The sequence below is a fragment of the Quercus robur genome, chromosome 11, assembly GCF_932294415.1.
Source record: "Quercus robur chromosome 11, dhQueRobu3.1, whole genome shotgun sequence".
NCBI lineage: Eukaryota > Viridiplantae > Streptophyta > Magnoliopsida > Fagales > Fagaceae > Quercus > Quercus robur.
The window spans coordinates 42,112,590-42,170,834 of record NC_065544.1 but is presented as its reverse complement, the minus strand read 5'-3'; the positions used below and the strand labels follow the sequence as shown (position 1 = coordinate 42,170,834).

Here is a 58,245-nt window from a genome sequence, read left to right as displayed (position 1 = left end):
TTCCAAACAAATTTCTTGGCATCAACATCTCTAATGTTTGCCAGCGGCTCAGTTTCGACCCATTTTGTGAAATAATCCATGCCGACAAGAAGAAACCTTTTGTTCCTCGTTGCTTTAGGAAATGGTCCTAGGATATCTAGGCCCCACTGTGCGAATGGCCAAGGGTTGGACAGCGGATTAAGGATTCCGCCTGGCTGATGTATATTCGGGGTGAACCTTTGGCACCGATCGCACTTCTTTACATATTCTTGCGCCTCTTTCTACATGCTTGGCCACCAATAACCTTGCGTTATGGTCCTATGGGACAGGGACCTACCCCCCATATGACTTCCGCAAATCCCTTCGTGTAATTCCTCCAGGATAAGTTCAGTGGCATCTGGGTGCACGCATAGCAAGTACGGTCCTGAGAATGAGCGCTTATACAGTTTGGAGTCCTCGGACAGCCAGAATCGATAAGCCTTTCTTCTAATCTTGTCGGCCTCGTTCTTATCTTCTGGTAAGGTGTCGTGCTTTAAGAATAGTACTAGAGGATCCATCCAGCTAGGCCCTGCCCTGATGCTGTGAACCCATACTAAGTTGGTTCTCGCCATCATTGGGCTGTAGAGATCTTCTACGAGAATAACCTGAGGAAGTGGCTAAGCCGAGGAGGTGGCGAGCATTGCAAGAGAGTCAGCATGGGTGTTACCGCTCCTGGACACGTGCACTAGATTGAAGTGATCGAAATGTACCCGCAAGCGCTTGACTTAGACTAGGTACTCTTGCATTCTTTCATCCCTCGCCTCCAATTCCCCGTTTACTTGTCCCACAACAAGTCTTGAGTCTGAGAACATGTTCAAGGATTTTCCACCCAAATTTCTGGATCATTGACATTCCTTCCAGTAATGCCTTATACTCTGCTTCGTTATTCGTGGTGGAGAAGCCTAGCCTCAATGATTTTTCGATGGTAATCCCCTCGGGGGAAATTAGGACGAGCCCCACCCTTGAGCCCCTTTGGTTGGCCGTGCCGTCAACGTGTGCTTTCCAACAAGTGGGCTCTTGTTGGGAGACCGTGCCGATCAGTTTCCCGTCTGGGTTTAGTGGCCCTCCTCCTCCTTTTGGTGTGGGTTCTGCAAACTCAACTACTAGATCCGCGAGAACCTGACCCTTCACAGCCGTACGAGGTATGTACCTAATGTCGAAAGTGCCCAGAATCGTCCCCCACTTCACTATTCTGCCTGTGTAGTCGGCACTCTGGAGTATTGATCTGAGTGGAAGTTAGGTCAGTACAACAACAGTATGCTCTTGGAAATAGTGGGGGAGCTTTCGCGTGGCTTGCACGAATGCCAGGACGGCCTTTTCAAGGGGGAGGTAGCGGATCTCTGCCTCGTGCAACAATTTACTTACGTAGTAGACGGGTCGTTGTGTGCCATTGTCTTCCCGAATCAGCACCAAACTTACTGCGTGAGGGGCTACCGCAATATAGGCAAATAGTACCACGTCGGCTTCTGGACTGGACATGATTGGTGGCCGAGCTAGGTATTCCTTAAGTTGTTGGAAGGCTAAGGCGCACTATTCCGTCCATTCGAAGCCTTTCCACTTGTTTAATAAGAGGAAGAAAGGCCTGCACCTGTCCGCCGAGCGGGAGATGAAACGGTTTAAGGCGGCAATCATGCCAATGAGTTTTTGGACTTCTTTGGGGTTCCGAAGAGGTTGTAGGCTATGGATAGCTCTAATTTGGTCGAGGCTGACTTCAATGCCTCTATGGGTCACCATGTAACCTAAGAATTTCCTTGACCCCACTCCGAATGAACACTTGGACGTGTTCAGGCGCAGCCTGTACTTTTTCAGGATTCCAAAGACATCGCCGAGGTCTCTGACATGGTTGGGTACTAACTTGCTCTTCACCACCATGTCGTCTATGTAGACTTCGATGCTCTTACCCATCTGTAGTTCAAACATCCTGGTCATCATCCTCTGGTAGGTCAACCCGGCATTCTTCAAGCCAAAGGGCATTACCTTGTAATGGTAGTTTCCAACAGGGGTGACAAAAACCGTTTATTCTTGGTCCTCGGCAGCCAGGGGTATCTGATGGTAGCCTTGGAAGGCGTCCAAAAAACTCATTCGAGGGTGTCCCACGGTCGAATCCACCAATCGGTCTATTCATGGCATAGGGAAAGGATCCTTCGGGCAAGCCTTATTCAGGTCTGTGAAGTCCACGCAAACCCGCCATTTCCCACTCTTCTTCTTCACCATGACTGTGTTGGCCAGCCATTCGAGGTAGAATACCTCCTTGATAGCCCCTGCTTTCTTCAATTTTATAACTCTCTCACCACATCTGCATGCTCTTTCGATGGTCGCTGAGGAGGTTGCTTCTTGGGTGTTACGGTCGGGCTAACATTAAGGTGGTGGCAAATGAAATCTGGATCGATCCCCGGAGCCTTATAGGTGTCCCATGCAAACACGTCTACATTCTGTCTGAGAAAGTCAATTAGTGTTTCCTTCTCTTGGGGTGGTAGTTCTGAGCCGACCTGAAAAAATCTTTGATTTTCGGGTCGGAGCCCACAAGAACTTTCTCCAGGTCCTCACAACTTGCTTTCTCGGTAGGTCCCTCATTACCCGAGGCCAAGGCCGGGGTCGTTAATTGCAATAAGCCGTTCTCGACTGAGGTCAATGGCACAGTATTCGGTCGTCGCGATATGGCTGACACCATGCATTGCCGAGCCATTGCTTGGTTCCCTATTACTTCTTTTACTCGACCTTCGGATGGGTATTTCACCTTTTGGTGTAAGATTGATGACACAGCCCCTAGGGCGTGAAGCCACGGTCTGGCTACGATGGCGATGTAGGGGGAGTATGCGTCTACTACTATGAAGTCCACTTCCACCACGTCCGAGTCTATTTGTATAGGTAGCCTAATCATGCCTTTCGGAGTGACAGTTTTTCCCTCGAAACTCACTAAAGGGGAGTCCTATGCTGTCAAGTCCTATGCTGTCAAGTCCTTTGGTTTCAACTTCAACCCCTTGTATAAGTCAGGATACATTACTTCCACGGTACTGCCCTTATCGACCAGCACCCTCTTCACGTCATACCCCCCAATCCTGAACGTGACGACTAGGGCATCGTCGTGGGGTTGGAGGGTTCCCAGTTTGTCCTCATCCGAGAATCCGATTAGGGGCGTGGCTATCCCTCTAGCCCTCTTGGACTCCCGGTCGTCCGCTTCAGCGCACCGACATTACTCTGAAAGGATAGGAGCCAGTCCTTCCTGGCGCGGCGAGAATGACATTTATCGTGCCAATGGGTGGTCTTAATGTGCTTTGCCTTGTTTCGATGTTCGACTGCTCTTGCCATCCGATAGGGTGATGCAGCAAATGTCGCAACTTCCCTTCTCGGACCAGCCAGTCCAAGTGGTTTTTCAGATTTCTGCAATCATCGATGGCGTGGCCCGTCTCTTGGTGATACGCGTAATACAAATTCTGGTTACGTTTCGCGGGGTCGCCTGCCATCCTACTTGGCCATTGAAAGAATGGTTCGTTCCTCACTTTCTCTAGGATCTTATGTAGTGGTTCTCTAAACACAGCATGGACTGCCTGTGCCCCTGTGGATCCAGACTGCTCCGAGTAATCCCTTCTCGACTAATTACTATTGTTAAACCGGTCCAACCTAAAGTCCCTCCTCTCCTAAAGGACAACCTTCGCTTTGCCCTTCCCCGTCTATTGGTCTTCTTCGATTCTCTTGTACTTGTCAATTCTGTCCATGAGTTGGCGCACGCTAGTGACCGGTTTCCCAGTCAAGGACTTTCTCAAACCATGCTCTATCGGCAGGCGCCTCTTAAATGTGCTAATGGCGACGTCATCGTAATTTCCCTCTATCTCATTATACATTTCCCAATATCTGTCTGAGTAGGCCTTCAGGGTCTTTCCTTCTCGCATGGATAAGGATAGAAGGGAATCTAAGGGCCGAGGGACTCTGCTGCTAGTTATGAAGCAAGAACCGAAAGCCTGTGTCAGTTGCTTAAAAGAGTTTATAGAGTTTGGCTTAAGGCCATCAAACCATCTCATCGTCATGGGTCCCAAGCTGGACGGAAACACTTTGTACATCAATGCCTCGTCCCTGGAATGGAAAGCCATCCTCTGTTTGAACTAGCTTACATGCTCTACTGGGTTCGTCCGACCATTATATATAGCAAAAGTGGGTTGGTGGAATCGCCAAGGAAACTCAGCCCCCTCGATCCTACGCGTGAAGGGCGACTAGGAGATGCGGTCTAGGGCCTTGCTCATGGCATCGTTTGCTAGGCCCTGGTAAGATGGGCTTTTGTGGCCGCGTTTATGAGGTTGCTCTTCCTCGTAGGAAAAGGTTTCACTTGGAGGGGTTCTCGATCTCCGCCTGTACTCATTTTCCTCCTCTTCGCTAGTGTCCGAGTCGAGGGAAGGACATTTTCGCTGCGCTCGGCGTAACTTCTTCTTCAAGTCATCGATTTCTTGTTGTAGAGCCCTATGATCATTTCGCTTATGGGATGCGAGACCTTTCCCTCTTGAGCGACTTCTGCTCGTGTGGGAGGTGTTTACACTACCCTCTCGTTGCTTATCTTGGTCTCTCTCCCGTTCGAGGTTCAAGAAGTTGTCTTGCCGTTGAGAGTCTACGTGTCCCGTTTGACGCGGACCTGATCCTTCCATTTCTAACAGTTTCACTTGTTGAGGCACAAGTTCTCCTCACAAACGGCGTCAATTGTAGGGTCTCAATTCGGGGTCCATGCCCAACAATTATGTGGTTCCGGCCCAAGGAGTCCTAGACAATGAATTTGTAGAGGGTGGATTACAGAACTGGGCCCTAACGAAGTGCGCACTAATTAACTTTGGGCCATACAACAATGCGGCCAGAAAAGTAGCTGCCATGCATTTAATGTGGCAGCTGTGGTCTCTCACTTGACATCCTATACTCTCTTCCCTCTCACAGGTTTGTGGGACTCATCCCTGCTACTAATACTCGTTGGAGTGATTCTTTATTGCTGGTAGGGTGCATGTTTGAGCCATACTTGGTACGTCCGAGGAGACATTTCTCCTCAGACTACCTTTTAAACAAGTTTGGGTCTATAAGAATCGGGCCGGGACCCCTTTTGGCACCCACACCTTCTCCTCGGACGTGGTCAAATTTTATATGGGGCCCAAGGCCCATTGTTTGATCTGGGGACTTTACCCCTACAAAACCTTATAATTTTAAAAGTAACAAATTAAAAGCCTTCATATTTCAAAAATTAACATTTTTTTTTTTTGAATAATTCGATAGTTACAATGGAAGAAGGGGAATTTGAAAACATATCTTTGTCGAAAATATTCATGGTTTTAAAAATTGGAATCAAAGGATTGGAAAAGGAATTGGTTCTTGATTTTTTGTCGATTTTTCCTATTTTTACCTGTTCGATTCTTGGTTCATTTGATTGAACTGGCCAATTCGATCTAATTTTTAAAACAGTGGAAATACTAGTAAGTGTCAATTGAACTATGAGGCTTTTGGAACCTCCACCCAAACGAAATTTACTTAAATGACTTGAGATTGAATTTGATACTTTTACTATAGGGTTTAATTTTTTATGTTTAAAACTTCAAGGTTTAACCATTTGTTTGGGTAGATTTTAGGGGAGAATGGAAAAAGAAAAAAAAAAAAAGTGAAAATGGTTTTTTAAGTATTTGATTGGAAAGTAGAGAAAATGGAAAATTTGGTGGGGTCCAGGTTTTTTATCCCGAACCCACCAAAATATTTTTTCCCCAAATAGAAGAGAAAACTAGAGAGAAAAAGAAGGGCTTTGTTTTGGACACAATTGCACCTCCACATTACTTTTTCTTTGCTCTTTTTTTTGGTTTGTTTGTTGATCCATTCTTCCTTTTTTTTTTTTTTTTTAAAAATTTAATTTGCCTTTTATTTTGCGTTGGTCATTTCTTTGTTTTCGGGTTTTTTTTTCCTTTTTTTAATTGGGTATTTTTGTTGTTGTTGTTGTTGTTGTTTTTTTTTTTTTTTTTTTTTTTTTTTTTTTTTTTTTTTTACTTTTTTATGTTGTACTGGGCATGATTTTTCTTTTTTGGGTTGGTTGTTTGCCGTATTTTATTTTATTTTTAATTGGACATCATTTTTTAATATAGGCATATGAGTAAATTTATATAAACTCTATTTTCTATCCTCACATTTTTCTTCTTAACCAAACAAAACAATTTTCCACCCCTCCAACTAAACACAAATAAAGAAAATTAAAATCTCTTTTATTCTCTCACTTTTCCACTCCCTCTCCATTTTTTATCTTCCCACTTTTCTACCCCCTCTCCATTTTCTATCCTCTCATTCAAACGGACCCTAAGGTTTAATTTACTTTCATCAAGAATATGAGATTTCAATGAAAACCTAAAATATTAGATACGGTTGTGGCTTTTAGGTGAGAAAATTATTAAATGTGGGTTTCGTATTTAGAATCAAACAAAAGGCACCAATTAAAACTAGACATGTGTAATAAAAATATATTATTAAAAATATATAATTATTGCATAAAATCAACTCGATCCAATCAACCAACTCTAGAAAAACCAATCCTTGGCCGTTGGATTGGATTGGGTTGGTCAAGTAAATCAAGTTCCATGCAAAGTTATGTTACAAAGCAACATCGTCATTATCTCAACTTTCGCATGCATAAGAGCATTAGTATTGGTGGTGCTAAAAAGTTAAAGTGCTATTTTTAGCATTAGTATTGATTGTTTATTCTTTTCTCTCTCTTCTCTCATTAAAAAAATGTTCTCTCTCTCTCTCTCTCTCGTCTTTTTTTTTCTCTCTCTATCTCTAGCGCCTCCCTCATCTCCCTCTCGTGAGTGGGTTTGTGGTGGTGAGTAGATTGGGCTTGAAGGTGGGTGGTTGGGTTCATCGCTGTTGGTGGGTAGCTGGAAAACTTATTGTTATTTAACTTAATTTACAAAGATTTTTTGTAAAAATTATTGTTATATAGAAGCTTGTTGTAAAACCTATTGTTAGAATAACTAATAGAACCTAAACCATGTTAATCCTATTTGAAATTATTTCAAGTGAACATAGGCCTCTATTTATACCCATAGAGTTATATTTAAGCAAAAGGCACATATAGAGAGTTAAAATGTTTCATAAAATCATTCATAAGGCTTGAAACCTTTTCAAATATTCAGAACAATTACTAGAAAATTATGCAGAAAACTTAGTTTTATTTCGATTGGTCGAGAGTTCCTTTTAGGGCTGTAAACTAGCCAGCTTTATCGAGTAGTGCATGTTCAATCTTGGCTCATTAGGAAAAATAAAAAACTTGAGCTTGGCTTGAGCTTTTGACAAGCCTAAAAATAGTATTTGAGTTTGAGCTTGTAGGAAAGCCAAAAAACTTGAGCTCGGCTTCGGTTGGCTTGATTAATTAGTCAAGCCAAATTCAAGCTTAATATCAAGTTCAAACTCAAAATCAGGTCAAGTTTTTGAACTTAAGATCTAAAGAATTACATTATTAATTACTTAAATCTCTAAAATTAAGAAAAAAGAAAAAGAAAATAGTATACTCATTTTATCATGCATCTAGTCTTACTTATGATTAGCCATTATTCAAATTAATAGTTTACATAATTATTCATTCATTCATCATTCCTTGTCTATAGTTTCAACAATTGTTCAAAATACAATTTTTACATTCACAGTAGATGGTAAAGGACTAGAAAATACCTATTTGTAACTATTATGAATGAGAAAATACTAATATGTTTCATAATTTTACTTTAGATGATTGATAGGGAAGGAACATATGTGGCCTACTTAATTATTTATTTATTTTTAAATGTAACTATAGTCTAAAGTGGTTCTTGATTAGTTTAAAGGGAAGGAAAAGATTAAGGTAATATAGGTAGTGGTCTCATGTTGGCCATGTCATTATTAAGATATGTGTAATGAGTATATTTAGCTAACACATATAAACTTATAAATGAATCTATACTTGAATTGTTGTGTATCAAGCCTAATAGTTCACGAGCTTATTCGTGAACAAATATTTTTGCTTGGGCTCGGCTTGTTTATTAAACGATCCTAAAACTAAGACTCAAGCTTAGCTTGTTTATAAACAAACAAATATGAACAAGCTTTTTATCCAGCCGAGTTTGAATTGTTCATTATCACCCTTGTTCATTTACAACCCTAGTACTACTTCCTTTTGATTGATCGAGAGTTCCTTTCAATCGATTGAATGCACTTTTTGATCGATCATTTGATCAATCAAATAGGAATCGAATAGCAATCGAATCATCCAGTAACTCCAGGATTATTTTCTTCATCATTTTGATTGATCGAGCGAAAGCTTTGACTAATCGAAAATCCTTTAGTTCGAATTTCACTTAGAAAATTTAGAACTTAAATTTTCACTTTATGAAACAATACTCTCCAAACTCAAACACCATTATTACAACATATCCATTTATATACCTATATATACAACAATTTTTGTTAAACATTTTTATTAGGATGTTCACAATAAATTAATTTAGTACACCTGTATATATAAATTGTTTTGCAGGACCACCCTACCTTAAACATGGAGCCGCCACTGCTATAAAGTAGAGCTCAATCGCAAAAGAAATGAAAAGGCCAGATACGTGATCCTTGTCCTTCTAAATAGACTTTTAACATAAAACAAAATTTGTACTTTTTTTTTTTATGTATTTTACGTCGTTAAAATCTTTAAGTAATTAAATGTTATGATCCAAATGTAATGTTCCACATGGATTAAGTGTAAAATTTAAACATGTGTTTATAAGTTCTTGGATACCCTCCTCTTGCAAGCCGGTTTTCAAAGGTGAATTCTTCTCATGAGTTCTTAACATTAAACAAAAATCATTTCTTAATAAATCAGCTTAAAATTAAGCGCAAAGCAAGAAATAAGAGTCCAAGGGCGTTTGGGCAAGGTTACTGTTTTATTTGTATTATAAGTTTATTCCCTACATATTTTTTTTTATCAAAAAACAAAAAGATATGCATGTGTGTTTCTTCTTCTCATTGTAGTAGCTCAAAAGAACATATATTTTGTATTTATCATTTTTATGCTTATGCTAATGGTTGGTAAGAATTAAAAGATTAACAGCATACTAATTTAACAGTTACACTTGTGTTTATTCTTTCAACTTTTACCGTAACTACGGAAAGAACGTTTTCTACTTGAATATTATCAAAATTTGTTGTGCAATATAAATAAAGATGATATTCAACATTAATATTTGATTTTATATATTAAAAAGGAAATTTTTATTTATAATTTAGTACTTAATCAATCGTTAATGAATTTTTTTTTTTTTAAAGATCATCAAGTTCTATTTTGATAGATAATTGATTTGAAATATATATATTGAGAAACAATTATTTTTTTTATATTTTGCTAACTTTGACCTGATACTTGTTTTACTTTCTATATATCTATTAATTTAAATAAATATTGATACATTGATCTCTAGAGATAAAATTCTGAGTAAAATAATTAAAATAGGAAAGATGAAACGTTTTCCTTGTGCTGGTTGCAAGTGGCAAATTGGAGACTTGGATTCACGTTGGTAGAAAATGCAAGCTATAATAAGTGACTAAATTCTCACTATCAGCAAAATAACCTACTCCTTCTCAACAAAAAAACAAAATAAAAAAAATAACCTACTCCAAACTTAAAGAAAAACCTTAAAAAAGAAAAGGAAAAACCTTAAATTCTCTCTCTCTCTCTCTCTCTCTATATATATATATATATGTATACACACACATGCTACTTCAAGAACAAGTACTGATGTCTAGTCTATAGAGACCTAATAAGCATATTAGTCAACAATTATCTTATTTACCTTTTCTCTTTACTAAGTGGGAATTCCACATTAAAAGACACGCTCATAGAAAGAAAAAAGTATGCATATATATAGCATCTCAGGATCAAACACACACATAAACGGGAGAGATGATAAAATCATAAAATAATATATATGGTGATTACAATAGTAACACCAAGACTTCAAAAAAAAAAAAACCAAATCTCAAATACACCCAAAATTTTTTTCTCATAATTAACATTAGCACACGATGAAATAAGAATTTTGTTTTTATACCTAATTCTCTGGTCATGACATACAAAGTATACAAAGAGTATATATGTCAAATAAATTAGCTGCAACATTTTTTTGTTTGTTTTAATAAGCATGAAGTTCCTAAAGTCATCCTGAACGCTTGTAAGGATGATTGCATCATTGTATGCGCCTCTGTTTGATTTAACGAAGTTTTCAGGTAAAAAAAAAGCATAGAAATCTCCTATGTCCGTGTAGGAGGTGACAAGCCGAAGATAAATTTTTACTATAGCTGACTTTTCATGCCAACAGGCCCAACACTATTTAGGCTTTAGCATAACAAACTTTGGATTAGGCTTTATTAAAAGAGGGGTGGCACTCAAAGCTCATCAATTTAAGATGTGAAAAAAAAAAAAAAAAAAAAAAAAAAAAAAAAAAAGCATCTCTATGGTCGGTGATTATATTTTCTCTTTCTTAGAGGGTTTGAAACCAAGTAGAATTACAGTGTTTAGTGTCAATAAGTAAATCTTCGCCAATGATTAAATCTTGAAAGAAAGATTGGCAAGAAATAATTTTCAGCATCATGATTTTGCAGCAAAACCCTTGACTTCAGACCTCATAAGGTTGACAAATAAAAGAGAAATGGTCTGTTATTGAATAATTTCTTGTGAATCACCTTGTTAAATATTTTAATAGGTAAGCGCTCCCACGTGAATGTTTAATTGCTTTAAAAAGCAAACGACCTAAAGAAATGGTAGGTGTTATATATGCTGCTTTTTAACAAAATCCAAACACATGCATAACTATATCAAACTTATTGTTCTTAAAAATAAATAAATAAACAAACAAACGGACAAAAAAGTTTTTTCGTCTTTTATTGACTAATGTGTTTAATTGGAAACCTAAGTTTTACCCTTTTTTTTAATTATTTGTTTTGTAATAAAATAAACAAACTAAAACCAACTGATCATCTCAAAATCTAAGTAATTTAATAATAAAAAATAAAAATAAAATAACATCCTTGATTAGTCTTTAGGTAATCCCTAGGTCTAGTTCTGTTTTGGTTCAGTTAGTTTTTATTATTTTTTTATAATAAAAAAATTGTCTCTAACCAAATAAGAAGTTAAATTGCTTCACATAAACTAGCATTAATTAACCTCAGGGTATAAATTACATATAGTTTCTTAAGTGTTATATGTTAATTCCCTCAATTGAATTGAAGCATATGGCTGTATTGAATTCAATTTCCTTGAAAAAGATAATATTGTTTGTGTTTAATTAATTAAACCATGCCTTTGAGTTCCCTCTTGTAAGGACGAAAAACAAACATGCATTTGGACTGTGTCCCGTGGGGCTAAGAAAGAGACTGAAAAAGAGAGAACAGAATAGCAGACACTTCCTTTCAAGTCATGAAAAACTCATGGAAAGTGTGCTCGTGGGTTATGTCAGCATTTAGTATATGTTGCTCGTGGGTTATGTTGACAAGTCGCGCATCAACTTATAAACAACCATGGTATAGAGCTTAAGAATCTACTACACCTTTGCAGGGGCGGCTCCATACATAACATGGTTAGGGTGTTCATTTTGACTTCCTGACTTTTAAAAAAAAATTTATATATAATATTTTTGGATTTTTTTTTTGTCTGCCATAAATAAAAAATGAACACCCTAAAATATAGTTACAAAAACTAATAATTCTAAACACAATTACAAAAATCAATAGGTTGAGTAACAACAAAATTAATGTTTTGAACAAAAAAAATACAACAACTAAAAATTTGGGTTGAGTTAAATTGTTAATAAAGTATTACTATAGACACGATAAATAATTAAACTATTAAGAAAAATTCTTTTTAATAGAGTAATGTTATGTACACAACAAATTTTTGTTAAGTTGAAATATTACAACAACAAAAATTAGAGTTGAGTTGAATTTTAATTTTAATAGAAGAAAATAGTAAATCTTTATGTATTTGTGTGTGTGTGTTTTGTGTGATGTTAATATATTTAAGCTCTTGTTTATTATATTTTGTATAATTTAAGTCTCTGAAAACATCTGCATCAGCTAGTGCAAAAGGGTCTATCTAATTTAGCATAAAAACTTAATTTTTGTAGGTGATGTGGGTGATTTTTGTGGTTGGTTGTGCAAAATTTGGCCCTTATGCCATTTTATACGGACTAATATGAATGTTCTTGATGACCATCTTAGAAAAAAAATTTAGAACCACTACTGCACCTTTGAGATGGAAACTGTTCTAATTTGTTTATATATATATATATATATATATATAAAAGTTGCCTTCGTAGTTAATCATACTTCTTCAACAAGTACCAAGTACCAATCAACATGTGTTCCTTTTCTTTTCTTCTTCTTTTTTTGAAAAAAGGTAGCAAGTTAACGACCTTCCAATGGATCTGTTGTAACTTGTAAAGTCACATAAAAATATCATTCTTATATAGCTATACTCATAAGTAAATTCTCAAACTTGAGATAATTAAGATCATACTATTTTGTAAAACACAAACTATAATTTGTTCAAATGGTGCACAACTATTTTAAATTTCCACTTTTTAAAAAAAAATTAAAGTCCCACACTTATGTCCCTCAAACAATTACCAATTGTATATATAACAAATGGTACAAGACCTAATGCTCTTTTTAAACCTCACTTTCTTCTTATGTACAGTTTTTATTTTAACACTACTTTTTTTTTTTCTCATTTTCAATAAATAAAGTAAATAAGCAAACAAAAAAAAAAATCCAAAGATACAATGGAAGAATTTATAATTGAAGAAAATCAAATGCTTGATGCTTTGAGAAATGAAGTGAATTGGCTGAAGCAACAATATTCCCAACTCGATGTTTAAGATTCAAACCTTATCTCTCTCCTCCCACGATTTACCTAAAAACAATTTATCACAACTAAGAATGACCAATTTTATATATGATAGTACGATAGTACTCAATTATTTTTTTAAACAACTTTTTTTTCTCAATTATAAGTACACAGGACTTTCATCCAATTTCAACAAATAAAAAAAAATGAACTAATACAAACACGAGTAATGAATGAAAGGATCCATAGTTGACCAAGATCAAATACTCGTAGCCTTAGTCAACGAAGTGAATGTGGCTGATGATCCCAATGGCAGTGTTCCAGCGTCGATCGTAAATGTATCATAACGGAGGAAAAGCTCCACCAACATTACCCTAGACAACAACACCACCAAATCTTTTCCTGGACACTGCTTATTCTCCACCGTAGGATCATCAATCTCCCTCCCATTTGACCAATAAACATACTTCAAAAGCTTCTCTCCTTCCCCCACAAACCTATGGCCCACAAACTCCTCAGGATTCTCAAAAACCTTTGGATCTTTAGTAGCAAATGGTTGATATCCAAAGATCATCTCCCCTTTCTTGATCTCAAAAGCAGCATCATGGCTATTAACTACCAAATTTTCCTTTGCCTTACCGTATTGGAATGGAACTGGAGGCTCAATCCTTAGTGCTTCATAAACCACTGACTTAGTCAGCGTCATCTTATCCAACGCTGATAAAGTAACCCCACCTTCAGCTCTAACAATGGTCCTAATCTCATCACACAATTGACGGTGTAACTTTTCTCCTGCTAAGCCAACCCACTTGATCAAAGCAGGAAACAAAGTTTTCATTCCACCATAAGCATTGAAACCAGCCATAAATACTAAATTATGACAAGCTTCATTTCTTTTAATCCCACGTTGCTGAGCTTCGTCAAAGATGGAAGACGACATAGACTCATAAAATGCATTATAAAGCTTCTTATAGCTAGATTTAACGAGAAAAGGTGGTAATGGGATTGAATGGAGTAGTAAATCTTCAAGAAAGTTAAACAACTTTGGTAACCCCAGTGTCATCAATGGTGCAAGTTGAAAAAACATCCATATATCAAAGAGTATCGGACCCTTTGATCCGATACTTGTATCTAAAGGGTTTTGATCACAAAAGAGCCTAAACACAAAGTCAAAAGACATGCTATCACTAAGGGTGTTGAAGTATGATTTGCCTTTGTCAGATACTTGGTCTTCAATGTTGATGAAAAGCTCAGACAAGCAGCTTCTGAAAAGTGGGATGAATTTATCATGACGAGAAGCAAGAATAGAGAAAAACAAGCCCTTAAGACGGGCATGTTTGGGTTCAGACGGGTCAAGAAAAGCACAAACACGATAACCACCAAAGTAAGCTGTGGAGGGCATGTAAGTACCATCTAAAACGTTTAGTTTTTGGACTTTGGAAGTATCAAAGAGGATGGGAAAGCTGATAGCATCAAGGAGAGCAATGACATTAGAGTTGGAGGATATGAATGGTCCTGGAGGCATGTTGGTTCGGAAGACAGTGGATTGGTGTTCTTGAATTCGGGTTTGGAAGAAGGTATCTTTTCCTTGGCGGTAAAAGTAGTCCAGGCGATCTTTGATGGGACCAAAAAAGGGTAGGCCATAGTTGCCTGGGATGGGCTTTAAAGGGAGGTCTGTTGAAGGAGAGCCATTACTGGAAGAGGATTGGAGCTTGGAAGGAGATGAGGAAGAGTTTGAAGACATGGTTGGGCGATCTGGGATTGACCAGGTATTGGGGATTTGGAAATGTATAATTGTTGTTTCGGGTAAGAGAGTAACTGGGTTATATATAGAATTTTCGGGTCATCAATCAAAAATAAATTATTTTTGTCAATTAACCCCACTTATTTTTATTATTATTTACGGGTTTACGGTACTTTTTAATACTATTCATTTTAATTAATATTTTTACTTTTATTTACAGTATTTTTAATAAAAAAATTTCAATTTCAACAAAATAAACAAATTCCAAACAAAACCATAAAATATTAGATTATGTTTATATTGGGCAGAATTTTTTTTATTTATTTTATTATTTATAGACTTTTTATACTTTATGATACTATTTATAGTTCTCACTATCATAAATAGTACCAAAAACCTTTAATTTTGACAGTTTTTTAAACTCTAAAAAAACCGTTCTATGTAAAAAAATCAATGAACCGTGATTGAACTATCCAGATTTGTAAACCGTGGATAGTTCTTGCAGTTTAGGATAGAGTTGAAAATAAATTTTTTTAAGAAAAAAGGGAAAGAAAAAGGTATTTACGGTACCCACCTCATAACCTCCAAGAAAAATAAATCAATACAAAAAAAAAAAAAAAATAGTAGTATAAGAGCATTTCCAACAGATTAGGCAAATTTTTGTACTGTTTGGAGAATGAACAATGACTTTTACCTTTTAGTTACCAACTTTTTCAAATACATTTTCTATCTCATCCTCTATCTCATTTAAATATTATTTCTTCATTCATTATTTCTTCTTTTTTTAACAACTACACATCTTCCAACATTTTTTATTCAATACCTAATTATTAATAGAAAAAAAAATATTTGAAGAATGAATAGTAGCCCATCAAACTTGATGAGCTACTATTCATGAGCCAAAAAAAATTCCAAATATAAAAAGTTCATTAGAGACTTATTTTATAGATTTATTCTCTATAATAAAAAAAAAAAATTATGTTTAACTCTCCAGTTGAAAATACTATAACATCTAACTAAATCTATGATAATTTGCCTCCACAAGTCGCCTGATGCGAGGGGTTCTGAAACTTTCACTGTTTTATTATCTTCTTCTTCTTTTTTGGATAAGACCTCTTTGTTTTGTCTGATAAAACAGTGCGTAGTACATAGCCTGGTAAAAAACGCCGACTGTCAGATCATATAACTATTGATATTCTATATATTCAGAATTACAGTACCAGACCAGTGTCCCATAATAGCACTACTACCACGGTACCTTAAGCTTCATCCATGTTGACATGTTCTTGATTTTTTTAATTTCATTGACAACCAAACATATTATTTGAGGAAGAACATGAACATATTCTTCATGATGACTAGAAAGAGTATAATATAAAGATTTTTTTTTTAATTTAATTAATTTAATTTCTTTTTAAAACAATTTGTTTTTAATTTTTGTATTTAGTTAAAATTAATAAATAAATTTTTTTAATTTATAAGCTAACGTGGAATTTTTAATATTATTTTATTAGTCACGTCAGTACTTAATGTGTCAACAGTAGACTCCATTTGTCACATCAGCAATTTCTGTTAAATAAGTAACGGTAATGACCAAAATAGAACGCGTTAATTGATTTAGGAACTAAAAGTAGTGAAATGAAAATGTAAGGACCAAAATGGAAAATATGAAAAATGTAAGGAGTAAAAGTGCATTTACAACTTTTAATAATACATTAGCAAAATCCTTTAATAATATTTTATACCAAATTTAAAACTGACAACAATGATTTATACTATTTGGTTTGGTTAGTGATTTAAGTAAATCAAGTACATTTTTTAATAATCAGTAAATCAACTTTGACATTGTTATGCATTTAATTATATATCTGTTTATTTATTAATTTTGCTTTGAATTTAATTTTTTTTATTTATCATATGAAAGTTGTGATATAAAAAATACATTTGAAATATAGATTTTTATATTTCTTTAGGGATTATTTTAGTCAAATTTTGTATTTATACTAATTTAATATATTTAAATAGTTATTAAATTAATTATGACATCATCACGGTTCGACCTTAGTTTGATTTTGGACCTCTCTTTTACGGTTCATTAAACAATTCGAGTCTGAAAATCATTTTTCACAGTACTATTTCAGCTGACTTTTAGTTTTATCTACAATACTTTTAACAAAAAGTTTACAATTTCAGATAAATAAACTATTTCCAAACAGACCTTTAATATATAGATGCATGTGGGCTAAGCAATGCCTTGAATATTGGTGTGAATGATTACGAATTTAACTTCAAAATATAGCTCAAATTAAACCCTTTTTTTTTGGATTAATAATAATACCTTACACTTATATTAGTTTAGATTTAATTTGTTATTTTTTAAAATTAGTTTAACAATATTCTCCCTCTGTCCCAAATTATTGCCTTATTAGTCCTGTATTTCATTTTGGAATTTCTCAAAATTTTGTTATGTTTTTAAAATTAAAAACTATTAATTTACTGAATTTCCTATTATGTCCTTACCAAGCACAAACGCTTTAAACGATAATTTTCTATTTTGGAAATACGTGTGGGTGAAAAAGTGTATGAAAATACGTATAATGTTGTTTAAATACCTATAACAAACAGGCTCTAAACTTCTGACGTCTATTTTTTATGATAACTTTTTATCATTAGATTAAGATACCAATTGATTTTTGGTGTAGAAAGAATATTAAACTCCAAATTTCTTATTCAATCATTAAAAACTTTACCAATTAAGCTAAATACATGTAATTTTGTTTTCAAATGTGGACTACGAGCAAAGTGAAGACTGAGTATACAGTAAAAAAAACAACAAGTGACGCTCTTTGTTAAATGTTTACCACGTGGCTTACCTCACTCACTCTCTCTTATAAATCACATTCATTTCACAAACGCGAAATTAGGTCACAAACTCAACTGTGTCAATGTGTGTCAAATAAATTTATTGAATAGGTCGAAAAATACTAAAATACTAAAAAAAAACACAGAGAGAAAAAACATTTCGATTCCATCGAATAAAGAAAGAGAAAGAGAAAGAAAACGCACCCATCCATTTTTTTTGTTGGTTTTTCCAATTCGTCTATATTTTTATCCCTCGCTTCATGTCGCTTTTTGGCGGTTTTAAGGCTTTTCGGTTTCGAACATTCTATATGTTGATGAATATTATTTATATCTATCCATTAATTATAATCTTCCTTCTCAAAATAAAAAAATTAAAAAAAAAAAAAGTAATCTAATCCAATTATTACAAAGCCCTAATTTATGATCTTGAATTGTGTTTAGGCTAGAATTTTAGAAGTCTCACCTGACCTTCAACAAAGGTGGCTGGAGAATGAGAAAATGCTATGACCTACGCTTCTACTTTCGTCCTTATACAGTACAATGATGGTGGGAAATCAAAATTTGTACTATTCAAACAAGCATTAAAAAAGTTACCTGCTAAATTTGCTACTGTCTTATAATAAATGAGCTTTAAAGTTTAAACCCATGTGAAACATATTCTTTATAATCTTTTTAGTTTTTACAAGTCAATATTATAATTGAAGTCTTAGAAAGGTATGCAATTAGCAAAGTGTTTGAGATAGGACACGTGTATGAAGTCTTGCATAGTGCAACCGAGCATTTCTTCCCCAGTTCGGATACAATCAACTTCACAACTGTGTAGTGAAAACAATGTCACTGGTGATACCTTACGAAAGTGATGTTACAAATCATAATTTGTCACGGTTCCCCTTTCAAATGTGTCTTTAGAAATATTATCGGAGCATTGTTATCATGCGATTAATTATAAAAATGAAGATGAATAAAAGTATAAATCTCTCCCTGAATAATGTATGTGGGTACCTGCCCTCCATTAATCAGTGTTTGTCCACTTTGGGGAGCCAGTCCCTCACGGTTTTGTCACGAAGGGATGAGAGCTAAGGATTTTTGCCATGTCACCCGAGTCCCACATCGCCTAAGTAAACCTCCCACTCATGGTTTATAAGCTTCTGGAGCGACCATGAGTGTACCACTACTAAGCACAAAATCCTTAGCTCCCACCCCTTCGTGACAAAACCATGAGGGACTGGCTCCCCAAAGCGAACAAACACCGATTAATGGGGGACAGGTACCCACAATGTACGTTAAGTAGACTAAGTACATTGCATTTGATAAGACCTCGTCGTTTGACGATGTTAGCGCCTATGGAAACTAGACATCCAGAGTTTTTCAAAGACACCAAATCTGAGCTCCTGAAGACTTCCAAACAGCAACCCAAAAAACTAGTGGTGGAGCCACTTGATGACCAAGGGGGGCCTGGGCCCCCCCAAAATTTTTGAAAAAATTAATTAATTTTTTTGAAAATATCTTAAATAATTTGATAATTTTCAAATAACTTTATTATTTTGACCCCCCATACCTAATAATATACATACATATTTAAGAAAGTCTAAAAGTAAATATAATTTTTATTTAAATAAAATACAATCTATAAATACATGTATAAACAAATTACAATAATTAAACATTCATTATCTTTAAAATGAACATATAGGTATTTTAACAATTATCTCAACAAATAAAAGGGAAAAAATTGAGTTATGAAGTATTGTATATTACTATTTTACATTTCATACACAAAAAAAAAAAAAAAAAAAAAAAAAAAAAAAAAATTATATATGGCCCTTCCAAAGATAAATTCCTAACTCCGCCACTGCAAAAAACATCACTAGGCATTCTAAGAACCAAATGTAATTTTTGGCTCATTTGTCTTTGGTCAGAGAAAGTATTTAGATACAAAAATTTTCATACTTGATTTGTGATGCTCCAATTTGATTGATTGTGTGATGTGTGATGAGTTCCACATCAGGTATTTACTAGGTTGAACTGGACTTTATTAACAATTATAAGAAGCCTCAATTGCGACTAGTCCTTTTGAGGTATAGCGCAGATGTGGCTAGCGCTTTTCCTTGAGTCGTTATATATGGTATCAAAGTCGACCCGGTAACCCCATGTAGGCTCAGAGACACTACCCCACAAAATGAGTTCTAATGAGGACGTTAGGGATTTAAGTGGGAGAGATTGTGATGCCCCAATTTGATTGATTGTATGATGTGTGTGGGTGTGTGATGAGTACCACATCAGGTATTTACTGGGTTGAACTGGGCTTTATTAACAACTATAAGGAGTTTCAATTGCGACTAGTCCTTTTGAGGTATAACGCAGATGTGGCTAGCGCTCAACTACAAGGAGTCTCAATTGCGATAAGTCCTTTTGAGATATAACGCAAATGTGACTAGCGTTTTTCCTTGAGTCGTTATACGATTGATGTGGTAAATTTTTAGTAGTAGATAAAAAATGATGTTAATGATGGGTCTAGATAAAAACTAATATAAACTTGTGATCAACTTAACTATTGTAGAAAAATATTGTGAAATTTTTTGTATTTATAGCCTTTCTCCATTGGTTATCATGAATCTATGGCACTTCGTGCTTAATTGTCAACCAAAGAGTAGTCGCCAAAAGTTACTTTGGATAACCTTGTAAAACTATTTAAAAGAGGCGCGTTTGAGTTACGTAATACAATTTTTTACGTAATACAATTTTTTATTGAATTCATTATTCAAACATTGACATTAGCGATCAATAAAACATTTTTCTTCATTTTTTGTTGAGACGTTAACACTAGTGATTAATCTAATACTACAAATTGTTCTGCACTTAGTCTCAGCCCAAAAAAAAAAAAAAAAAAAAAAATGTTATTAGTATATTTTTAGTACTGGTCAAAAAGATTCTTTTTTTTTTTTAAATGATTAGTCGAATAATCACGTGTACATCTTAGTTTAAATATTGGGTCCGTTTGGATTAAGCTTATTTTTGCTGAAAATGAAAACTGAAACTAAAAACACTGTAGCAAAATAATTTTTAAATGTGTGAATAGTGCTGTGGGACCCATTTTTAATGAAAAAGTTGTTGAAAAGTGGAATTTGTGGGTCCGTGAACAGTGCATGAATGCACTGTTCACTGTGCAAAAGTCAACAAATGCGGGCTGAACCAAAAAAAAAAAAAAGAGAAAACCGCAGAACAAAAACGCAGACGCCAGGAAACTTTGAATCCAAACGGGCACATTGATACAACCAGTAATAAAATATGCATAGCCACCACCTACTAATTAGGATTTCTATGCATATAGGAGATGCTCCAGACATCCTTGCTTCTACGTAGGTTGACATTGACAAATTCGTCTAATTGAACACACTTAAAAGGAGGACCGCAAGCCATGGCTTGATGGAAATCATCAAACAGAAAGTATCAGCATCAAGAAATTTCTTGGAGTTTGTAGTGAAAAAAATAGTCCAACGTTCGTTTCTTCATTCATATATATAATATAGTTGGGTTTAAGTTACATTTGGTATAACTTTAAACAATATTACACCATACAATATTTTTTAATTTGATGTAAATTTTGAAAAATCTACTGTTAGATTATATTATCTTCATATATTCTCCATATTTGCAAAATTTCAAGGTAATCAAAGATTATAACCATGTCATCAATCAATTTTTTAAATTCAAGTTTGTAGTTTAAAATAATGCATAAAATATGAGTTTATGGATCAAATGGTAAATAATATCCAATTAACATGAAAATTGACATGATTGTTAAGAACATATAATTCAACAGTGAGATTTTTAAATTATGAATTCTATAACAAGTTATTGGGTGGTGTAACATTACTTAGAGTTACACTAGAAGTAACTTGAACCAAACTCATATATATATATGAGTGTTATGCTTTGCCCTTGGATCAGTGTTCTAAGTTCTAACTTCTAATTATCAAACAATAAACGTGCTTCTAAGAAAATGAACATTAAGGCACCATTTCGGTAAATCAAAAGTGAAAAAAAATAAAATAAAATAAAAATTCATGTGCCATGACCACGTGACAGCTCCGAGTCCACAGACGACTTCTTTTGTGAATTCTCAACTAGTACAAGCACTCCCTCTTGTTTATCTTTAAGCTCTTGAAACAGCAACTGAATTGATCACCAAGCTCTCGACATCAATCTTGAGATTGGAAACCCTAATGTATGTGAAGGCAAACACCTCTAGATCTCATAAAAAATTCACACACATAGCATGAAGAGCAACACTAAAACGTGGCTAGGGTTTTCCCTTTTATACTTAAGACAAAACATAAGACCCTACACGTCAAACGGGCTTAGTAATTCTGCAGAAAAAACATTCTGCATGACTTTCAATCAATCGAGTTTAATTCTCGATCGATCGAGCCAGGCAGATTTACATAGTAAATCCTACAATAACTCGATTCTAACTTTACATAAAAGCACATACTTTGAGCAAGTCTAAACAAGTTTAATCAAGACTAAAACGTTTTGATCATGGTTTGCTAACATTACAAAATGAAGTTCTAATATATTAGTTCCTAATTCCTTAGAACCTAACAAACTCCCCCTTTGGCAATCCATGACAAAATACAAACTAAACACAGTGCCCAAAGTTACATAAAAAAGCTCATTACAAAAATATTACCCAAGACAACAAATTCAACCTGACTACCATCTATCAGTTGCAAGTTTAGACAGTAGCATGACTAAATCAACCTGTATATTCCTGTAACACTTAACAAACACATAAACGCATGTGTGGAAAATACAAGTAAAATAAAGTAACTTCTTGATTTCACATAACATAACAAATAAAGACATATATCATGAATAACCTCATAAATATAAATCAATAAACAATGTGAAACAAGAAACATATATCATCAATGTATCTCCCCCTATCATGGACAACCCAATCAAAAACAAAGAATACATCATGAGCCAAAAATGTAAATATAGAATGAAACACCTAGATACAATCTAAAAGCTCCATAGCTCCAAAACATCAAAAATCTCCCCCTAACTACAAAAACTCATCTACATATGTACTCCCCCTTTTTTCTAATTAATTGCCAAAGGGCAATCACTCATCATCAAAAAGAGGTGGTGGAGGCGACCATCTCAAATGCTCCAAATCTGCTCGCAAGGCACGAAACTCATCAAGCATGTCCACCAAAAGCTGACCATGAGCCACTTGAACGGTCATGATAGTCTACAACATACGTCGAATGTCTGAATCATTCAAGGTAGAAGGTGGAGGAACAGTAACAGCAGCAAGATCAACAGACTACTCAGCCGTAGTATCACCTGTAAAAGAGGGAGGAGGAGGTGTGATACCAGAAGACTCAACCCTAGGGCATTTAGAGCTTGCTCTCATCTAAGCAACCCTCTACCTAAAAAAGGTGGCATCGATAGGGGCAATGATATGAACAAGCTCAGACGCAGGAAACTCATCTAATCCTAGATGCAAAAGAATCCAATGAATAAAAATGAGAAAGAAAAGAGCATGAGCAGTAGAACTACTCCTATGAACTTCAATCAAAGAATGAATAAAAAGATGAGAAAAGCTTATAGGAGCATCAGAAATAAAGGCATACAAAAACGCACATCTCTCCAAAGGAATGGTGTGCAGATGAGAGATAGGCTAGATGGAATGGCAAGAAATCTGAAAGAAAAGATAATGAATCTTAGCTAGCTCGTGAGAGGTGATCCGAGGATCGAAACCCTACTAGATAGTAGTACCAGTAATAAATGACATAATGTCATCAAGGGGCGGAAACTCATCGTAAGGATAAACAAGATGCTGGACCAATGGCACCCCAAGAGCAGCAGCCACTACTGAAGGAGTAATAGTGTACTCATCACCCCGTATCCAACTTCTCACAAGAGTGTTGGAATCATAGGAGTGGACAGAGAGGTTCGAATAGAACTCTCTGATCAAGGTAGCCAGAAGAGGATGATCAACATCCAACAAGGGTAACTAGTCCCGACGATCAAAGTTTCTCCTAATCTCACCATCTAGTTCATCTAACAGAACCTTTCTCTCAGCCCAAATGTTCCTACGAAGGTTCAGCTTCTCATAAGCTTCCTAGTTTTTCTCACTCAAAACCTCTCACTATCAAAGGTGGAGGAAGAAGTAGAGGTGGATTTCCTATTAGCTCTAGTCTTCCTAGACATGATGCTAAAGAGCAGAAGAACAAACACAGAAGAGAAGGAAAAAAAGCAAAAAAACCAAGGGCAGACTGCAAGTTAGCATAGAACAATATAGAAAAAACAATCCTATATGATGCATGAATAATATCAACATATGATGCATGCTCTAATGCAGTGAGAATAAGTTCAACTTTACTCCAAAATCACAAAATTGGCTTGAGCATAGAGTTTATATCAAAAACCTCAAAATTTGAAAAACCCATTTTCACAAAACCCAACAAATTGATCAGTTGACCATTACACAAGAGAGATAACACATTATAATGATCATAGGAATCAATCTAACAAGCCAATTTCATCAAATTAAGCACAATTGAACAAAATCCCCAATTTGGGTAGTTTCAAGCCTTAGAATTTCCAATTTTTCACAAAACACCAAATTGATCAAATTTGAACACAAAGATCACTTTTATAGTGTCCCACAACGAAAACCCATTGATCAATTTCCAAAGAAGAGGCTTAGAGCATCTCCAACAACTAATGTAAAGCCAAATTTGGACCACCAAACAGCACTGTTCATGCTCCAGCCGATTCTCCAAACATCCAAATTCTCCAAATTTATTTTTGAAGTTGCTACAGTAATTCTCTTAATTTAGAGAACACTGTAGCAACTCCAAACCTATTTTTCTGCTTAAAATATTATCTCAATTACTATTATATCAATTCTTTCTCTCTCCTCCGGATTTTTTTTTTCTCTCATTCTCTCCGTTTCTCACAGAATCCAAATACAAAACACAAAACAAAATCCAATTCTTAAAATAAAATTGAATCAGAACAAGCAAATATGGAAAAAAAAAATTCATAACAATTCTTCCTCTCAAACATCACTAAAAACTCAAGCATAATCAAAATACAACTCAAAAATATAATCTTAAAATTAATCAAACCATAACAATAAAAGCTAAAAAAAAAAAAAAAGAAAAAAAAAAGACACAAGCTATCTACCATCTGGGCTGTGTTGGGAGGAAGACGAGCGGCAGCGGCAGAGGACGACGAGCGGCGGCGGCAGAGCGGAGCCATCTAACCCATCTGTTCTTTCTCTCTTTACCTATTTCTCTGATTCTTATTACAATGAAAAAAAAAAGTTGAGAAAGAGAACCGGAGAAAGAAGATGAAAAAAAAAAGTTGAGAAAGAGAACTAGAGAAAGAAAGAAAGCCAGAGGGAGGTTCTGGAAAGTGGAAAGTAGAGAAAACAAAAAGGGAGGGGATGGGATATATGGGTATACATGTGTGGTGGAGAAAAATCAAGAGAAAAAAAAAAAAAAAAAAAAAAGAGAGAAACGTATGGATGATAGAATAGAAAGAAAGAAATGAAAAATAATATAAAAAAAAGAAATGATAATTTAGAAATTCTACCATAATATTTTCACAATAAATTTTAAATAATATATTGTTATTAGCTAATATTGGTAAGTAAAAATATAATTTCAACAGTGGGTTTAAATTAGAGCTAGTAACAATTTTTCACATAAGATTTTGATGTGATTCTTATGAAAGTATTGTGAAAAATGTTGTGAATATAACACTTTCCATTGAAAAATATAATTGTTGGGAATGAATATAGAAAGAATAAATGATGATAAAAAAAATAAAGAAATAATGAAGAAATAATATTTAAATGAAATAGAGAATGGAATAGAGAATCTGTTGGAAAGTGTATTTGAAAAAGAGGGTAGGTAAAAGTTAAACGTCACTGTTCATTCTCCAAACAGTACAAAAATTTGGAGAAGCTGCTGAAGATGCTCTTAAATTATCAGAAATCCCAAATTTGCATAGGTTCGAAAATTACCCAACAATGCATGAATTAATGCATGAAAACTAAAAATAAATGAAAAAGGAAGGGCAATAAGGTCTTACCGGCCTTGGAAGAGAAAAACCTTGCAAAAATTTCGAAGGAAAGCGACACAAAATTGCTTTGACTCCTTGATCGATCAAAGAGAGAGAGAAAAGCTTTTGAAACTTCTTAAATAGTGAATGAACATGTGAGAAACAAAAGTTTTAAAAAAACTCTTTATTCAATTTTCGATTAATCGAAAATTAGGTTTGATCGATCGAAAATTCCTTCGATTATTCCAGAACCAATCAAGCAGCGATTGAAATGGTCAGGTTCAAACCAAAATTTTAATCGCATTTTCGATCGGTCGAAAAATAGGTTCAATCAATCGAAATCTAGAAAACACAATTTTTTGAAAAACAAAGCAATTTTCTGCAAAAACTCATCAAAGCATTGAATTTTATGAATAAAATGCATGAATATGAGATGAAATGATCTTAAAAAATAACTTGTATTGAACCTAGATTTCCCAAAAATAAGGTTTTCAATCAATTATCCTTAAATTCTCAGACAGCAAACATGTTTTGCATAAAACTCAAGGAATTTTCAAGCTTGGTTGGCCAAACCAAAATTACATACAATAACATGTATAAAGTTTAGCAAAGAGTAACTTGTGTAGTGTGTGCAACTAGCAAAAACTTGAGATACATGTGAAGTGATATGTAAATAGAAATTAATCGCAATTTCTACAAAATTTATCACATAAATTTGAGAGAGACTATCACCTAGAGAGTTACATCATATAACTCTCACATCTCCTAAAATAAAAACTTGCAATTATGTAAGTTTCTTGATTTTGCCTCATAATATACACACCAATTTTATTTGACTAGAAACTTATTAAAATAGCTAGGATAATGTACACATCAATTTTATTAGATTGTGAAGTTATTAAAGCCCAATAATGTACACACCAATTTTAGCATTTAAAGTGAGGCTACACCTTATGTTCTTTTTGTGCATATGCTACACTTTCTCAAGCACAAAATCTTACGATATGCATTAAGGTGTTCATGATTGGCTAGTAAACAGTGGTGAGATGGTTATTTATGCCTTTCTCAATAAGTTCAAGTCCGACAATCAAAGATATGTGACTTCAAAATCAAGATCATGTGATCAAAAACTATAAACATCTTTCCCACACAATATGCACTACAAAGTTTCAACTAGTAAAGTGCAGTAAATAAGCTCATCCAAGATAAACAAAGTACAGAAACATGTTATGTAAAAATAAATTGGTCAACCTTGATTTCAAATTCAAGAAAATAATGCAAAACACATTTTGCTTCCTTTTTCCCCTTTTTTGTATTTTTTTATTTTTTATTTTTGAAAAGAAATAACAAAAACAACCTAGAATGAGATGCATGAATGTTATGGAATGCAAATCTTAGAAAAGCAAAGAAAACAAAAGCAACAAAGAAGAATGGTCACAAAGAGTAGAGTGAGGAAGTACAAGAACCATGTCAGAAAAACTCACTTAGATTGAGCCTTTTGCATCCAAAACTTTTTAAATGCACCTCGAGCATTAGAGTTCTTATTCACACTAGAATGATTACCAATTCCAGAATTGGAATAAAGGTTTAGAGCCTTTACCAATTCACCAATAAGTACCATAGGATCTTGTGCTTCAGGCACAAGCACTTTTGGCTTATTTGCTCGCTTAGCAATTTGTAACTTGAAACAGTTTGGATGAATGTGCCTAGACTTTCCACAAAAATAACAAACCCATATAGGTCTATCATGCAACTTGCCTTTAGGAGGATTAGGAGTCTTAGGTTTAAATTCTTGAAGATCAACCCTAATTTTCCTAAGAGGTGTAATTTCTACGGGTTTGACAACCTTACTAATAGGGGGTTTAGAAGAAAGAACAAAGTTTGTGGAATGTGGTTCAAGCACTGAGATGCTTTCTACAAAACCTAGACCAGTTTTGTCTATGGGAGACTTTTGAACACTTAGCATGTGATCAAGTTTGGAGCTTGCAAACCTATTAGTTTGCTCTCTAGCAACAGAGAATTCAAGTTCCAAATTCTTAACTTTATCAAGTAAAAGCATGTTCTCAGTTTTCACATTATTCAACAATTCATTAGCATCAAACAGTTTCACAGGCAAATTTTTCTTATCAAGTTCAAAAGATGCAATTTTCTTTAAGCCTAACTCAACACTCATAGCATCCTTTGCAGCAACTTTGCAAAATTTATTATAGGCTTCTTGTAAATCTGCATCCTCAGAGAGTTCCCCATCAGAAGGGTTCTCTTCAACATAAACATTTTCATCAACTACAGCAATAGCTATGAAAGTAATGAAGTTTCCATCCTCATCACTACCAGATTCATTGTCAGAAACTTCATCATCACTAAGGGTTACAGTTATAGCCTTACCCTTAGACTTTAAGAATGTTGGACGTTCTGATTTCATATGACCATACTCTTAACACCCAAAACATTGTTGACTCATAGAATTATTAGAAGGTTGACCTATTTTCTCTTTAGGTTTTTCAGTGTTCACCTTAGTGGGATCATTCCTCCTAAAATTTCTAGGTTCAACATTGTTTTTACCTCTTGCCCTTCTGTTATTGTTCCTAAGAAAGTTTCTAAAGTTCTTGGCAAGATAGGCAATCTCTGTAGCAGAGAGCTCATCATCAAATCCATTCACATCAACATTATCAACAGACTTAAGAGCCATTGATTTGGATTTGCTTGTCTTAGGTAGGTCCAACTCATAGAATTGAAGAGATTTTACAAGTTCATCAACAGGGATGGAGTCCACATCCTTGCTTTCAGTGATGGCAGTCACTTTGGGTCTAAAATCCTCAATCAAAGATTTAAGAATTTTCCTAACAATTTTAGGTTGACATAGATTTCACTCAAATTATATGCAGAATTAACAATATCATTAAGTTTAGCATAGAATTCATCAAAACTTTCATCATCAAACATCTTAATGCTTTCAAATTTAGTTGTTAACTGCTGCAACTTATTGATTTTAACTATCTTTGTGCCTTCATGCACAGTTTGGAGGACATTCCAAGCAGTATGAGCAATCTCAACATTAGAGGTTCTCTTAAATTCCTTCATAGAAACAGCATTAAAAATAGCATTCATACTTTTGCTATTAAAAGCAGCTACTTCTTTCTGAGAAGTTAGCCACTCACTCATAGGAGTAGTGGGCTTCTCCCATCCATACTCAACGGAGTTCCAGACTCTCTCATCAATGGATTTCAGGAATGCTTTCATCCTTACTTTCCTATAAGCATAATTATTCTCATCAAAGTGAGGTGGAATAATAAGAGAGTGTCTGTGTTCCATGACAACAGGGGTCAAGGATCAGCTCCTAAATCAAAAGATCTACAACAAGAGAGCAACCTGCTCTGATACCACTTGTTTATTTTTAGACCCCTTAAACACAACTAGATTAACCTAGTTATTTAGCCAAGTGATTAACTTAGGTAAATTATGCAGATCTAGGTTAACACATATAAGTCATATCATTGACAAGCATGGAAAATAAAGAACATAACGATATGATAACCTAGAAAAACCAAACTGGTAAAAAACCTGGGGATGATTTAACCTAACTATCTTCAAGTTAAAACGAATCCACTATGAAAGAATTGAAATTTACACAATAGCGACTTAGACCACTAACATCCTATTGCTACCTCAAATAGGAAACTTACTACCCCAACCACGTGATAGCTTTGAGTCCACGGACTACTTCTTTCTTGGATTCCCAGCTAGTACAACCCGCTTGTGTATCTTTAAGCTCTTAAAACAGCAATTGAATTGATCACCAAGCTCTCGACATCAATCTTGAGATTGGAAACCCTAAGTATATGTGAAGGCAAACACCTCTAGACTTCACAAAAGATTCACACACACAGCATAAAGAGCAACACTAAAACGTAGCTAGGGTTTTCCCTTTTATACTTAAGGCAAAACATAAAACCCTACACATCAAACGGGCTTGGGTTGAGTTATAAATTCTGCAAAAAAAACATTCTACATGACTTTCGATCAATCTAGTCTAATTCTCAATTGATCGAGCCAGGCAGATTTACACATTAAATCCTTCAGTAACTCGATTCCAACTTTACATAAAAGCAGATACTTTGAGCAAGTCTAAACAAGTCCAATCAAGACTAAAACGTTTTGATCATGGTTTGCCAACATTACAAAATGAAGTTCTAATACATTAGCTCCTAATTCCTTAGAACCTAACAGCATCAACTAAGCGGCAACAAAAGATCAAAAGCACCCAATAATGCTTTTTATGCAAGGGATTTACCGTATAATTTTCCTCCCAATTTCCACTTTTGTAGTCCATTTAAAGAATTGAACTTTTATACCTAGCTTGTTACTTCTGCTCAAATTAATGGGAATGTGCATATGTTAGTTTAGATTGGTTTTGAAGGATTTTTCAAAACAAACCGACTACCAACCCAAGCCAATCTATAGATGCTAAAAGGATCAATCCAAACCAACCTAATTCAAGCCAAAGGTTGCAGTTTTTAGGATTGCAATGAATTGATTTGTTTATGAAAAATTTAGGTTCAACTTGGGAAAAAAATTGTTTTAATTATTTAATAAACAAGTCAAATTCAAGCATAAGTTTAAGTTCAACTGTATGAGCCAAGTTCAAACAATATAATGTGTTTATGAATAATCTCATGAGCATTATGGTCAATTTAGGTATATATAATATTATACACACACATAAATATAATTTACATAGATGGAATATTATATTGTATAAAATTTGTAAATAAGTTCATAATATATCAAATTATTAATTGTAATTTATTGAAAATATAAATTTTGTATTTCATAGTAAAAATTATATAAACTTTTAACAACATAAGGTTAGTAAATCAAATTGATATTTATTTTTAAATGAAAATCATTTTATGTAATTAATTAAACAATGTTAGGTTCTAAAGATTTATGTTTAAATGTTTAGAATCATGTTTTTAGTGTGTTGGCAAACTGAGAACAAACATATCTAGTCTAGATCTTTAGGCAGTGCTTAAAAGTGGCCGTTTCAAGGTTCAAGTCCTGCTGATTACTGAAAAAGGAAGTGTGGTTCTACCTTGCTCGACCACTCAAGAATTAGGCTCTACCGATCGAAAATCGTAGGTCCAATTTTTCTACAAAATTTTTAAACAGGCCCAAGCCCGCAAAAACATTTAGGGTTTCATCTAAACTTCTCCACATATAAAAGGGAAACCCTAGCTATTTTTTTCAAACTTTTGGAAGACTTGTGTATTACTCTTTGTGAGATTTGAGAGGTTTTGTACCTTCTAATTACACAAAAATCTACCGAAGCAAAATCTACAATCAAGCATAGGTAGAACATAGTTACTGCATCAAGATCATTACTGATGGTGATCTGAAACCTTTGAGTGGGATCTCAAAGTCACAAGTAAGGCAGCTTGTGTTGGTGTAAATCCAAGAATAAAAGAAGTCCGTGGATTCGGATCTTGTACGTGGTCGTGTCAATAAGTTACTACTAGAAGTAGCAATAGATTTAGGGTTAAATCTGATTGTAAAAATTTTAATTCTCTTATAATGGATTTGTTTTACCTTGAGAATAGTTAAATCAAATCCTCTCCAAATTTTTACCTTGAAACGGTTCGTTTTATCGGTTTTCCTGGCTCATCATATCGTGGTATTATTTACTTTTCCACTATTTTGCATGATATGATTTATTTATGTTTAACCTAGATCTGAATAATTAATCTAAGTAATCACTTGGTTATTATAATAGGTTAAACAATCTAGTTTAAGGGATCTAAACGAACAAACAAACGATATAATTTCAATTATAATTTAGTTATTAATTTTTAGTATAAATTTGTAAAGGACTAAAAGATCTTAATCATAATGTTTATTAAATAGGGAAAAAATAATTAAGTAGCTTGCAAACAAGTTCAAGTTTGTTCAACAAGAATATGAATAAACTTGTGCATTTAATCCAATTTGGTGATGAGCTTAAGCTTGATTTGTGTTTGAAATAAAATTATGTGAACATTAAAAGGGATGGTTAGTCCAAGATGCGGAACAATAAAATTCCATAATTATAGGATGATTATATAATAATAAAAAATCTTAAACTCTCTAATACTTAGCTTGACTTGACTTATTTATAACCCTAGCTGGTAGCATTGATTGATTTGAAATTTTTTTGTCAAGCTCATTAAGTTATTTATCTCTACCTTCTCAAAAAAAAAAAAAAAAAAAAAAAAAAAGAGTTATTTATCTCTAATTACATTTATGCTCAAATATCCAACGAAGAAACTTAATATTACATATTTTTTAATACTCAACTTAACTTGAGTCACTTGACTCATTTCTAACTCTACTTGTTTTGGATAAGTTGATTTGAACCATTTTTGTCAAGCTCATTAAGTTATTTATTTCCAATAATATTTACATACTTTTAGCATTTCCATTCAATAACACAACTTAATATTACATATTTTTACATCCAAACGCCTACACTTATATTTCAATCATTTTTAGGAACACATTATATTAAGCCTTATAGTTCATGGGGTGTAACAAATTCAACCCTATAATGTAATAAAGTTATAAAAATTAACAAATTAAACCTTATAATTTTAAAAGTAACAAATTAAAAGCCTTCATATTTCAAAAAGTAAATTTTTTTTTTTTTGAATAATTTGATAGTTACAATGGGAGAAAGAGAATTTGAATCCTTAACATCTTTGTCGAAATATTCATGGTTTTAAAAATCAGAATTAAAGAACTGTAAAAGGAATTGGTTCTTGATTTTTTGCTGATTTTTCCTATTTTTACTTGTCCGAATCTTGGTTCATCCAATTGAACTAGCCAATTCAATCTAGTTTTTAAAACAGTGGAAATACTAGTAGATGCCAATTGAACTATAAGACTTTTCGAACTTATACCCAAACACAATCTACTTAAATGACTTGAGATTGAATTTGATACTTTTACTATAGGGTTTAATTTGTTATGTTTAAAACTTCAAGGTTTAATTTGTTTTTAAAAAAACTATAAGGGTCCATTTGTTTGAGTAGATTTTAGGGAGGATGAAAAAAAAAAGGTGAAGAGAAAATGGTTTTTATGAGTATTTGATTGGAGAGTAGAGAGAATGGAAAATTTGGTGAGGTCTAAATTTTTTATCTCTGGGCCCACTAAAGTATTTTTTTACCCCCCCCCCCCCCCCCAAAAAAAAAAAAAAGGCTTTGTTTTGGATACCATTGTGCCTCCACGTTACTTTTTTGAATTTTTTTTTTTTTTTTTTTTAATTCTCTTCTTATCAATTTGCCTTTTATTTTGTGTTGATCATTTTTTTTTTTTTTTTTTACTGGGCGTGATACATGCTTCCCTTTCTTTTCTTTTTCTTTTTTTTCTTTTTTTTTGTTTGGTTGGGTGTTTTTCCCTTCATCATTTTTTCCCCTTTCTTTTCTTGTTTAACTGGGTTTTGTTTTTGTTGTTGTTTATTTTGTACTGGGTATGATTTTTTTTTTTTTTGGTTGATTGTTTGCCATATTTTATTTTATTTTTAATTGGACATCATTTTTTAATATGGACATATGAGTAAATTTATATAAACTGTATTTTTTATTCTTACATTTTTCTTCTCAACCAAATAAAAAAGTTTTTCACCCCTCCAACCAAATACAAAGAATGAAAATTAAAATTCTTTCTATTCCATTTTCTATCCTCTCATTTTTCTACCCCTTCTCCATTTTCTATCCTCTCATTCAAACAGATTCTAAGGGTGTGTTTGTTTAGAGGTAAAACAGGGTAGATGAAAAATTTTGGAGAGAAAACAGGAAGGAAAACTTTTTTGAAGTGTGTTTGGTTGGGTATGAAGGAAGGAAAATAAATGGTGAGACCCAAACAATTTCTCTCCGGACCCACCAAAATGTTCTCTCTCTCAAATGGAGAGAAAACCAAGTAAAGATGGATTTTTTATTGATTAACAAAAATGCCCATGTAAACATGAGTTTTTTCAAGTTGCCTTTATTTTTTATTTTTTCTCTCTCCTGGGCATTAACGTTGCTTTCTTTTTTTTCTTTTGATTTTTTAGGCCTAGGCGTGCTTCTTTCTTCTTATGGGCAGTAACGTTGCCTCTAGTTGTGCTTTTTTTTTCTTTTTTTTTTTAACTAGACGTGATTTTTTTTTTTGAGACACGATTTTAATTTTTTTAATAAATTTGGGTAATTGCTCTCTTTTGTGGTTATTTGTCATTTTTTTTAATTGGGCATCATTCTTTAACAAGAGAATATGAGTAAATTTATTCAAACTTATTTTTTCACTCCCTCCGCTTTTTCATTTTCAACCAAACAAAAATGAGAGAAAATAAAATTTTTTCTATTCTCCCACTTTTTCATCACTCCACCATTTTCTATAATCCTACTTTTTCACCTCTCTAATCAAACCAACCCTAAAATTTAATTTACTTTCATTGAGAATGTGAGATTTCAATGAAAACCTAAAATATTAGATATGGTTGTGGCTTTTAGGTGAGAAAATTACTGAATGTTAGGTGAGAAAATGATTGAATGTGGGTTTCGTTACTTTCGTATATATAAATATTTTACTGAATGTGAGTATAACCATATGCATTCAATCATATATAAATATGCATTCAATCATGATTGAATGTTAGGTGAGAAAATGATTGAATGTTACTGAATGCATATATAAAACTAGACATATGTAATAAAAATATATCATGGAAAATATATAATCATTACGTAAAATCATAATGCAATGTCGTGTCGTCATTGTCTTCACTTTATAAAGCATAATGCATTAGTTTTCCTACTTTGTTGGTTAAAGAAACTCAACTTTCACACGCATGTTTGGAAAAAAAGGAAGACACACAGTAAAAGGAAAAGAAGTAATGCACCAGCATATGGAAAACGATATTCAAATCATTGATTCTATATTGACTAATCCATTGCTAAAAAATGGAACCTAACGTTTACATATGCAAGATACAATGGATGCACTGTTTGATTTTCGCACCCTTTGATGAAACAACAATGAGAATTCAAGGAGTACTCTTGTTCTTGCAGATCCAATCTCAGGTCAATACAGCCTAGAAGATAGACATATCTGGAGGTGGTCCATACACACTCTTCCACGAATATGGAATGAGCCATCCATTACCCTCATTGCCTAAACAAAGCCAATAGCACAAAGAGCACAAATTAGTATGATTGCTTGACTACCAAAGTCCATTTTCATATAATCTGGAAAAGTTTGTAATAACCACCCCCAGAAAAGGGTTTTTCTAAATAATCAAACTATCAAATAATTAATCTGGCACAAGATTACAAAATTCCCAATGATGAATGTCAAATTACATAGAAAATATCCATATGCCTGATTATTTAAGGCTCATCATCTAATTCAAACTTTTGGTCATAAAGTTACTGAGATAATAAAATTCAATATGGACTTACATAATCTAGGCATAAATTAATATCCATGAAAAATAAAAGAGTCAAATATAAGGAAATCATTTCTGGAGAACATTTGGTAAAACAATATAAAGGTAATATGTCAGAAACAACTTTGAGTATAATGCTGTTATAAATATTTCAAGATTGTCCATTTTGGGAATAGTGTAGTTGCCATTAGATTATTTGCATAGTGTTTATCAAAAGATATAATCATTAGTAACTTTTATGCTAAATGTGTAACAAAAAACTAAAAGCTAGCATATTTAGAAAAAAGGTTGAAATTTAGTTGTTGTTGTTGTTTTCCTTTTTTTCCAAAAAACAAGAATTCACCAGAAAAAAACTTGTACAAAATTTGGCTCCAAACATGTTTGAAACTATCTTTTTCAACCCCTTATGTGGCTAATTACAAGAGTATCCACGCGTATAATTTAAAGAGCACGACTCATTAATAAAGTCATGTAACTAAAATTACACAACACACATGGATGGGGTCTTCAATTGTCAGTGGGTTGAAAAAAGATTGTTCAAAACATGTTTGGAGCCAATTCTTTTTCAAAAAAAAATTGTATTCATACGAAACAAAAGCCTCAAAAAAGGAGTGAAAAACATAATAGGAATCATGCTCCAGCTTACAGATAAAATTTTGATGTGGAAAAGAATCTATGGTATATATTTGGGGAAAGAAGATTGTGTGCTAATCTTAAACTTCCATAAAACATGAAATTTGAATTGTCAGGCTATGCTATGCAAAAGTTTTCCTACCAAGTAACTGATTTAGGGGAAAAAACAAACTAAGAAAAAAAAAGGTTGGAAATATCAATGGTATTAATGGAGGTGGCAGATTAATTGCTCCTAATGGATAACAGCCCCAAGCTTCAAGTTGCTTTAGAGCAGGTGCTGGTTCTAACATCCCTAAGATACGGCCTACATTCTTACAACTGACAGTTACATAGAGAGCATCACAAAGACAAGTGACAACAAAGAAAGCTTAAAATGGGATTTCAAAAGTTTGACAATGGCCATAAGGCATATGAGGAAATTATTAGATTTTTAACTTTGATCAGACTGTCAATCACAGGTGGAGGAAACATACCGTGGAAATTACTGGGACTAAGACCCAGAAGTTTGCATGCTGCCTCAGCCAAATGGAAAGCATCCTGTATGTTGTCCCCTTCTGAGCAGTAGCATAATAAGCAGGTGACTTTTAAACCTTTGGCCTGATCAATAAACCAAAACCTTTGTATATCAAAATCACATTGGTCGGCAAAACCCATTGTAGTCAAAGGCAAGTGAGGCAAGGCGCCACTAAGGCGCCTTAAAGGCTCTAAGGCAAGGCACCTTTAGAGCCTAGGTGAGTAAGACAACTGCCTTAAGCCATGAAAAAGCTGCTAAGGCGAGAGCCTTAGGATTTTTTTTTTAATTAAATTTTTTTTTTTATAAAAATTTGTTGTGAAACCTACTATTAGATTATTAATTTAAAAAGGCATGTTAGGCTAGACTGGGTTGCAGTGTTAGGCTGTCATTCTTTCTCTTCTTTTCATGATTTATTTTCAGTTCATGGGTTTATTGACTTTTGTATTTTACGCTCTTGATTTGTTTCTTTTTCCCTGATGTATACTCCCTGTATACTCAGGTGACTCAATTCTTCTTTTTATAATATAATTTTTATTACTTATTAAAAATTTAACCATGTTATAAAACCTGTTGTTATTTAACTTAATTTACAAAGATTTGTTGTAAAACTTATTGTTATATAGAAGCTTGTTGTAAAACCTATTGTTAGAGTAACTAATAGAGCCTAAACGATGTTAATCCTATTTGAAATTATTTGATAGACCTAATTTCTTCATGCAATAGATTGAAAAACACTTCACTATAATATTTTAATATACTAGGTACGTATGATTTAAGTTCTATATGTATAATAAATATTTTAAGAATTTGGCACCTTGCTTTACTCGGGCTAGCGTCTTTTTGTCTCCTAACGCCTTGGGTAATACAAGGCCCTAGCACCTTAAGGTCGCCTTCACCTTTGAAAAAACCAGACAGCTGCTATACAGATTAACAATGTTTAATTTCTATTTTCTTTCATATGTATTTTCAGGAGAGGGAGAGGATGAAAGTGAATACGCTGCAATTTATGGACTATATCTTGCTGTATTAAGCATTTATATGTGTGTGTGAATAGGCTGCAATTTATGGACTATATTTTGCTGTATGACACATTTACATGTGAGTGTGTACAGAAGCTGTACAGATTAACAATATTTAGTTTTTATTTCTCATATCTACTGTGCAGGAGGCTGCCCCCCCGGGGGGAGAGAACTTATAGAGAGAGAGAGAGAGAGAGAGAGTGAATAGGCTGCAATTTAAGGACTATATCTGGCTGTATTACGCATCTGTGCATGTGTGTGCGCTTGGATGCCAGATGACAGCTTACAATGTAGAGAAGGTTTTTTTTCTTGCATTCTACAGGTTATATAATTAATATAATTAAGCATGAAATAAATTGGAATAAAAACTGGTGGTTGAAAAAGGTCTTGTTTCAGGTATAATATTCATACACACACACAGATGTAACCCAGATATCATGCCAGTCATAACCTATCCCCAGAAATATCATACAAGGAGTGTCCTTATAGAATATATGGTATGGTGAAGTAACTCCACATAAGAAGCTCAAAACTTGGAAACCAACAAAATAAAGCAAAAAAAAAACTAATAAAGTGATAAATAATTTGAAAGGGTCAATTATTAAAATAAGCCATAAAGTATCTAGCAGTTAAAAAATGTTTGGTGTCAATAAATGACCATAAAGCATAACATGCAAATCTCCTTCCCCCCACTCCCTATTTTTTCATTTTTACACGAAAAATATAATTTGAAAATTATGTTTAATTGTCATAATCATACTTGAACAAAAAATACCTTAAAACAAGAAAAAAGTGCAGCAAAGGGCAAGCTTGGGTAGTAATCTTCTTCTTCTAATTCATCTTCAAAAGGGTTGTCATCCTGCAAGGCATTTCCTTCAGCTAAAGTGCTGAGATATTTCCAACATCTCTGAGTAGGGTTGTATTCCTGCAGTCTTTTCCACCCAAGTTGCTCGCAGTAATCATCTGTTCCATCAGAATTGGTGCTAGACAAGTAGTATGTCTGCAAACCACTGATGTGATAAAGGATAAATCAAAATTGAAAAAATGGCATAGGCAACTGCAAACAGTGGGTCCAGATGGTTGCTTACGCAATTACCAAGACAACTGAGTTCAAACGTAAGTCAATCTTCTTGAAAGAATTGCTCATAATGTTTATTGAAGAGAAGAAAATTTCTTTTATGTGGGTTGTACTCATGTTTCAATGTCATGCTTCTTGATCAATTCTTAAATTATGAGAAACTATTTATTCAACATTCTCTCTCTTGCATGAACCGGTTTTTTTACTGGACAAGGTGATTTACAAAATCTTATGTACGAAAGTCAACTTTTAAAGGCCTTAATTAAATCAGAGACTTGCAGCAAAGCAGAAAGCCTGGAGTTCTGCTAAAATAAAGTGGCCCCACAATGAAAGAAAAGTGGTAGCTGCAAACACTTTTCAGGAAGAAGGTAAGGACTATAAGATGGTTGAGAGAGAGAGATAAAGTAAGAGGTGCTCATATTTTGTATGAACTGAACATTTTGCATATATTAACGGTTCAAGAGATAATGACTTCAGATCAACAGTCTTGCTAGTGTTTTTTTTTTAATAATAAGTTTTCTCCAAGGGGATGAGGAGGCCACTAGTATAGTTAGTTGAAATATGAGCCTGTTAAACTGGTTCTATGTGCCTATGTCAAAGCTAAAAATCCCATCCCTAGTACTTGCAACTTCAAAGAGTTAAAGGTTAGTTTCCTTGGCACATGGATGACCAAATCACAATTTTTCATCCAGTAGAGAAACCCATAGCTTACAAATATTACCATGAACTTAATAATATCATGATTATTAATTTCATACTGGTTTTACTTTTAAAAAAAAAAAAAAATTAGCATGATTATTGATTTGTACCTTGACATATCAATATTTCGACACCTCCCAAAATCTAAGCTAGAGAGCACAATGGCATGTTTCTTTCCAGTAGCAGCAGCAAAATCAGCCAAGTTTTTAGCAAATTCAACCATCTTCCCCTGTTTGAATGGATATTTAGTGCTTCAGAATTGAGAATTAGTAGTATCATAAAGGACATAGAAGCACCAAGAGCACATTCAAGTAAAAGCAACAAGGAAGAAGATAAAATTGTTTTCCACACAGAGTATACACATAAAAAGCAATCAAGATGACATTGTACAGGTAAAGCTAATATCAAGAGGCATTAGGTGGCCCCTAGATGCAAGAATTACTAATGAAGAAGTCTAACATAGTAGTCATAGCATCATCAACCCAACCACCAATAACCTTCCCACAGTTCTTGGTAGCTAACATTATGTAGGCAAAAGTTATCCTACAATTTGTAAACATCCAAGTAACAAAGCATTAATTGCTCATTAACTATTTTTAAAAGGCAAGCACTATGCCTAAAGAATTCAAATTGTTTAGTGTTGCCCAAAAAAAATTCCCTGAAATTTCTTGACCACCCAAAACTTTCACCATGTAGATTCCTAAGTAGGATAACCAACTCCTTTATATATATATATATATATATATATATATATCTATATACATTTTAACTAGGAAATGCCATTTAACCTAGAGGTCATTGGTCACCAACACCTGAATCTGAAACATGTCTTTTCCGCAGTCATCTTGTTCAAGAAACAATATTACACAAGGGTCTTTATGTAGAGTTTTAAAAAATTTGACAGCAGACCCAAACAATGAACACGACAATATATCAAAATGACATTGACTCACTAGCATGTAACAAGACTGTTTTACTCTTAGCAATAGGTATCAACATCAGCAAGAGGTCACTTTCTATTTTCTTTTTCTTTTTTATACATTTTAAGTGGGAGAGGGGGGATTCAAACCCTAAATGTCGTTAAAAACACCAGAAAATGCCATTTGATCTAAAGGTCATTGGCCAGTGACAGGAAAATTTCTCAAAGCAAAGAAACAAATTTGAAAACAAGAAACCTCAGTAGTATTAGTAATTACTAATTAGTATATTGGTGTTGGCTTACTAAAGTTGGGATCCCATTCTTATCACAATCTCATACAATCAATTATTGTCATTGTCACAACCATGCAACATTTCTCACAGCCATCATATCTAAAACATCCAATAAAAAACTTGTAACATCATCATAAACCTCAACATTTAAAGCATCAAAACATTTCAAAAAAGAAGCAAGAGTGACAACCTTAACAACCGGAGACCTTTGTTGGACGAGTGTCAGTGCATTAGAGGGGGAATCATAAGCTGAAACAAAACCCCAAAAAAAAAAAAAAAAACAATGTTACATAACAAGCAAGTAATAGGAACTTACTGGGTACTGAAAATTATATATATTTTTTAGTTTTAAAAAGCTGACCTTCAAGAGGAAGAGCTAGTTGGCCTTGAGGTTGAGGACCATAGGCATCGTTTCCTACACAAGGAAGAAGAAAAGGGTCATCGAAAAACCCAATTCTTTCTGCTCTTGTTGACGATACCATAAGATCCATTGCCAATTGCCCCACATTCCCAATCGATAAAGCTGGCTTTTTTAACATATTCAACCCAGCAAAATTTGTAAGTAAAACTTCAAAGAGTGTAAAACAAAATTCATGGTGACTAAAAATAAAAAGCATGTGTGTCTCACCAGAAGGAGAGTGGAGCACTGGTCATGAGGTTTCTTGCCTTCTTCAACAATAAATTCCATTTTTTTTTTCCTTTTTTTTATCAGAGCAAAAGCACTCACTCGCAGATTGGGGAATAGCACTTTATTAGTTTTAGGACTTGGAAAAGAAGCTATGGGCTTGGGCCTCAAGCAGGGTTAAAAAGATATGGGTCGAAGGGTTGTGTTGATTTTAAAGGATTGGGCTGAGCTTGGGCCTAATGGGCCTTGTGAGATTTCTTTCCCCCCCACCTTTTTTTTTTTTGGTGGAGAAAATGGCCTTATAGATGCACAAAATGGTGACAAGTTCACAACTTACAACTGTTGCTGAAAAACTTAATATAACTACGTATTTTGAAATTTAACGGTTTGATTTCATAGTCACTAGTTCTCAAGTCTCAACACATGCATTAAATTTCCTTTCGATCAAATGTTATTTATTATTCATGTTCGGTTTGTTTCAGCAATGATATTTTCTAAGAAATGAGTCATTTTTCAAAAAACTTTTTTTTAAATAAAATTATCTCATTTTCCTATATTTGGTAACAGCTTTAAATGAATTGAAAAACAATCTCTTAACTTTCATTATTTAGCTTGTTGTGAGATAGAATTATTTTCCAAAAAAAAAATATAGTAGAAAAAATATCTAAAACTAATCCATACTTTTTATATTGACTAAAGATAATTTTTCTTTAACTCATTTTTTCTAATACTACTATGGGTTCCTGTTTTTTACAGTACCTAGGCCAAAATGGTAACGAGGATCTTGGGCTTGCCAAGAAATTATATTTGTTGGTTGGTGGACTGGGCTTGATTTACTGTAGCTATATTGGGCTGATTACGAACCAATTTGTGTACAAAACATGGGCTTTTCAACACATATACATTCATACATGCAAACATATACATATTGTAAAATAAATGGCTAAAGAACGGTAAAGAATTATAAAAAAAAAATGTAAACAAGAACGTCAGGGATCCTCAGAAAATAGTCATTATATTAAGTTTTAAAGTACATTGGACCCTATTTTTTATTGGGATATGTCACGAGATTCAAATAAGTTCAAAAGTTATAGACTTGAATAGCTCTTTCTAGGCTTTCAAGACTCGTGAGGTTTAAATCCCTTGAATCCAAGTGTGCTCTCAAGCACTTATTACAGGATCCTTTGCAATATCTTCCTCTTCTCTCTATTTTTCTAAAGTTTAATGAGTCTCTCTAATGCTCTTTTTTTGCTCTAATTAATGTTTGCTAAATACCTTTTGTTGATGGCTTGATCCTTCGTTTATGATACCTTCCTAGGATTTTGGTGTGCCATTGATTCCCTCCCTTTGCTGTCTTGGGTACCAGAACCAATGTTGTGTCAACAACATTGGTGGTTGGTCATTTCCTTATTTTCTCATTGTATCCTTCTTTTGAGGTTTCCTTCCAAAAAGTTCCTAGCTAACCTTCCTCTTTTGAGGGGTCCTAATGGAGCTGACTTTTATTTCTCTTTCCAAGGCTTCTAAAGAGACTTTTCAGAACCCTTTTTTTGGCTGCCTCACCCTTTGTCATTTTTCTTCAAATAAATAGATTCCTCCTTGTCAAGTTGAAAGATCTCCAACCACCTTTCTTCATGGTTTACCTTCCTACTTTTCCCGAGGTACTAGGCTTCCCTTCATCAGGTGTTGATTCCTAAGTCATCATTTGTTTCCAAAACTTTTATTCTGAGTTGTAGGCGGCGATGGGACATGTCTTTCTTCGTTCCTTATGTCCATAAGCATGCTTCCCTAAGTTGTCCAAATCCCAGTTGATTCTTTTCTGCACTTCTTGAGGATCCCCTCCTTGGTTTTGGTAGCTCCAAGGTATCCTTGTCTAGTTTCTTTCCGGGCTTCTTGGGGGCTCTTCTTACAAAGGTCGGGCCAAACTTCTTTTGCTTTTTCTTCCTTGTTTAAGACCTAGGGCTTGCCCATTCATAGGCTTGAGCTTCCTTTTACTCATTTTAAATGGGTCTTGACTCATGGATTGGCCCTTTCTTATTTTTGAGGGCCCATTTGCTTTGAGTTTTAATACTTGTAACTCATGGTTTTCAAACCCGGACTGTTCAATGAACCAAAAAAAGGGTGAGGTTCAAGGATTTTAAGGTCAAACCGAGATTGAACCGTGATGATGTCATGATTAATTTAATAATTATTTATTAAATAAATAAATAAATATAGTAAATTAGAAATTATAGAAAAATTGACTTAAATAAGAAAATATTTAGGTACCAAAAACATAATTTTATAAAAATAAATTATATATATATATATATATATTTTATGAAGCCTGTGTCTAAATTAACCCATGCCTTAGGCACAAATTAAACTAGCCCATGCCTTGATGCTCAAGCCCACGTCCACATCCACGTCCATTGGTTTTTTTTTTTTTTTTTTTTTTTTCTCTTTCCATACATTAAGGCAAATGAACTGTGTTTTGTGAGTGTGAACAGTAACTATAAATTATTTTTTTATTGTTTTTTAGTTTTCAGCAAAATAAATGGTATCCAAATGCACTCTTAATATCAGTTTGGATATTGAAGTTTATGTGTCTGCATTTTCTCTTCTTTTTTTTTTTTAGGAGCGTGTTTCTCAAACTTTATGTCACACTAGCGGGTCCCGTGCACTGTTAATAGGCCCACAAACCTTTTTTTTCAGCAACTCTTTTTTTTATTATTAAAAATAGATCCCACAGTACTATTCACATATTTAAGAATTATTTTACTATAGTGTTTTCAGTTTTCAGCAGCATCCAAACGGACCCTTAAAAAGAAGAAGCTAGAAGTCTACTCATTAAATAATAGCTTAAATACCAAAAAAAAAAAAAAAAAAAACCGAAGAAGAAAGTGGTTGGTCAGTGAGTAGATGACAGCCAAGCATTACTTCACCATCTCCAGCATCTACAAAGCAACTCCAGAGTCCAAACACAGAAATTGAAATGGCAAAAGGCAAAAAAGGCAAAAAAAATGAGAGAGAAAGTGCGAGTGAGATAGAGAAGAAGAGAGGCGATGTGATCTAAAGGTCTAATAGCATCTCACGGAGGTTTGAAGCATCAACAATGGTGGTAAGTATCAAAAATAAAATCTAGATATGAACCACAAGAATCGTCAGTGGTTTTCAAACCCAGGAGGTTTGATCGCGGTTTGCACGGTTCATTGCTTTTCTTGTATAGGCCGGTTATTGAGAGTTAAAAACCTGCATTGACGAGTGGTTTTCGGTTAATCCAGTTGGACCGTACGGTCCGGTTCGGGTTTCACAACCTTGTTGTAACATTCTGGACCTCAACAACTACCAAACACAAGAAAATACAAAAAAAAAAAAAAAAAAAAAAAAACCTATCTTTACACAAGGTTTTTCATCGAACCAAACAGAGCGTCAATTCATAAACTTATTTTTTATATATAATTTTAGATTACAAAAACTTAAAATTTAAATATTTAAGTGATAACATACTTACTGATATTTAACCCTCTTAAAATTTTGTAAGCGTGAAGGATATAAGGAAAAAATGTAATCCAAAAGTAAATTAGTCAAAAATCACATGTAATAAAAAGATGGCATAACTTAAATACTTAGGTATTGTTTTTTAGATACCCATTTTAATTTTTTGACATTTGTCTAATAAATAAGTTAGCTAACCGACGTTATACTAGTAACATTATTTATATTAAAAAAAAAAAAAAGTGTAAAAATATATATAATATTATTTAAAAATTAAAAACACGTTCTTAAACTTGTATCAATCGGGCCAATAACCCAAACAACTTCTCAAGCAAGCTTTTTATCAGGTCCTTCCAGGTTAAGATTAAACCATTTCTTGTCACCTGACTTATCCTTGCCATCGAAGCTTCCATCATCCACTGGACTCTCGGCCTTTGAATCTTCACCCGCAATTTTGCTACCCCTCCCATTACTTAAACCACTGCCACTCCCACTACAATTGACTAGCAGAAAATTAAATTACATTCAAATCCTCTTTTGCTGTTTGAATTTTAATTATGAAATTTATTAGACAGACCCTTGTTTTATGTGGCCTTAGTTAAATTCATTGCCACGCTTTAGTTTATAAAAACACACACACACACACACGGTTCTACGCTAAAAAGGCATTTGTGCTCCGTTTCCATCATTTCTCTCTATTTTGCGCTCATCTTTTTGAAAACACAGTCACAGTTCTCTCTCTCTCTCTCACTGTTAGAGTTTGCTGTGCGTGAGATTAAAAAATGGCGGAAATGCGCCCAGATGATTTTCCTCAGCCTAGGCTTGAGCCTGAGCCTCAGCTTTCAGCTCCACTTCAGCCTCAGCAGCGTCCCTCTACTTCTGCAGCGCCATCCTCTTCTTCACGTGAGTATGAGCTTCTTTTTTGGTTTTATTTATGTATTTCATTCATTTTCCTTTGTGGGTTTTGATAATTAGTCCTTGCTACTTAAAAATCTTAGATTTTAAAGCTTTTTTTGCTTGTTCTCTGACGGTTTTGATACATTTTCCTTTTTGGGTTTTCATTAAAGCTGAGTTTTTAAACAAAATTTAGAATTTTTTGGTTTCATGATTATTGTGAGCAACCAAAGGGTCTCTTCTTCAAGTAAATATAAACTTTTTTGGATTTTATTTATGTATTTCATACATTTTCCCTTTTGGGTTTTGATAAATAGTCCTTGGTACTTAAAGATCTAAGGTTTTACATTTTTTTTAGTCTGGTTCTCTCTGCTCTAAACGAATTTTAGAATTTTTTAGTTTCATATATTTACTGAGCAGCCAAAGGGTCTCCATGTCAAAATAATAAATAAGGGTGCTTTCCTGTTTTTATAGTGGAAATGGTTCTTGTTTATTAAGCTTTGCAATTTGGTGGACTCTGTGAATTTAGAAAGAAAAAAGAAAAACGAAAACTTGGGATGGGATCTTTATGTAAAACTAGCTTGTAACCGGTGATTTCGCACGGAAACGCTCAACAATAGTGATTGGTATCTTATCTAAAGTGAGTGTGGTAATTTTCTTGGCTTTTGCACTGAGTATTATAAATTGATCTTTTGACACCAAAATTAAATAAATTAAATTAGACACATTATACAACAATTAACTAATTTAGTTTTTGATTCTCAAAAATAATAATAATTTGGATTTAATTTGTGCTTCAACTTTAGTATAATAACAAAAACCTTTCTATTTTTTAAATGCTGTGAGGATGAGAGCTCTCACTGAATGATAGAGCTTTAGTTTAAATGTTCAATAGGAATTGTGATGTTTTTTGTTTATATAGTTGAGAGCTTCATTGTTAGTTTGTATAGACAATACGGCCATTGGAGATGAGTTTGGGATGCCAAATACTCTCACCTTCAAGTATATTTATATACACAATTTAGTTCGGGTATGAACCCGAGATTGGACTCCCATGGATTGTCCTGCTATAATTCGGACCTCAACCCAATCTTTCTCTGCCCTTTCTATATATCCTTTAGAAGTTCTTTAGTGTTTGACTTTGGTTTAGGGAACTTATAACTTATTGGTGCCAAGAATAATACAAATGGTTTAAAGCTGTAATATGTTAGAAGAAAGCATACTTCTTATATGCAGTTATCAAAAACAACTTGGGATATTTGCTAACATGAAAATTCTCTCATAAATAAATTGTTAAGACAAAAATCAGGTAGCATGAAGTGGTGAAAACAATACCACACGCAGGTTATTGAGCATGCCAATTTGATATGGCCATATGGTATCTTCATATCCAAAAATCCACAAACTGGATGCTTGACTGGTACTTGCATGATTTACAATTTTAATAACTTAAGACAAATTAAGTCACTGAGGTATACAATTCATAAATAAATTAATACAAAGTCACTATGGTATACACACAATTGTGGAGAAGCAGGCTGGTGTGGCTCATGAAAATTTAATGATTGATTCATAACTTACTAATTTGGAAATAATGTCATTGCTAATGGAAAGAAGCATTCTAAAATTTATTCTTTGGAGGATAAATTGATCCATTGCTGTAAAGCCTTTGAAGTTCCTTCTCATGTAGGCATTTTAGAGTGGATAATTCTTCTACTTGTCATCTGCTGCAAAAGTATGTCTGTGTGTATATATATAGACACACATTCACACTTTTGCAGCAGATGCACCCACATACATAAGCTCCTTAGTCCATACCATAAAACATCAAGATCTGTGAATGCACATAATTTCAAAAACAGCAACGATTGCTGAACCTCTGTGTGGGTGATCAAGAAATCCAGCATGGGGAGTCACTTCAAAACATTATGAAGAAGCAATTAATATAATATTATTAATGAGTTATTGTTTTCTTACCAGTAGTGTGTTTCTAGGAGATGTCATCTCTTATGTGGCAACTTGATGGTGGTGATGTATTAAAACAAAATTTAGAATGGGTAAGAAAAGAAAAAACCTTGAACGTGAAAGAGGGGGAAGGGTGATGATGCCCTTTTTCTGAAGTTCTGTTACCCACGGTCGCCACTAAAGTTAAATAGATTGATTTTCACGTCTCTCTCGCATAATTTTTTGGTTTATTGCACAAATAGATCTCTCTCTCTCTCTCTCTCTCTCTCTCTCTGCCTTATTATGAAAAAATTGGAAATATTAGATGTCTTATGACTTTTAGAAAGTGAAACACATCTATTGAGTCCACCATAGAAGTTTATAGGTGAGATGTTCTTGCTTAGGCTAATGAACCTTAATATTGTGGTCTTCTTGGCTTCTGTGTTAGGTGTTAATGCAAGCACAAAAATTTAAAAACTTATATGAGGCATGTAGCACAAAAATGAGAATCCAATTAAGATTCTAATTGGGTTTTCTATGGGCTTTAGCTTTATATATTTGCTTTTTGCTAGGCATTTGTAGCAAATAAGTGTCAACAAACTAACCCACATCATACGACGGATCAACTTAGTTAAGTGCACACAATAAAATGTTCTTTGTAGGGTTTTAAGGTACTTGCTCAAATAGGGTCTAAATTGTTGATACTTTTATTTTTCATGTACAGGATGATGATGTTGTTGTTTGAATTGTCGGCTAGTTCACTTCTACTGTGATTGTAATTAAGCAATGTGTGTTACTTTAGAAATTACCCTTTAATATTGCAAAGTGCTTTCTCATTGTTGATTCGTGTTTAATCCATTTGTTTGTCATGGTTACATGTATGTGGCTTCATGTTTATATATAAAATATAAGATGAGCAACATTTTGCTTGAATCTCTTTTGCTAGTTGTTGTAGAGAAGTATTCTTTGAAACTTTTGTGGATGGAATTTGTTTAGGCCTTCCAGAACAGTTGATGTACAAGAACCGTCTACAGGAATACGCGCAAAGGTCGGCCATTCAGTTGCCAATGTATAAAACTGTAAATGAAGGATCACAGCATGCACCTAAGTTTAGGTCAACGGTGGTAGTGGATGGACAGATTTATACCTCTCCAAACACTTTTTTACAGCGAAAAATAGCCGAACAAGACGTTTCCAAACTTGCACTGGAGCACATATCAAAGAAGATAAAGGATGAAAGATGTCCACTGACTCCGCTCGTTTGTGAGGTTTGTTACATCATGATTGTAATTTGTAAATTTAGAACTTTGGAAGGTGAAACTTGTAATTTTTTTTCAAAGGTTGGGAGATTATCTTTTTGGAGGTTGAAAGAAGACTAAATTGTGAGGTTGAAAGATGCATATAAGTGTGGAATATTCTATTACAATAAAGTTTTGGTGAACTTTTAGAACGTAAATATGTAGGTTGCATCTTTCCTAGGTGGATTAATTTTGAGTATCAGTAATTCAATATGGATAATAAATATTCAAGTTAGATCATAAGGCTTAAAGATACTTATAAAAAATATGAAGTCTTCTGTTGTGGTTGCATTGCTATATTGAAGGTACAACCATGTGCATGTTATTTTGCTTTGACATCTTAGATAATTACTTTGTTACTATATGTTAATGTTTATATGGTTATTGATAAGCTAGTTAGTTTCTAAATGACAAGCCGGCAAGTGTGTTATTGTTGGAGAAAACGGATTTTTTTTCCCAATTTAGACTTCACTTATCAAGTGATTTATATATTTTCTCTTAGGTACAATGCTGTTTCCCAAGGCATTGAGATTTATGTGTTTCATTGTAAGAAGACTGGTAGGGGTTGAAATAATGTCAATACAATACTTTATATTTGTAGCTCATCTAATTATGAAACTTGCACTTTACTTTTTAGGTATGTGAATGCAAGCAATTATGAATGATGAATGCAGATATGAAGTGTAATGTTAATGGGCTTATAAATATTATTTAGGCTCAGTTTACTGAGAATTAGGTTCATTCATTTATGTATGTTTGACAAATTAGATCTTCTCTTATTGCCTCAAAGATTGACCAATATCTTTTTTTCTTTTCTTTTCTTTTTTTCATTTGAATTAAACTTTTTGTGGTTATTTTCCAGAATACGGTATTTTGCAAGTCTATCCTTAACGAGTTTGCTGTCAAGATGAATCTGCAAAAGCCTATTTACAATACTATTCAAACAGAAGGGTTGCCTCCAGTTTTCATATCTTCTTTGGTTTTCAATGGTGTATGTTATAATGGTGAACCTGGTAGAAACAAGAAGGAAGCTGAACAATTGGCAGCACGCGCTGTCATTCTCTCCCATTTGGGTATTTTTGCTCTATGATTATTATGAAGTTGTTTTAAATCTATTTATGCCATGTGTGTTCTAAACTTAGTGTGAATAGCAATTTTTTTTTTTTTTTTTTTTAATTGATAGCTATGGATAGGGCAATTTGAATTCTAGATGTCTTCGTTGGAAGCACCAGGAGATATTAGTTGAGTCACAAAATTCTTGGCATGAGTAACTAATTGAAGATATAATGCAGGTAAGTCTGGATCAGGAATAATTCTTTCTGAAATTATTAAGTCTAAAGACAAACTCTATGCTGCATTGCATAAAGTCAAGGATAGAAGCCATGCCAATATCAGTGCTGTACCCCAAGGTCCTAGCATACGGGCCATGGAAGTTGCAATTCCAAGGGCTTTCTCAAGAACACAAGTTCGCACTGAACTCAAAGTACCACCACCTGAACCATCAACTCAATTGATCAGCGCACAACCCTCATCTCAAGCAGTCAATTTACAAAGTGGATTTGTGCTTGCTGATTTACCAGATCCTTCAGTTGTGGGTCCAAGTTCCTCAAAGAAGCGCCAAAAAAATCAGAAAGAAGCTGATAAGAAATTGCAGTATGACGCTCAGTAAGTTTTAGTCTCTCTATTTATATTGGCTGTGCTTTCTGGCTGTCTCTTTTTAATATGTATTCTCTCTCTCTCTCTCTCTCTCTATATATATATATATATATATATGTATATTGGGTATTTGGTAAATTTCATTAAGTTGCTTTATGGTTAAACACCTTAATTGGATCTCTGTAACTTTCTTGTTGCTAGTAATAATTTCCACATCATGCTGTTGTTGATTAGCCATAAAGCTAATTTAAGCTCTTTGCATCTTAGTAAGGAAAAAAAAGATATTTTCATGTTCTATGGTTCCGTTAGACTAACATGTCTTGGTACTTTGGATGATCATTTAGAAGGTCATAAATAAGATATTTGCATTAAAAAAAAAAGGTTTATCTTGCATATCAATTCTTGTTCCGCAAAAGTTAGCAAAATCCTACTTATTTTAAAAGCTTTCTTCACTAACTCTTTCTCCATTCTTCTAGGCGTGTGCTGGATATCATCGAAGCTGGCAGGCATATTTCTCTCTCTCCCCGTTTCATACCTTCCTGCAGCATAAAGCTATATAAGCATAGTGCTGTTCTTGTATAGGTGTTTATTGACATAATTGAAAGTTAATTTGTTGTTACATTTTGCAGGTTGTCACTTGCTGCCTTGCCTACGACTCAAGCCCCACCCAGTTCATTAGCCTGATAAATAAACTTGCTCTTTTTTGTATATATTGTGTAAGTATTTAGTTTAGGTTGACTCAAAAACTCTCATATTGGGTTTTGTAAGACATTAATCCCTCCCTGTTATGTGCTTCTTAACTATTTGCTACCTGTTACTATTATGAATGACCTGCCACATCATGTGGTAACATATTAGCCATCTAGCTTATTTTGTTGTTTGTTTCTTGTGTCATGTCCCAGTGAACATTGAGAAGGTATTACAGTTTGGGTAATGATCATAGGGTTGCTTCTGATGTTATTTCCATGTTATGATGCTTTATTATGTGTGCAACATTCGAACATTGACATGATTCAAAAAACTTACTTAAGTTGCAACATTTGAACATTACCATTGTAGGTTTTATACTTACTTAAGTTGGAAATCAGTTACACATAATGCTGCAATATTTTATTTGCATTGTGTTTGAATTATCTTGTTTGAGTGTAGTTAAGAATTATCAAATTCCTTGCTTCTATGCATCAAGATCACTTCTTTACAAGGAACAAAATGGAAAATGCAATAAGATGGTAAATGTTAGTGGTATTCAATTAGGGGTTGTGTTAACGGGCACAGTAAGGTGCCCATTAACACCAAACTTTGTGTCAGATATTGTCTTTATGTCAGTGTTTTGTCAACTTTATACACTTTTGGGTTAGTTTTATACCATTTCTCCTATTTACTCAAATTTTTTTTATTATGTGGGACTCACATTATTTTAACCTTAACACACCTTATGGTGTTTGATAACATTTGCCTTCAATTATTCATGATATACACAAGTCTTAGTGGCTTATGCAGTCGTTGGTAATGATTGTCAAAGAATAAAAGGGTGAGAAAATTGTGAGGGGGATTAGGTACTTTTTGAGATTGTTTTCAATGGATAGGACTAGTTCAGACCAAATTTGTAGCAGTTGAAACCATAAATGGACACAAAAGGCTGCCACAAAGCTTGAAAAGGGTCATATGATAGTTAGTCTCCAGCCCATGTGACTGAGTCAGAACTCAGAACCAGCGTGAAGTAGAACTGGAATGAAAATGGAAGTGTTTTTGAAATTCATAGTATGAGATTCATTAATAGTAACTGAAAGTATGGGATTTGGATCCAGTTCAGTGGTAATTAGTAAGGCTATTGCATGGATCCAAATCCTAAAATATGCATATCTTCAATAACAATTCCATTTTTTTAGAGCAAAAGGCTCAAAAACAAGTAAAAGAGATTGGGATTGGGGAATGGCTATGGATCAGAGCCGTTATGGTTAGGAATTATGGACTTTGGAGAAGAAGATTAGAGTTTAGGCCTCAAGCAGTTTTACTCTTTGGGCCGAAAGGGCCTAGTGAGGCAGAGACACATGATACAAATACAATTGCAATAAGTAAAGCTAAAAGATGTTTTACAAGAAGGGCTATAAATCAACCGAGCCAAGTTTTATTTTATTAGTTTCAACAACAGGAGGAGGGCGATTTTATTAGTTTCAAGTCGAAGTATTAAAGTTTCAAGATTTATTCATTCAATTTTATTTCAAACATTAGTCAATTTGAGTTCATCACTAAGTTGGACTATATATTTAAGTTTGATTTGAACAAGCTTGAACTTGTTTAGAAGCTACTTAATTAATTTATTGTTTTTCCAAATATAATAAACAACATAGATAAAATGTATTACTCCTCCAAAAATCTATAGTAATAATTAATAACTAAATTTTAGTTGAAATTATATTAGTTGATTTAATTAGATAAAATGGTGTTTGTTTATGAAATTTAGATTCACAGATATTGTTTTGTTAAAATTTATATATAATTATGAAAATGAAAATTTATATTATTAATAAAATACTAATTATAGTTTGACATCTCATAAACTTATTTACAAATTTACACAATCTAGTATAGAATCTATATATGTGTGTGTGCGCGTGCGCGTTATTCTATACAATATTCTATATTCTTAAATTGAGCATTAGACCACAAGATTGTTCACAATCATATTATTATATATGTGATTGACTTGTTTGTTAAATAAACGTATATAAATAAGCTTTTTCCTTAATTAACTAATCGTAAATTGTTCATAAGCAACTTTGTTTATTTTATAGTCTTGTTTGCAGGATGTATCTTTTATTTTCATGTCTCTTTTTTTAAACCTTCATATTTTGGATGTTAGTGTAGGATGTGTAAAATAATTTCATTTATAAAATGGCACTTATGATTTCGAAAATGGTTTATTTATTTTTCTTTTTAATCACAATTTACCCAATGAGATTTGGTCCTATTACAATTTATTTATAAAAAAAAAAAAAAAATTAATTTCTATATTTGATCCTTAAAGGTTTAGATTAAAATGAAATTGTTAAAGTTCTATTCAAATGAATTAATTTTGCATAATATTCCAAATACAACTCACCCACTGATGCTTTTGCTTTATCATCACAACTTTTAGTAAAAAATAAAAATCAATCACTACAAATACAACACAATAGGGCAATACCACATGGATAAATTGTAGTCTCCCTCTTTTCTTTAATCTTTAAAACTTTTTGCATAACTTATTCACTTTTGTTAAAATTTCCTACAAGTGCTATAAAATGATAGAACCGGTAGACAAACGTGTATAGCAAATTTCTAGCAATATGCCTGATTGTCAATTTCATAGGTAGACAATCATGTTAACAAGTGTCTGTTTGGTAACATGTTTCCAATCCCTACTTTAATTTTATAATTTTTTTTATAGGTTTTACTTCTTTTTTTCTAAGTAAATTTTTTTTAAACAGCTCATTTTCAAAAATTTGAAAAATAAGCTGTACCAAATAGACACTTAAATGGTCAAATTAATTAATTGATAGACCAAATCAATTGGGTTCAACCTAATTTACATCACAAAGTAATTTGGAGCTAGAATGAAATAGTCTCAATTCAACATAAAGTTATATCAAATATAATGTCTTGACTATTTAAGATTAAATTTTAACTTATTTTCACCATCAAACCTCTCATTTTCTAAATACAAAAATTATTTTACACAACTTACTATTGAAACAATATGATCCAATGTTGACCCAAAAAAAATCAATGAAAATAAAGTTCTGTACTATATATGGTCCAAAATCCAAATGCATACACAAAAGTTTGCCGTGTGTACAGCACTAACATTGGGTAGAAATGCATGATTTTGCTGGCTAGGGCCTATGAGAGTATGAGAACCCCATCAATTGTCTACACCCATATCCTTTTGCTTGGTCCAGTTGCTTAGTGGCACTGCTATGAAAGGCCAAGTGTACAGCACTAGTGAAGGTGTATCAATTTTTTTTGCGTTTTTTTTTTTTTTTTTTTTTTTGCTGAATAGTAAAGGTGTATCAATTGCTCTTTTACTATTTTGGAAATTCTAGAATTTCTGATGTGACTTTGATCTTTTTTCCACACCCCCCAATAATAGCACAATAGTTGGAAAGCTTTTTCTCTTTTATATGATATGACTAACATTAGAACATCATTGTCCATTGTTGAGACAAGAAAAAGCGGATGTGGAAATATGGAGAATGTCTTTCATTTCTAATGCCTTATAATTCCAATTTATATTTTTCCATTTCTAGTTTGTGTTTGTATAGGTTTCAGGAAAGAAGAAAGTAGAAATGGGACAAACAGATATGTTTTAATTCAACGAAATAAGAATTGTGTTGGGCTGATTTCACAGTAAAAATATTTTCTACTAGAGAAGAGATTTTTTGCAGCAAAGATATGTGGTTGATACCATTTAGTCCAAATGAACATTATTTTCCAATCATTGAAGTGCATTCTTCTTAAAAAGCTATTACTCTTCTAAAGACATAACATAACTTTGCCAACCTATTGTTCAAAGTTGCGTGTCTCAAGCAAAGTACATGAGCTTTTCCATAAAAGCTAGTATGTCTAGTATGAATACTGTTGTCACTGCAAGCTTCTTGGTCAAGATCACTATATAAAGAAAACATGTTTTTGTTCAAGACACCTCACTATTCGAAGGCGACCAAAATTGATTTGAACAGATGTTTCTTAAATTAGAGTCAACATTAATCTTCATAGCTGTAGTTTGGGATCTTTTTTTTGCGTTTTCCGTTTCCATTTGGGACAACTTCATTTTAAAAGTAACTTCAACTTACAAAGAGTTTGGCATGCTGTGCAGTGCATCGTTGTGCACTAAATATGACATGAACAAAACATGAGTTTAAAAATGTCCACGTGTTCCTCTTGAGTTTCTTCCAATGCATTGGAGTACTAGATGGAAACTTTACTTAGGTGAACAACAATAATTAACTAGCTTGGATTTAGGTCACAGTCAAAAGGTATGATCTGTAGTACTAAATATGACATGAACACAACGTGAGTTTAAAAATGTTCACGCGTTCCTCTCGAGTTTCATCCAATGCATTGGAGTACTAGATGGAAACTTTACTTAGGTAAAAAACAATAATTAACTAGCTTGGATTTAAGTCACAGTCAAAAGGTATGATCTGTAGTACTAAATATGACATGAACACAACGTGAGTTTAAAAATGTCCACGCGTTCCTCTCGAGTTTCATCTAATGCATTGGAGTATTAGATGGAAACTTTATTTAGGTAAACAACAATAATTAACTAGCTTGGATTTAGGTCACAGTAAAAAAATATGATCTGTGGTACTAAATATGACATGAACACAACATGAATTTAAAAAAGTCCACGCGTTCCTCTCGAGTTTCATTCAATGCATTGGAGTACTAGATGGAAACTTTACTTAGGTGAACAACAATAATTAACTAGCTTGGATTTAGGTCACAGTCAAAAGGTATGATCTGTGGTATTGCTTTATGTAGCTAATAGCCCCCTTTTTTTTTTGCGTTTCTTTTTTTGATATAAGATAGAATTTCTATTCTAACCTAATCTAAGTATATGTGTGTGAAGCTCCCTCCTGAAAACTTGAACCCCGGCTTTTGCCCCTCACACCTCACAAATATATATACTTGTGAAGTGACCACCTAACAAGGGTGCACAATGGTTTTTTTGGTTTTTCTAATCTTGTTATCTACAACTACAAGTAATGATAACTATTAATTAATTTGGTAAGAGTTAAAAGTAGAGCTAATTACTCAATATAGTAATGGCTGTATCGACACTTGCCTAGTTTAGCCCGATTTCATATCAACTTTTTTTCCAATAATTCTAGTACCACGTTTATACTATGCATGTCAATCACACGTAATCTCTCAACAAAAAAAATATATTTTGCAGAAGATTTTTGTTGAATTGCATATAATTAAACATGTTTGATGGTCACTATAGACAAATCCCAAAGTGACATTCAAATGCAATAATCAAATTAATACTCATGCTGTAACATGTTCCCTATTACAAATTCTTCTTCCTTGATGTAATCATGTTATTTCGAAAGAGATTTTAATGCTTTTTTTAATAATATTTTAGCTTAAAGTTCTGTTTGGTGGCATGGGAACTTGACTGATAATTAGTAGACATATTAAGTTAGGTCACAGTCAAAAGGCATGATCTGTAGTACTAAATATGACATGAATACAACGTGAGTTTAAAAATGTCCACGCGTTCCTTTTGAGTTTCATCCAATGCATTGGAGTACTAGATGGAAACTTTACTTAAGTAAACAACAATAATTAACTAGCTTGGATTTAGGTCACAGTCAAAAGATATGATATGTAGTACTAAATATGACATGAACACAACGTGAGTTTAAAAATGTCCTCGCGTTCCTCTCGAGTTTCATCTAATGCATTGGAGTACTAGATGGAAACTTTACTTAGATAAACAACAATAATTAACTAGCTTGGATTTAAGTCACAGTCAAAATGTATTATCTGTAGTACTAAATATGACATCAACACAACACGAATTTAAAAATGTCCACGCTTTTCTCTCGAGTTTTATCGAATGCATTGGAGTACTGGATGAAAACTTTACTTAGATGAACAGCAATAATTAACTAGCTTGGATTTAGGTCACAGTCAAAATGTATGATCTGTGGTACTGCTTTATGAGCTAATAGCCCTTTTTTTTTTTGGCTTTTCTAATCTTGTTATCTACAACTACAAGCAATGATAACTATTAATTAATTTGGTAAGACTTAAAAGTAGAGCTAATTACTCAATATAGTAACAGCTGTATCGACACTTGCCTAGTTTAGCCCGATTTTATATTAACTTTTTTTCCAATAATTCTAGTACCACATTTATACATGCATGTCAATCACACGTAATCTCTCAACCAAAAAAAAAATATTTTGCAGAAGATTTTTGTTGAATTGCACATAATTAAATATGTTTGATGGTCACTATAGACAAATCCCAAAGTGACATTCAAATGCAATAATCAAATTAATACTCATGCTGTAACATGTTCCCTATTACAAATTCTTCTTCCTTGATGTAATCATGTTATTTCGAAAGAGATTTGAATGCTTTTTTTAATAATATTTTAGCTTAAAGTTCTGTTTGGTGGCATGGGAACTTGACTGATAATAGCAGACATATTAAGCTCCAAAGTTAGTTTAAAAAGCAATAAAGACCAGCCACCCACACATGTTCTTTGTATATATTTTTAAGATATGCTCCCCATTACCAATTTTCTTGCTTATGTAATACTACTATTATAACTTTATCAGATTGCGTTCAAAATACATACAGCTTGAGAATTTTGTTCAACGGTTTGGTGCAGTACTTGTTTGATTAGGTCCTAAAGTCGTACAAAATTTTAGGAAGAGTATCATCATGTTTACACTTGCCTAAATTCTGATTTTTTTTTTAGCTTATTTAATCGTGCTTCTTAAATTGTTTATTGCAATAACATATAATTTCATTTATTTATAAGTGAAATCATGTGTTATATAGCATGGGAATTGCATGTGCTTCATAATATAAGCGGACAAAGTATTGAGTAATACTGCAGATTTAATAAAACAGTGTCACATATTCATAATATATATCCTTGTGCTAACTTTGACTTCCATTGTTGTATATTGTAATGATTTCTACCTTCTAATTAAAGAAAGTTTGGTACAACTTTTACAAATGCTAGAAATTAAGAAAACCTTGGTGTACGTGGAGCCAAGTGTCACGGAATTTTGCATCTAGCGTACGTATATTATACTATATTATTATTGATGAGAGTCACATGGTACAATCATAGTATCTTACATATGTATGTGTATCTATTGGTTGACACGTATTTCATTTACCATTTTTTATGCCTAACTAACAGCAATAATGAACATTAATTATTGTTATTTGCTGGTCGAATAACAAATTGGAGTAATTAAATAGTAGAAAGTTAGTTATAAAAAAAAAGTAAGCTATAAATATAAAATTGGCAGAGAATATTTGAAATTTCAAGAGATAATTTTATAACTATCGAGAATAGGGATGACAATTTTTCTCCGCCCTGCTTAACCCGTTCCTTCTCGCTTCGTCCCGCGCAGGTTTTCCCCGCC

General features: G+C 33.5%; 3 protein-coding genes and 1 long non-coding RNA gene across 5 annotated transcripts; 1 reads left to right on the top strand and 3 right to left on the bottom strand.

Moving 5' to 3' along the window:
• Positions 1–13,013: 13,013 nt before the first annotated feature.
• On the bottom strand, positions 13,014–14,696 carry LOC126706768 (allene oxide synthase 3-like). Its single transcript, XM_050406315.1, has one exon. The coding sequence runs from the start codon at positions 14,625–14,627 to the stop codon at positions 13,143–13,145; it is 1,485 nt and encodes a 494-aa protein (XP_050262272.1). The 5' UTR covers positions 14,628–14,696; the 3' UTR covers positions 13,014–13,142.
• Positions 14,697–22,364: 7,668 nt separating this feature from the next.
• Positions 22,365–24,993, bottom strand: LOC126707017 (uncharacterized). The gene is made up of 2 exons (XR_007648786.1): positions 24,696–24,993; positions 22,365–23,718 (listed from the first exon to the last, which is right to left on the bottom strand). It is a non-coding gene; the product is annotated as an uncharacterized LOC126707017 (long non-coding RNA).
• Positions 24,994–34,492: 9,499 nt separating this feature from the next.
• Positions 34,493–40,933, bottom strand: LOC126706141 (uncharacterized). Of its 2 annotated transcripts, XR_007648523.1 has the most exons (8): positions 40,815–40,933; positions 40,548–40,713; positions 40,377–40,435; positions 39,085–39,203; positions 37,973–38,207; positions 36,993–37,093; positions 36,138–36,261; positions 34,493–34,757 (listed from the first exon to the last, which is right to left on the bottom strand). XR_007648523.1 is itself a non-coding variant. In XM_050405442.1 (7 exons), exons 1-7 carry the CDS (start codon positions 40,872–40,874, stop codon positions 34,678–34,680), a joined length of 843 nt encoding a protein of 280 aa, XP_050261399.1. In that variant the 5' UTR covers positions 40,875–40,933; the 3' UTR covers positions 34,493–34,677. The 2 variants fall into 2 exon arrangements, 1 of the variants encoding a protein (XP_050261399.1); XM_050405442.1 differs by lacking the exon at positions 36,993–37,093.
• A 3,979-nt stretch (positions 40,934–44,912) lies between these two features.
• Positions 44,913–51,037, top strand: LOC126706194 (double-stranded RNA-binding protein 4-like). Its single transcript, XM_050405524.1, has 6 exons — positions 44,913–45,188; positions 48,120–48,391; positions 49,284–49,494; positions 49,714–50,086; positions 50,554–50,583; positions 50,707–51,037. Exons 1-6 carry the CDS (start codon positions 45,068–45,070, stop codon positions 50,759–50,761), a joined length of 1,062 nt encoding a protein of 353 aa, XP_050261481.1. The 5' UTR covers positions 44,913–45,067; the 3' UTR covers positions 50,762–51,037.
• The last annotated feature ends 7,208 nt before the right edge of the window (positions 51,038–58,245 follow it).

Bases quoted from the DNA above. Each gene is read 5' to 3' on its own strand.
- LOC126706768 (XM_050406315.1), bottom strand. From the start codon at position 14,627: ATGTCTTCAAACTCTTCCTCATCTCCTTCCAAGCTCCAATCCTCTTCC.
- LOC126706141 (XM_050405442.1), bottom strand. From the start codon at position 40,874: ATGGAATTTATTGTTGAAGAAGGCAAGAAACCTCATGACCAGTGCTCC. The intron at 38,208-39,084 runs GTACAAATCAAT...TTATCACATCAG, and splicing joins CGAAATATTGATATGTCAAG to TGGTTTGCAGACATACTACT. The intron at 34,758-36,137 runs GTATGTTTCCTC...GGCTTTGTTTAG, and splicing joins TAGTCCCAGTAATTTCCACG to GCAATGAGGGTAATGGATGG.
- LOC126706194 (XM_050405524.1), top strand. From the start codon at position 45,068: ATGGCGGAAATGCGCCCAGATGATTTTCCTCAGCCTAGGCTTGAGCCT. The intron at 50,087-50,553 runs GTAAGTTTTAGT...CCATTCTTCTAG, and splicing joins AAATTGCAGTATGACGCTCA to GCGTGTGCTGGATATCATCG. The intron at 50,584-50,706 runs GCATATTTCTCT...TACATTTTGCAG, and splicing joins GATATCATCGAAGCTGGCAG to GTTGTCACTTGCTGCCTTGC.